Source organism: Moschus berezovskii, chromosome 18 (genome assembly GCF_049115385.1).
Source record: "Moschus berezovskii isolate FMDL1 chromosome 18, NW_MosBer_1.0, whole genome shotgun sequence".
NCBI lineage: Eukaryota > Metazoa > Chordata > Mammalia > Artiodactyla > Moschidae > Moschus > Moschus berezovskii.
The window spans coordinates 61,477,993-61,550,081 of record NC_142477.1 but is presented as its reverse complement, the minus strand read 5'-3'; positions in this window follow the sequence as shown (position 1 = coordinate 61,550,081).

The window sequence follows — 72,089 nt, the reverse complement described above, 5'->3', positions numbered from 1 at the left end:
TAGAATCAATTTGAAAAAGGGTTATCTTCCTTTGAGTTAGGAATACATTTTTATCATTGTGCTCAGTGATATAATCAGTTAGGGAACACTCTGATAACTCTAGTAGAAAAAAAAAAAAAAGCAGGGCTATTTAGGAGAAAAAATGCCAACTAGATATGAAAGGCTATAAGTTGTTTGGAGTATAGTAGAGGTGCTCATATACAGCAGATGTTGCTTCCTGAGCGTGTCCACCACTGGGATCACACCATGCCAGGGCATGGTTGGCAAACTGGTAGGATGGGTCAGCAGTGATCTTTGCAGGAAGATTTGGGGAGTCCCCTAGAAGAGAGGTCATCCTCAGAAAAAAGGAAGTCTGGTATACACACTCAGCCCAGTAAGAATTTAAAGGGAAAGGAAATGTTAGTACAGTATGTAATTTTTTCCAAAGACTTTTTTTTAATTAAAATGTAGTTGATTTATAGTTTTGTGTTTAAGATATACAGCAAAGTGCTTCAGTTGTTATTTTTCAGATAATAGTTCATTATAGGTTATTACAAGGCATGGATATAATTCCCTGTGCTATGCAGTGTATTTTGCTTGTTGATGGTTTCCTTTGCTGTGAAAAGCTTTTAAGTTTGATTAGGGCTCATTTATTTATTTTTATTTTTACCTTTATTTATATCACCTTGAAAGGCAATGCCAAAGAATGCTCAAACTACCACACAATTGCACTCATCTCACACGCTAGTAAAGTCATGCTCAAAATTCTCCAAGCCAGGCTTCAACAGTATGTAAACCGTGAACTCCCAGATGTTCAAGCAGGTTTTAGAAAAGGCAGAGGCACCAGAGATCAAATTGCCAACATCCGCTGGATCATGGAGAAATCAAGAGAGTTTCAGAAAAACATCTATTTCTGCTTCATTGACTATGCCAAAGCTTTGACTGTGTCGATCACAATAAACTGTGGAACATTCTGAAAGAGATAAGAATCCCAGACCACCTGACCTGCCTCTTGAGAAACCTGTATGCAAGTCAGGAAGCAACAGTCAGAACTGGACATGGAACAACAGACTGGTTCCAAATAGGAAAAGGTGTACGTCAAGGTTGTATATTGTCACCTTGCTTATTTAACTTATATGCAGAGTACATCATGAGGAACGCTGGGCTGGAAGAAGCACAAGCTGGAATCAAGATTGCCAGGAGAAATATCAATAACCTCAGATATGCAGATGACACTACCCTTATGGCAGAAAGTGAAGAGGAACTCAAGGGCCTCTTGATGAAAGTGAAAGAGGAGAGTGAAAAGGTTGGCTTGAAGCTCAACATTCAGAAAACAAAGATCATGGCATCTGGTCCCATCACTTCATGGGAAATAGATGGAAAAACAGTGGAAACAGTGTCAGACTTTATTTTTTGGGCTCCAAAATCACTGCAGATGCTGATTGCAGCCATGAAATTAAAAGACGCTTGCTCCTTGGAAGGAAAGTTATGACCAACCTTGATAGTATATTAAAAAGCAGAGACATTACTTTGCCGACCAAGGTCCGTCTAGTCAAGGCAATGGTTTTTCCCGTGGTCATGTATGGATGTGAGAGTTGGACTGTGAAGAAAGCTGATCGCCGAAGAATCGATGCTTTTGAACTGTGGTGTTGGAGAAGACTCTTGAGAGTCCCTTATACTGCAAGGAGATCCAATCAGTCCATTCTAAAGGAGATCAATCCTGGATGTTCATTGGAGGGACTGATGCTAAAGCTGAAACTGCAATACTTTGGCCACCTCATGCGACGAGTTGACTCACTGGAAAAGACTCTGATGCTGGGAAAGGTTGGGGGCGGGAGGAGAAGGGGACGACAGAGAATGAGATGGCTGGATGGCATCACCGACTCTGTGGACATGAGTTTGAGTGAACTCCGGGAGTTGGTGATGGACAGGGAGGCCTGGCGTGCTGTGATTCATGGGGTCGCGGAGAGTCGGACACGACTGAGCGACTGGACTGAACTGAACTGAACTGGGAGACTGATCTAAGAAAATATTGCTACAATTTATGTCAGGGAACATTTTGCCTATGTTCTATTCTAGGAGTTTTATGGTGCCATGTTTATATCTAGGTCTTTAACACATTTTGAGCTTATTTTTGCATATATAGTATGAAAGAATGTTTATATTTTCATTGGTTTACATTGTCACTGTCCAGCTTCTCCACATCACTTGTTAAAGAGATTGCCTTTTCTCCACTGAATATTCTTGCTTGTGTTGTAGATTAATTGACCATAGGGTATAGGGGTGTGGGATTTGTTTCTAGGCATTCTACTCTGTTCCATTGACTTGTGCCTCAATTTTGTGCCAATAACATACTGTTTTGATTACCATAGTTTTGTAATATGCTCTGAAAGGGTTATGCCTCCAGCTTTGTTCTTTTTCCTTAGATTGCTTTGACAATTCTGGTCTTTTTCTAGTTTCATATAAATTTTAGCATTAGTATAGTTCTGTGAAACATGTCATGCATATTTTGATAGTTCAGTTCAGTTCAGTCACTCAGTCAATCTGTAGATTGCTTTGGATGGTATGGACATTTTAACAATATTAATTCTTCTAAACCAAGAGCATGTGATATCTTTCCAGTTCTTTGAATCCAAAGGTGTGCCTTTTGATATAATTCCAAATGAACTTTTTTCTAATTTTAATAGGAAGCAAAAAGAACTATATGATAGTGCTGACAAAAATCTTTTCACTAAAATCTCCATAAACTCTTAGTATCACAAGAATAAGATTTTAACTTTAAGTATTTTAATTAATATGTAAATATTCAACTTTAAACAAAGAAAGTCCATCTCTTCATTTCTGCATGAATGCAGCATGGCTTTGTTTCACTAAAGCATTCACACCCAGTTTTGGCATCTCTAGAATCTTCTCCCCCAAACAGCTGTAAGAAGTACCAGTGGAAGGTGGTGGAAATGGAAGAAGTTAAAAAATCAAATGTAGATGCTAAAAGGATTTGATTATGAAGATGAAGGATATGCCCTAGAGAATCTAAGAGAAAATAAAGAATGATATTTTAGGGAGGCAAAAAGTACCTTTCAGTTCAGTCGCTCAATTGTGTCCAACTCTTTGCGACCCCATGAACAGCAGCAACCCAGGCATCCCTGTCCATCACTAACTCCCAGAGTTCACCCAAACCCAAATCCATTGAGAAAGCGATGCCATCCAACCATCTCATTCTCTGTCGTCCCCTTCTCCTCCTGCCCTCAATCTTTCCCAGCATCAGGGTCTTTTCCAATGAGTCAGCTCTTCACATCAGGTGGACAAAGTATTGGAGCTTCAGCTTCAACATCAGACCCTCCAATGAACAGCCAGGACTGCTCTCCTTTAGGATGGACTGGTTGGATCTCCTTGCAGTCCAAGAGACTCTAAAATGTCTTCTCCAACACCACAGTTCAAAAGCATCAATACTTTGGCACTCAGCTTTCTTTATAGTCCAACTCTCACATTCATACATGACTACTGGAAAAACCATAGCCTTGACTAGACGGACCTTTGTTGACAAAGGAATGACTCTGCTTTTTAATATGTTATCTAGGTTGGTCATGACTTTCCTTCTAAGGAGTAAGCATATCTTAATTTCGTGGCAGCTGTCACAATCTGCAGTGATTTTGGAGCCCCCCAAAATAAAGTCTTCCACTGTTTCCCCTTCTATTTGCCATGAAATGATGGGACCAGATGCCATGATCTTCGTTTTATGAATGTTGAGTTTTAAGCCAATTTTTTCACTCTCTTTTTTCACTTTCATCAAGAAGCTCTTTAGTTCTTCTTTGCTTTCTGCCATAAGGGTGGTGTCATCTGCATATCTGAGGTTATTGATATTTCTCCCAGCAATCTTGATTCCAGGTTGTGCTTCATCCAGCCCAGCATTCCTCATGATGTACTCTGCATATAAGTTAAATAAGCATGGTGACAATATTACAGCCTTGACATAGTTCTTTTCCTATTTGGAACCAGTCTGTTGTTCCATGTCCAGTTCTAACTGTTGCTTCCTGATCTGCATATAGGTTTCTCAAGAGGCAGATCAGGTGGTCTGGTATGTCCTTCTCTTCCAGAATTTTCCACAGTTTATTGTGATCCACACAGTCAAAGGCTTTGGCATAATCAATAAAGCAGAAATAGATGTTTTTCTGAAACTCTCTTGTTTTTTCAGTGATCCAGCGGATGTTGGCAATTTGATCGCTGATTCCTTTGCCTTTTCTAAAACCAGCTTGAACATCTGGAAGTTCATGGTTCACTTGTTGCTGAAGCCTGGCTTGGAGAATTTTGAGCATGACTTTACTAGCATTTGAGATGAGTGCAAAGGTGCGGTATTTTGAGCATTTTTTGGCATTGCCTTTCTTTGGGATTGGAATGAAAACTGACCTCTTCCAGTCCTGTGACCATTGCTGAGTTTTTCAAATTTGCTGACATATTGAGTGCAACACTTTCACAGCATCATCTTTTAAGATTTGAAATAGCTCTATTCCATCATCTCTACTAGTTTTGTTCATAGTGATGTTTCCTAAGGCCCACTTGACTTCACATTCCAGGATGTCTGGCTCTAGGTGAGTGAGCACACCATTGTGATTACCTGGGTCATGAAGATCGTTTTTGTACAGTTCTTCTGTATATTCTTTTCACCTCTTCTTAATATCTTCTGCTTCTGTTAGGTCCATACCATTTCTGTCCTTTATCGAGCCCATCTTTGCATGAAATGTTCCCTTGGTATCTCTAATTTTCTTGAAGAGATCTCTGGTCTTTCCCATTCTTTTGTTTTTCTCTATTTCTTTGCATTGATCGCTGAGGAAGGCTTTCTTATCTCTCCTTGCTATTCTTTGGAACTGCATTCAGATTCTTATATCTTTCCTTTTCTCCTTTAGTTTTCACTTTTCTTCTTTGCACAACTATTTGTAAGGCCTCCTCAGCCATTTTGCCTTTTTTGAATTTCTTTTTTCTTGGGGATGGTGTTGATCTCTGTCTCCTGTACAATGTCATGAACCTCCATCCATAGTTCATCAGGCACTCTCTCAGATCTAGTCCCTTAAATCTATTTTTCTCTTTCACTGTATAATCATAAGGGATTTGATTTAGGCCATACCTGACTTCCCTGGTGGCTTGGATGGTAAAGCATCTGCCTACAATGTGGGAGACCCAGGTTCAATCCCTGGGTTGGGAAGATCTTCCTGGAGAAGGAAATGGCAACCCACTTCAGTATCCTTGCCTGGAAATACCAATGGATGAAGGAGCTTGATAGGCAACAGTCCATGGGGTCGCAAAGAGTCAGACATGACTGAGCAACTTCACTTTCTTTCTTTCTTTCTTTGAATAGTCTAGTGGTTTTCCCCACTTTCTTCAATTTATGACTGAATTTGGCGACAAGGACTTCATGATCTGAGCCACAGTCAGCTCCTGGTCTTGCTTTTTTAATTGTATAGAGCTTCTCCATCTTTGGCTGCAAAGAATATAATCAATCTGAGTTCAGTGTTGGCCATCTGGTGATGTCCATGTGTAGAGTCTTCTCTTGTGTTGTTGGAAGAGGGTGTTTGCTATGACTAGTGTGTTCTCTTGGCAAAACTCTATTAGCCTTTGCCCTGCTTCATTCTGTACTCCAAGTCCAAAATTCCCTGTCACTCCAGGTGTTCCTTGACTTCCTACTTTTGCATTCTAGTCCCCTATAATGAAGTCATCTAATTAAGTCGTCTTTTTTGGGTGTTAGTTCTAAAAGGTCTTGTAGGTCTTCATAGAACCGTTCAACTTCAGCTTCTTCAGCATTACTGGTTGGGGCATAGTCTTGGATTACTGTACTTTATGTGCCAGTAAAACATGAGTTATATGACTGGTTAGCCTTGCCAGATATGGAGGTAAGTCTTATGGATAGATTTTCTGTTTCTAGGTTCTTCTCTTCTGGGGTACAAGTTACTTCTTAGAACTGAGGTGGAGCAGTGTTACATTTTAGGAGCTGTGCCATTTTGTGGTTCCACAATGGGAAAACATGTGTTCTCTTAAGAATGAATACAACACTCTGTCTTTTTAGGTAGAATTTGAGTAGAGCCTTCCAGAAAGATCAGTGTGTACTGCCATCTTCCTAACATAAGGAAAATATGCAGACTTTATACCTTATTTTGATTTACAAAATTGCTCCTTCATTTTCCAAAAGGAGAATATAGTGATGAAAATGTGTTTCTCAGCTTTCCTAGTGCAGAGAGTGTAATTAACTGGCACCTGCTGACTCTCTCTGAAATCCATCAATAAGCTGGTACCAAAGCTACACTTCTGATAGGCTGTTCCCAGCCAGTAACTGAGCATGGTAAAGGGTACTGAGACTGGCCCATTTCTGAGAAATTCAGGACTATACTAATGGGAAACTTGACTTGAAGATTTCCCATCAACTTAGACAAAATTATCTTAAAACTCTGTCTAGTCTTAAGGCTTTTCCTGTCCCATATTCCTTCCTCCTCCACAAAAGTGAATGTACCTTACTCTTTGATGGCTTCCCCCACCCCGGTTTTGTAGTGATATAATTTACAAGTGTTATTGTAAAAGTTTAAGGTATGGCATAATAGACTGACTAACATATACTGTGAACTGATTACTACAGAGGTTTGGCTAGTATCCACTATCTCATATAGATTCAATAAAAGATAAAGAAAAAAATTCCTTGTGATGAGAAATCTTAGGACATATTCTTTCAACTATTTTCATACCTATGCTCTTCAAAGATTCAGTCTCCTTTCTACTAACTGATCTATTCAGACGTTCTATTTCTTCCTGATTCAGTCTTAGTTTATATGTTTCTAAGAAGTTTTCCATTTCTTCTAGGTTGTCCTATTTGTTGGTGTATAATTGTTCATAGAAGCCTCTTATGATTATTTTTTCTGTAGTATCAGATTTGATGACTTCTTTTTCACTCATAATTTTGATTTGGGTCACCTTCTATGAGCTTGGTTAATCTAGTTATAGATTTGTCCATTTTGTTTACCTTAGAGCCTACTTTTATGAGTTTGGTTAGTCTTTTCTGTTGTTTTCCTCTTCTCTATTTCTGCACTTATCTTTACTCCAGGCATACCACGGAGATATTATATGTTTGGTTCCAAACCACTGCAATATAGCAAATATTGCATAAAGCAAGTCAAATAGGATACTTTTTATAGTTTCCCAATGCATGTTTACACCATATACATATATTACATATAAGTACTATGTTTACACTATAGTCTATTAAGTGTATAATGGCATTATGACTTAAAAAAAACAATGTACATACCTTTAACTAAAAAAATAATAATACTATTGGGAAAAGGGTATGATAGACTTGATCCATGCAAGATTGCAACAAAACTTTCATTTGTAAAATATGCAGTATCTGCAAAGCATAACAACAGTAATACAAGACATTTTGCTTGTATTTCCTTCTTTCTGCTAACTTTGAGCTTATTTTCTGTTTCCTTAAGACACAGAGTTAAGTTGAGATCTTTCTTATTTCTTATTGTGTTTATTGCTAATAACTTCCTCTTAGAACTGTTTTTCAGAGTCCCATATGTTTTGGTATGTAATATTTTCATTTTCACATCTCTAGATACTTTATTTCTCTGTTAACTTCTTCTTTGGTCCATTGGTTGTTCAGGAGAATATTGTTTAATTTCCAGGCATTCATAAATTTTAGTTTTCTTCTGATTGATTTCTAGTGTCATACCATTGTGGTCAGAGAAGTTACTTGGTTGATTTCAGTCTTCTTGAATTTGCTAAGAATTGCTTTGTGGTCTATCCTAGAAAATGTTTACGTGATTTAAGAATGCATGTTTTGCTGTTGTCTAATAGAATGATCTGTATATGTCTGTTGGGTACACATAGTCTATAGTATTGTTAATGTCCACTGTCTCCTTATTGATTCTTAGTCTGAATGATCTATTATTGAAAGTAGAGTATTGACGTTTCCAACCACTATTATATTGCAGTTTATTTCTCCTTTGAGTACCTCTTCTAGTTTTGCTTTATGTGTGTAGTTGCTCCAATCTTGGGCTCATAAATAGCTGCAACTATTATGTCTTCTTGATGTACTGACCCCTTTATCATTATATAATGCCTTTGTCTGTTTTTTACCATGCTTAAAGTCTGTTTCCTGTATAAATATTCCTGTCCTGCTTTTTCTTTGGTAACCATTTGCTAAACTATGCTTTTCTGTCCCTTTTCTCTCAATCTTTGTATATCTTTAAGGCTCAAGTAAGTCGTTCATAAGAAGCATATTGTTGGATTTAGTTTTAATATCCATTCAGTCATTCCATGTGTTTTGATTGTGGGAGTTAATCTATTAGGTTGGCCGAAAAGTTCATTCCAGTGTTTCTACAACATCTTGTGGCAAAATCCAAATGAACTTTTTGGCTCCCCAATATTTATATTTAAAGTAGTTATTGATAGAAATTCACTATTTCCATTTTGTTAGTTATTTTCTGGTTGTTTTGAAGGTCCATTGTCCTTTTTTATGTGGCTATCTTTTTTCACTTGTTTGGTATCTAATGGTATGAGTATGCTTTGATTTTTATATCAAGTTATTTTGTTCAATTACTGCAGGTTTTTCCCTTGCAAGAAGCTTACATAAAATATAACACTCTGCTTTAAACAAATAACTTCAACAGAATTCCTAAGGCTTACACAATTATTTCTCATTCCGTTCACATTTTAGGTTTTCAATGTTATAATTTACATATCTTTTGTATTCTATAACTGATAACAGATTTTTATACTTATTATTATATTTGTTCTTTTTTAACTTTTAAATTAGAATTTAAAGTGAATTACACACCACCATTACCTCATTACAGAATCTACCCTGTTCAGTGAGTTTTACGCTGCCTTTTCATGTTTTTATGATGTTAACTAGCATCTTTTTATTTCCATTCAAAGAACTGACTTTGGCATTTTCTGTAAGTCAGGTCTGATGGGGGTGGTTTAGTTGCCAAGTTGTGTCGACTCTTGTGACCTCATGGACTGTAGCCCGCCAGGCTCCTCTCTCTGTGAGATTTCCCAGGCAAGAGTACTAGAGTGGGTTGCCATTTCCTTTTCCAGGGGATCCTCCCAACCCAAGGATCCAACCTGAATCTCCAGCTTTGAATGCTGGATTCTTTACACATTGAGCCACCAGGAGGTGGCTAAGCTTTTGTTTTTGAGGAAAATCTTTATTCTACCTTCTTTTCTGAAGGACATTTTTTTTTTCTCCCTTGCCTAAAAAGTTTGTGGAGAAATCCACTGATAGTCTGATATGGGTTTCATTCAGGTCAGTCGCTCAGTCGTGCCTGACTCTTTATGAGCCCATGGACTGAAGCACACCAGGCTTCCTGTCAATAACCAACTCCTGGAGCTTACACAAGCTCATGTCCATCGAGTCAGTGATGCCATCCAACCATCTCATCCTCTGTCATCCCCTTCTCATCCCGCCTTCAATCTTTCCCAGCATCAGGGTCTTTTCCAATGAGTCAGCTCTTCGCATCAAGTGACCAAAGTATTGGAGTTTCAGCTTCAGCATCACTCCTTCCAATGAATATTCAGGGCTGATTTCCTTTAGGATTGACTGGTTGGATCTCCTTGCAGTTCAAGAGACTCGCAAGAGTCTTCTCCACCACCACAGTTTAAAAGCATCAATTCTTCGGTGCACAACTCCCTTTATGGTCCAACTCTCACATCTATACATTACCACTGGAAAAACCATAGCTTTGACTAGATGGATGTTTCTTGGTAAAGTAATGCCTCTGTTTTTTAATATGATGTCTAGGTTGGTCAAAAATTTTCTTCCAAAGAGAAAGCATCTTCTAATTTCATGATTGCAGTAACCATCTGCGGTGATTTTGGAGCCCAGGAAAAGAAAGTCTGTCATTCTTGCCATTGTTTCCCCATCTATTTGCCATGAGGTGATGGGACCAGACGCCATGATCTCAGTTTTTTTAATGTTGAGCTTTAAGCTAGCTTTTTCACTCTCCTCTTTCATCTTCATCAAGAGGTTCTTTAGTTCCTCTTCACTTTCTGCCATAAGGGTGGTGTCGTTTGTGTATCTGGGGTTATTGATATTTCTCCTGGCAATCTTGATTGCAGCTAGTGCTTCTTCCAGCCTGGCATTTCACATGATGTACTCTGCATATAAGTTAAATAAGCAAGGTGATAATATACAGTCTTGATGTACTCCTTTCCCAATTTGGAACCAGTCTGTTGTTCCATGTTCAGTTCTAACTGTTGCTTCTTGAGCTGCATACAGATTTTCTCAGGAACCTGGTCAGGTGGTCTAGTATTCCCATCTCTTTAAGAATTTTCCACAGTTTGTTGTGCTCCACACAGTTAAAGGCTTTAGTGTAGTCAATGAATAAGAAGTAGATATATTTCTGGAATTCTCTTGATTTTTCTATGATCTAAGTGATGTTGGCAATTTGATCTCTGGTCCCTATGCCTTTTCTAAATCCAGCTTGAACATCTGGAAGTTCACGGTTCATGTACTGTTGAACCCTGCTTGGAGAATTTTGAGCATGACTTTACTAGCATGTGAGATGAGTACAATTGTGTGGTACTTTGAGCATTCTTTGACATTGCCTTCCTTTGGGATTGGAATGAAAACTGATCTTTTCCAGTCCTGTGGCCACTGCTGAGTTTTCCAAATTTGCTGGCATATTGAGTGCAGCACTTTCATAGCATCATCTTTTAGGATTTGAAATAGCTCAACTGGAATTCCATCACCTCCACTAGTTTTGTTTGTAGTGATGCTTCCTAAGGCCCACCTGACTTCACATTCCAGGATGTCTGGCTCTATGTGAGTGTGAGTGATCAAACCATCTGGCTTGTGAAGATCTTTTTTGTACCGTTCTTCTGTGTATTCTTGCCACCTCTTCTTAATATCTTCTGCTTCTGTTAGGTCCATACTATTTCCTTCCTTTATTGTGCCCATCTTTGCATGAAATGTTTTCTTGGTATCTCTAATTTTCTTGGAGAGATCTCTAGTCTTTCCATTTCTATTGTTTTCCTCTTTTTTTTTCGCATTGATTGCTGAGGAAGGCTTTCTTCTCTCCTTGCTATTCTTTGGAACTCTGCATTCAGATGGGTATATTCTTCCTTTGCCTTTCGCTTCTCTTCTATTCACAGCTATTTGTAAGGCCTCCTCAGACAACCATTTTGCCTTATTGCATTCTTTTCATTGGGGATGGTCTTGATCCCTGCCTCCTGTACAATGTCACAAACCTCCATCCATACATCTTCAGGAACTCTATCAGATCTAATCCATTGAATCTATTCGTCATTTCCACTGTATAATCATAAGGGATTTGATTTAGGTCATACCTGAATGGTCTAGTGGTTTTCCTTACTTTCTTCAATTTAAGTCTGAATTTGGCAATAAGGAGTTCATGATCTCAGCAACCTTGCTTATTTAACTTATATGCAGAGTACATCATGAGGAATGCTGGGCTGGAAGAAGCACAAGCTGGAATCAAGATTGCCGAGAGAAATATCAATAACCTCAGATATGCAGATGACACTACCCTTATGGCAGAAAGTGAAGAGGAACTCAAAAGCATCTTGATGAAAGTGAAAGAGGAGAGTGAAAAGGTTGGCTTGAAGCTCAACATTCAGAAAACAAAGATCATGGCATCTGGTCCCATCACTTCATGGGAAATAGATGGAAAAACAGTGGAAACAGTGTCAGACTTTATTTTTTGGGGCTCCAAAATCACTGCAGATGCTGATTGCAGCCATGAAAGTAAAAGACGCTTACTCCTTGGAAGGAAAGTTATGACCAACCTTGATAATATATTAAAAAGCAGAGACATTACTTTGCCAACCAAGGTCCGTCTAGTCAAGGCTATGGTTTTTCCCGTGGTCATGTATGGGTGTGAGAGTTGGCCTTTGAAGAAAGCTGATCACCAAAGAATTGATGCTTTTGAACTGTGGTGTTGGAGAAGACTCTTGAGAGTCCCTTGGACTGCAAGGAGATCCAACCAGTCCATTCTAAAGGAGATCAGTCCTGGGTGTTCATTGGAAGGACTGATGCTAAAGCTGAAACTCCAATACTTTGGCCACCTCATGCGACGAGTTGAGTCACTGGAAAAGACTCTGATTCTGGGAAAGGTTGGGGGCGGGAGGAGAAGACGACAGAGAATGAGATGGCTGGATGGCATCACCGACTCTGTGGACATGAGTTTGAGTGAACTCCGGGAGTTGGTGATGGATAGGGAGGCCTGGCGTGCTGTGATTCATGGGGTCATGGAGAGTCGGACACGACTGAGCGACTGAACTGAACTGAACTGATCTCAGCCACAGTCAGCTCCTGGTCTTGTTTTTGCTGACTCTATAGAGCTTCTCCATCTTTGGCTGCAAAGAATATAATCAATCTGATTTCAGTATTGACCATCTGGTGATGTCCAAGTGTAGAGTCTTCTCTTGTGTTGTTGGAAGAGGATGTTTGCTATGACCAGTGTGTACTCTTCACAAAACTCTGTTAGCCTTTGCCCTGCTTCATTCTGTACTCCAAGTCCAAATTTGTCTGTTACTCCAGGTATTTCTTGACTTCCTACTTTTGCATTCCAGTCCCCTATCATGAAAAGGATATCTTCTTTGGGTGTTAGTTTTAGAAGTTTTCGTAGGTCTTCATAGAACCGTTCAGCTTCTTCAGCATAATTGGTTGGGGTATAGACTTGGATGACCATGATAGTGAAAGGTTTGCCTTGGAAACAAACAGAGATCATTCTGTCATTTTTGAGATTGCATCCAAGTACTGCATTTTGGACTCTTTTGTTGACTATGATGGCTACTCCATTTCTTCTAAGGGATTCTTGCCCACAGTAGTAGATACAGTGGTCATCTGAGTTAAATTCACCCATTCCAGTCCATTTTAGTTTGATGATTCCTAAAATGTCAATGTTGCCATCTCCTATTTGACCACTTCCAATTTACCTGGACCTAACATTCTAGGTTCCTGTGCAATATTGCTCTCTAGAGCATTGAATCTTACTGTATCACTAGTCCCATCGACAACTGGGTGTTGTTTTTGCTTTGGCTTCGTCTCTTCATTCTTTCTGGAGTTCTCTCTCCATTCTTCTCCAGTATCATATTGGGCACCTACTGACCTGGAGAGTTCATCTTTCAGTGTCCTACCTTTTTGCCTTTGTGTACTGTTCATGGGGTTCTCAAGGCAAGAACACTGAAATAGTTTGCCATTCCCTTCTCCAGTGGACCACTTTTATCAGAACTCTCCACCACGACCCATCCATCTTTGGTGGTCCTATGCAGCTTGGCTCATAGTTTCATTGAGTTAGACAAGCCTGTGGTCCTTGTGATCGGATTGGTAAGTTCTCTGTGATTGTGGTTTTCAGTCTGTCTGCCCTCTGCTGGAGAAGGATAAGAGGCTTACGGAAGCTTCCTGATGGGAGAGACTGACTGAGGGGGAAACTGGGTCTTGTTCTGATGGGCGGGTCCATGTTCAGTAATTCTTTAATCCAATTTTCTATTGATGGGTGGGGCTGCATTCCCTCCCTGTTATTTATCTGGGGCCAAACTGTGGTGGAAGTGATAAAGATAATGGCAACCTCCTTCAAAGGTCCCGTGCATGTACTGCTACACTCAGTGCCCCCAACCTTGAAGAAGGCCACCACCAACCCACGCCTCTGCCGGCGATTCCTGGACACTCAGGGACAAGTCCGGGTCAGTCTCTTGTGGGGACACTGCTCCTTCCTCCTGGGTCCTGGTGTGCATAGGTTGTTTGTGCCCTCCAAGAGTTGGCTTCCCCAGTCCTGTGGAAGTTCTGGTGGCTCTATGGTGGATTAATGGCGACCTCCTCCAAGAGGGCTTATGCCATGCCCAGGTCCAATGCTGACCCGCGCCTCCACAGGAGACGCTCACACACAGTCTGGCTCAGTCTCTGTGGGTCTCTGGGTCCTGGTGCACAAGGAATCTTTGAACCTCGGAGCATCTCTGGCGGGTTTGAAGTTTGATTCTAAACGTGATTTCACCCCTCCTACCATCTTGCTGGGACTTCTCCTTTGCCCTTGGACGTAGGGTGTCTCCTCAAAGTTTCTCCAGTGATGTATAGCTGCCACTCCAGCTCTGCGCAGCCACCTCATGGTTCTTGGAGTTCACTAAACATTTTAAAGAATTATTCTGAATTCTCTGATAGTTCATAGATCTTTAGTATCAGTTCTTAGAGCTTTATTATTAAATAGCTTCCTTTGGTGTTTTCATAATTACTTCATTTTTTCATAATCCTTGATTCCTTACCTTGGTTACTCTGACTGGATAATTTCAAATGTCCTATCTTTCAGGTTGCTGATGATGCCTATTAATGGTCTGAGACTGATTTTGAAGCTCCCTAGTAAATTCTTCTGTCCAGTTACTTTATTTTTTAACTGTAGAATTTCTGGTTTGTTTGGGTGTTTTTTTTTTCTTTTTTTGATGGTTTAAATTTCTTTGTTAAATTTCTCATTTTTTTCATCCATTATTTTTCTAATTTCATTTAGTTGTCTATGTGTTCCTGGAGTCACTAAACATTTTAAAGAATTATTCTGAATTATCTGATAGTTCATAGCTCTTTAGTATCAGTTATTACAGATTTATTATTAAATAGTTTCCTTTGACACTGTCATAATTACCTCATTTTTTCATGATCCTTGATTCTTTACCTTGGTATCTGTGCATCTGAATAAGTTTCCTTTTCTAGACTTTGTAGGTTCACTTTGGCAGAGATAGTTCTTTACCAGTAACCAGCTGAGGGTTCTGGACATGTCTGCTGGCAACATCCTTGGGCAACTTATGGTTCTATTAGGTTCTATCTTTGAGCAAAGCAACTGTTCAGGCTCTGAGATTGTGGGTAGGGTGGTGTGCCACTGGCTGAGAACAGCTTGATAGAACTGCTGGCTTGGTTCCCTGAAGTCCCTGTGACTGCTGGCTTTGTAGTTGCCTAGATTCTCTGGCTAGGCATACTAAACTGCGGGGACTGGGTACTATACTTGGCAGAAGGTAGGGCTATGAATAGCTTCCCAACCCTGACAGGGCAGCAAGAATGGGACCCAGGGCTTGCACAACTCACTGTTTTGATTCCTGAATCAGGTGAGTGTGTGCACTGAATATCCTGTCAGGTGAGCCACTGGTTTTGCTCTGCAGACAGGGAACACTGCAGCTGTGCTAAGTGCCACTGTTATCAGTGTTGTTTAATGGGCTACACAGCTCCCCATGTGTTCTTGTAAGTTTCCCAGTCAGGTGGTCTGAAGGCTGTATTCAGTAGTAAGTAGCAGCTGTGAAGAGATATCCCACACCCAAGGTAAGAGAAACCCAAATAAGATGGTAGGTATTGCGAGGGGGCATCAGAGGGTAGAAACACTGAAATCATAATCACGGGAAACTAGTCGATCTGATCACATGGACCATGGCCGAATGTGGTCCACTGGAGAAGGAAATGGCAAACCACTTCAGTATACTTGCCTTGAGAACCCCATGAAGAGTATCAAAGGGCAAAATGATAGGATAATGAATGAGGAATTCCCCAGGCCGGTAGGTGCCTGGTATACTACTGGAGATCAGTGGAGAAATAACTCTAGAAGAAAAGAAGGGATGGAGCCAAAGCAAAACCAATACACAGTTGTGGATGTGACTGGTGATAGAAGCAAGGTCCGGTGCTGTAAAGAGTAATATTGCACAGGAACCTGGAATGTTAGGTCCAAGAATCAAGGCAAATTGGAAGTGGTCAAACAGGAGATGGCAAGAGTGAACATAGACATTCTAGGAATCAGTGAACTAAAATGGACTGGAATGGGTGAATTTAACTTAGATGACCATTATATCTACTACTGTGGGCAGCAATCCCTTAGAAGAAATGGAGTAGCCATCATGGTCAACAAAAGAGCCTGAAATGCAGTACTTGGATGCAATCTTAAAAACGACTGAATGATTCCTGTTCGTTTCCAAGGCAAACCATTCAGTATTACAGTAATCCAAGCCTATACCCCGGGGCTTCCCTGGTGGCTCAGAGGTTAAAGCTTCTGCCTCCAACGCGGGAGACCCGGGTTCGATCCCTGGGTCGGGAAGATCCCCTGGAGAAGGAAACGGTAACCCACTCCAGTATTCTTGCCTGGAGAATCCCATGGACAGAGAAGCCTGGTAGGCTACAGTCCACGGGGTCGCATAGAGTCGGACACGACTGAGCGACGGAACGGAACGGAAGCCTATACCCCAACCAGTAATGCTGAAGAAGCCGAAGTTGAACGGTTCTATGAAGACGTACAAGACCTTTTAGAACTAACACCCAAAAAAGATATCCTTTTCATCATAGGGGACTGGAATGCAAAAGTAGGAAGTCAAGAAACACCTGGAGTAACAGGCAAATTTGGCCTTGGAGCACGGAATGAAGCAAGGTAAAGGCTAAAGTTTTGTCAAGAGAATGCACTGGTCATAGCAAACACCCTCTTCCAACAATACAAGAGAAGACTCTACATATGAACATCACCAGATGGTCAACACCGAAATCAGATTGATTATATTCTTTGCAGCCAAAGATGGAGAAGCTCTATACAGTTAGCAAAAACAAGACCAGGAGCTGACTGTGGGTCAGATCATGAACTCCTTATTGCCAAATTCAGACTTAAATTGAAGAAAGTAGGGAAAACCACTAGACCATTCAGATATGATCTAAATCAAATCCCTTATGATTATACAGTGGAAGTGAGAAAAAGATTTAAGGGACTAGATCTGATAGAATGCCTGATGAACTCTGGACGGAGGTTCATGACATTGTACAGGAGACAGGGACCAAGACCATCCCCATGGAAAAGAAATGCAAGAGAGTGAAATGGCTGTCTGAGGAGGCCTTACAAATAGCTGTGAAAAGAAGAGAAGCAAAAAGCAAAGGAGAAAAGGAAAGATATAAGCATCTGAATGCAGAGTTCCAAAGAATATCAAGGAGAGATAATGAAGCCTTCCTCAGTGATCAATGCAAAGAAATAGAGGAAAACAACAGAATAGGAAAAAAAAGAGATCTCTTCAAGAAAATTAGAGATTCCAAGGGAACATTTCATACAAAGATGGGCTCGATAAAGGACAGAAATGGTATGGACCTAACAGAAGCAGAAGATATTAAGAAGAGGTGGCAAGAATACACAGAATAACTGTACAAAAAAGATCTTCACGACCAAGATAGTCACGATAATGTGATCACTGACCTAGAGTCAGACATCTTGGAATGTGAAGTCAAGTGGGCCTTAGAAAGCATCACTACGAACAAAGCTAGTGGAGGTGATGGAATTCCAGTTGAGCTACTTCAAATCTTGAAAGATGATGCTGTGAAAGTGCTCCACTCAATATGCCAGCAAATTTGGAAAACTCAGCAGTGGCCACAGGACTGGAAAAGGTCAGTCTTCATTCCAATCCCAAAGAAAGGCAATGCCAAAGAATGCTCAAAGTACCACACAATTGCACTCATCTCACATGCTAGTAAAGTCATGCTCAAAATTCTCCAAGCCAGGCTTCAGCAATACGTGAACCGTGAACTCCCAGATGTTCAAGCTGGTTTTAGAATAGGCAGAGGCACCAGAGATCAAATTGCCAACATCCGCTGGAGCCTGGAGAAAGCAAGAGAGTTCCAGAAAAACATCTATTTCTGCTTCATTGACTATGCCAAAGCCTTTGACTGTGTGGATCACAATAAACTGTGGAAAATTCTGAAAGAGATGGGAATACCAGACCACCTGACCTGCCTCTTGAGAAACCTGTATGCAGGTCAGGAAGCTACAATCAGAACTAGACATGGAACAACAGACTGGTTCCAAATAGGAAAAGGAGTACATCAAGGCTGTATATTGTCACCTTGCTTATTTAACTTATATGCAGAGTACATCATGAGGAACGCTGGGCTGAAAGAAGCACAAGCTGGAATCAAGATTGCTGGGAGAAATATCAATAACTTCAGATATGCAGATGACACCACCCTTATGGCAGAAAGTGAAGAGGAACTAAAAAGCCTCTTGACGAAAGTAAAAGCAGAGAGTGAAAAGGTTGGCTTGACGCTCAACATTCAGAAAACAAAGATCATTGCATCTGGTCTCATCACTTCATGGGAAATAGATGGAAAAACAGTGGAAACAGTGTCAGACTTTATTTTTCTGGGCTCCAAAATCACTGTGGATGCTGATTGCAGCCATGAAATAAAACACGCTTGCTCCTTGGAAGGAAAGTTATGACCAACCTAGATAGTATATTAAAAAGCAGAGACATTACTTTGCCAACCAAGGTCCGTCTAGTCAAGGCTATGGTTTTTCCCGTGGTCATGTATGGATGTGAGAGTTGGACTGTGAAGAAAGCTGATCGCCGAAGAATTGATGCTTTTGAATTGTGGTGCTGGAGAACACTCTTGAGAGTCCCTTGGACTGCAAGGAGATCCAACCAGTCCATTCTAAAGGAGATCAGTCCTGGGTGTTCATTGGAAGGACTGATGCTAAGGATGAAATTCCAATACTTTGGCCACCTCATGCGACGAGTTGACTCACTGGAAAAGACTCTGATGCTGGGAAAGGTTGGGGGCGGGAGGAGAAGGGGACGACAGAGAATGAGATGGCTGGTTGGCATCACCAACTCTATGGACATGAGTTTGAGTGAACTCTGGGAGTTGGTGATGGACAGGGAGGCCTGGCGTTCTGTGATTCATGGGGTCTCAAAGAGTCGGACACGACTGAGTGCCTGAACTGAACTGAACTGAACTGAGGGTTACAAATTCATTATCCTACCTGAGTGCTGTAGGAAAAGCAGCTTCAAGGCTGCTGAATTCTCTTTGTGACCTTAACTCAAGCCAATACATGCCCCAGGTTCCTTGGTTAAACAGGGCCACTGGTTTTGCTCTGAGGTCCCAAGATCTGCAATGAGCAGGGCTGACTCTAGCTCCAACCTGGCTGGAATGGGAAGGGCCTACTTCTGGCAACTCCAAAATTTTTGAAAAGGCTTTTTGGTTGTGAGGGGCTAGGAGCTATGATTTGCAGTTGATGGAGGAGGTAGGAATTATGCTGCTGCTTTATTTCAGTCATGTCCGACTCTGTGTGACCCCATAGATGGCAGCCAACCAGGCTCCCCTTCCCTGGGATTCTCCAGGCAAGAACACTGGAGTGGGCTGCCATTTCCTTCTCCAATGCATGAAAGTAAAAAGTGAAAGTGAAGTCGCTCAGTCATGTCCGAATCCTAGCGACCCCATGGATTGCAGCCTACCAGGCTCCTCCATCCATGGAATTTTCCAAGCAATAGTACTGGAGTGGGGTGCCATTGCCTTCTCCTATGCCAGGTAGGGACCTGGCTATAGTAAGAGAACCCTCCATACCTGGTACTGAATTTTTTCTGAGGGCCAACAGCTCTGTTCACCTGCTTCTCCACTTAACAGGCCCTGTGTAGCTTCCAGGTATTCTCACCAGTCCTTCCTGTCAGCATCATGCTCTACAGCAATTGGAGCTATGACTCAGGCTCTTGCCAGGCTGTAAACAGACCAGGCTCTAGAGCCAGTGGAACTCCTTATTTGGGCACCTGAATTAAGCAGTCCTTGCCCTGCCATGTTCCCTGGTCAGACTCTGTCCTGACTTGACTTTACAGATGAGCAAAATCCCTTATTGGAGGTACTACTTGACCCTTGCAGGTAGTAACAGGGTTGGTTGCTGGAAGCTCTCCTCTTAGTGTCAACCAGGTTCCTGGTGGCTGAGTCCCACAGATTCCCTTATGGAATTCCTCTGGGTTATCCCTATGCAGCGAAATGCAGTGAAACCAGAGTAAAGACTCCAGCACAGCAACCCACAATGCTGTAAGAGCCTGATGTTACCCGGGGCTCTTTCCTACAGAGGAAATGTAGGTTCAGAGGAAACCTCTTGGTGTGCTGCTATGCCGACCTAGGGAAGAAGTCATGAGGCTGTTGTGTAGCCATTCCTCTTACCTTTCTAATGCAGTCTGTCTTGGCCCCTATGGTGCAGAGAGTTGCTTCAGCTTCAAGTTCTAGGATTATTTTAATGGTGTCTTATCCATGAATAGTTGTCCGTTGCTGTTCTTATGAGGCAGAGCAAAATCAGGAATGCCCAAGGTTGCCATCTTGGTGATATCATTCTCCATGGCTTTTCTGATATGTGGTTCCCTCTCCTTTTCTAACTGGAGGCCTTTTCCTTAACAAAGCTCTCACATGTTTAATCCCATCTTGGTGTCTGCTGTTCTGAGAATCCAGCCAACCTAATGAACAAAGTGAAAACATTTTCAATAATTGCTTTTGTGTAACTGGAAAGCAAGTAGAAATTTCATGACCAAAGCATATCCATGGTGGAGTGCAATGTAACTAAAACCTAGGCTCTGTGCTACCTCTGTTTTCTCATCTGCAGCAAATGAGTTCATATCCTCTTCAGATTTCATTCATGGTTGTAGCATATACTTCCATTCTAAACACATCCATTATCTTTTCACTTATTTGCTTTGGGGCTTTCTTGAAGCTGTGGTGACTACTCAGGTAATTGGCAGATACAGTATGGATAGTCTGGGGAGTTCCCTGGGGAAATATTCAGTAGACACATGTCCCAGCCCTTATTCTTCAGATAGATCATTCTGGAAGTTTTCTCTGAGCTTCTCAGAGATTCTGCAGAATTGACCCTGTGCTTCCTAGAGCAGCAAACATCAGTGACATAATTACTTTTGGCTTTCTTCCTTCCTTGTCCCACTCTCCTCTACTCCTTCCTCCTGATTCCTGGGATAACTTCCAAGTAAACTACCTGCACCAAAGCCCTGACCTCAGGTTCCACTTTGAGAGAACCCCAAGGCAAGATATCATCTCTTGAAAATGGTGACATGAAATTTTAAGATGATTTACTTCTCTCATGAACATTACACCAAATGTTAATATGGTATATGTGGCACTTGTTAATTTGGGCCCTTGGCTACTCTTTAATCACTCACAACTCTTCTGCATACTGTGTCTCACCCATATCAAACAACATATAATTCTACTGATAAAGTGTTTTGTTACCCTCAACACTATACCTTTCATATGCTAGTTTTTCTTTCTCCATCAACCTGAGGAAAATAGAAAAGTTCATTTACCAGTGCTGCCTCTTTAGTTATTCACCTGGGCAAACTAGCCGTAGATATAGAGGACTTTGCAATAGCACATAACACATTGCATTGTCATCTTAGTTCATATGCCTGACTTCCTTACTGGAAGAGAAGATAAGGACAAAAATCTTGTCTTCTAGAGTGGCTTCACATTGTATGGTACTTGGAAGTTTCTCAGAATTTTTTTTTTCCCCACAAATCAGCAATGCACTTAACAAAATAATATTTATAGCACAGCAAGATATGATACATAGATAGTATAAATGTGAAGACTTTAATATTAACTGTCTTGTTCTGGATACATGTAGTATCTTACAATAATAATTACTTTTACTTACTAACTGAGCTTTTTAATAGCTAACAGCTAGGTTTTATACCATGATTAAAGCAAATATTCAATTTAACTAGTAGAGGAAATGGTTTTATCCTGGAAATTCTCTTCCCTGTGTAATCTGACCAGAGAATCTCATTTTTAAAATAGTTTTAAAATGAAAAGGGAAATAAATTCACCAACTTCTGTTTATATAGTACAGTACTAACATTGCAGTATCTCTTTTGATCTTTATTGACCAATTTAGAAAAATCAGATATTACTGTTTCCATTTAAAAGATGAGGAAACTAAAACTTTAAAAATTAAAATGAATATCTAAAAGCACACAGATGAGAAGTACAAGGCTAAGATCTAAATCTAGACATGCTAAACTTTATCTAAATACTCATGTCATTTGACTCAAACCTCTAGGCATGATCTTAACTGACTTGAGACAAAATGACAGATGCTATACAAGAACTAAAGCCAACACATTTTGTTACCATATTGCAAGATACCTAATGTTGAGGGAGCATATTCTGGAATGAAAATATTATTTTAATAATGATATTACAAAATACAGGAAAGACTCAGTACATAACATGAATATGAGTGTTTTTATAGAGTTAAAAATATTCTAACCATATGATCCAGAAATTCAAAACCTAGGTCTTTACCCAACAAAAAATGAAAAGGTATGTCCACACAAAATCTGTAAGTGAACATTTATGACTGCTTTATTCATAACCACTCAGACTGGAAGCAAGAGTCATGTACATTCAAGGGAATAACACACTAAAAAGGGAGAAATTAACCATTACATCAAACAACATGGATATATCTTAAAAGCATTATGTTACCTAAAAGACGTCACACAGTATGATTCCATTTATATGATAATCTGAAAAAGGCACAACTATAGGACAGACATAAGATCATTGGTTACTAGGGGCTAGTGGTAGGGGAGCAGGTTAACCACAAACTTTTGGAAGTGATGGGAAATGTTCTATATTCTGAGATAATGGTTATGTGACTATATACATTTGTCATAAATTAATTGAACTGCACAGCTACAGAGTCTATTTTACTCTATATAAATTGAAAGAAAGAAAGTGAAAGTTACTCAGTTGTGTCTGACTGACTCTCTGTGACCCTATGAACTGTATGGAATTCTCCAGGACAAAATACTGGAGTGGGTAGCTGTTCCCTTCTCCAGGGAACACAGGTCTTCTGCACTGCAGGCAGATTCTTTACCACCTGAGCCACCAGGGAAGCCCCTACATAAATTATACCTTACTAATCCAACCAGTCCATTCTAAAGGAGATCAGTCCTGGGTGTTCACTGGAAGGACTGATGCTAAAGCTGAAACTCCAATACTTTGACCATCTCATGCGACGAGTTGACTCACTGGAAAGGGAGGGATTGGGGGCGGGAAGAGAAGGGGACGACCGAGAATGAGATGGCTGGATGGCATCACCGACTCTGTGGACATGAGTTTGAGTGAACTCCGGGAGTTGGTGATGGACAGGGAGGCCTGGCGTGCTGTGATTCATGGGGTCGCAAAGAGTCAGACACGACTGAGCGACTGAACTGAACTGAAACCTGAGTTAGAACATAGAAGATACATGGGTCCTATAAAATATTTGAATAAAAGATAAGATATATATACAACCTTTACTTGTGAAAAAGTATGACTGAAGATGTAAATTCTTTTCAAATTAAACACAAGGTTAAATGCAATTATAATCAAAATCCCTTGCAATTTATCAAGCAATTTCTAATATTTACATGCAGGCACTAAAGACTAGATTAAGCATGATATTTTGAAGGCGCACAGGTCGGGGTGGCTTGCTTTAATCAAGATATCAGGACTTATAAAGCTGTAGTAATTAAAATATTTTCCTATTGGTTCAGAGAAAGATCAATAGGAAAAACAGAGCACTCTTGAGGAGAATAAAGTCTTTGTGGGACTTTTATATACATTAGAGAATGCATTAAAAATCAAAGAGGGAAAGGTAGTTACTTGGTAAACAATATCAGGACAATCCATTTCCACTATAAAATTAGATGCCCAAGTCAAATCATGCACAAAATTACTATGTATATGATATAGATCTAAACATGAAATTTAAAAAAAACTTAAAGAGATCAGTAATTCTGCCTATCATAACATTTAAAACTTCTACAGTAAAAAAGACTATTAAGTTAAAAGAGAAATAAACTGAAAAATACCACCAACATGCACTACAGGCAATAGAAAAATTCAAATGATTAATATCAGTCAATAAGAATATGATAAATAATCCAATAGAAATGAGACAAAGAATATGGGTAACTCAAGGAAGAAAACAGATACAGTATCATTAGTGGTTGAGAAAAATTGCAAAACAAAACAGGATGTCATTTAAAACCCATTAAACTGGCAAAAACTGTAACTCCAAATGATAAGAATATATAGGAAAAAAAATCTCATATACAGCAGGTTGGAGAATAAACTGGGTTTGAGGGGCAATTTGGCATTATCTTCTCAAGTTGAAAATAAGCATATCCTACAACCCAACAGTTCCATTTCTCAGCATACTCTAACATGTTCATGTAAGATATATGAATAGAAATGCACAGGGACATCTACTAGCATTGTTTATAATGGGGAAATATATCATTGTTGGAATTTATATTTCTCTCCTCTGGATACTTGAACCAAATGAAAATATAGGCAAAAAAAAAGCTTCAGAAATTGTAGTTCAGCATCCTCATTAAATATACTCAGGAAAACCAAACGCAGAGAAGTTGACCTAACCAAAAGGAGCAAAAACTAACTTCCTCATAAAAAAGATACCTTTGTTTCCACGGATGGTCACCATACTCTTGGCCGTTGACTGTACATCTGTTCAGTTTATTTGCTCAATGGGTACTATGTGAAAAATTCCCATTCTGGCAGGAGAAGGTGTTTCATTCTATTTTTGCAGACTTTGAGCATACATCGTGATGAGTTAAGTGCAACAAGATTATAATTAATTTACAGCTGTGCTCAGACTTCAAAATTCATTTCCCAAACTACAAGAAAGGAATAGAATCCCTATTCACACCACTATGACTTATGTCTCATTGTCTTTCTATTACCACAGTTTAAAAAAAAAAATGTTCTTAAGTGAAAGTGCCAAGTTGCTCAGTCGTGTCCGACTCTTTGCGACCCCAAGGACTATACAGTCCATGGAATTCTCCAGGCCAGAATACTAGAGTGGGTAGCCTTTCCCTTCTCCAGGGTATCTCCCCAATCCAGAGATCGAACCCAGGTCTCCCACATTGCAGGCAGTTTCTTTTACCAGCTGAGCCACAAGGGAAGCCCAAGCATTGAAATTACTGGAACATCATTTCAAGAAGGCATTATTTAAATATCAGCTTTTATTTTTAATCTGGAAACAGAGTCTACTCTTTTTTCTTCTTTTTCTGGTCATTATACTAACCCAGTTCATTTTAGTTCCTTCTGAGAGGAATAGGTGAAAATAAATTTTCTCAGTTGTGGATGAACTAGATTATGTTATTAGCCAATTAGCATGTGTTATCCTCAGGAAGGATCTCCAGTAATAACATAAACACAAAACTTATACATACAAGACTTAAAATGATCATTTGATGTATTATTTTTCCATTGTTCATTCTTCAATGTTTTTATTCTAGAAAAATGTTTATTATCATATTCAGTTCAGTTGCTCAGTCAGGTCCGACTCTTTGCGACCCCAAGAATCACAGCACGCCAGGCCTCCCTGTCCATCACCAACTCCCAGAGTTCACTCAAACTCACCTCTATCGAGTCAGTAATGACATCCAGCCATCTCATTCTCTGTCGTCCCCTTCTCCTCCTGCCCCCAATCCCTTCCAGCATCAGAGTCTTTTCCAGTGAGTCAACTCGTCACATGAGGTGGCCAAAGTATTGCAGTTTCAGCTTTAGCATCAGTCCTTCCAATGAACACCCACAACTGATCTCCTTTAGAATGGACTGGTTGGATCTCTTTGCAGTCCAAGGGGCTCTCAAGAGTCTTCTCCAACACCACAGTTCAAAGGCATCAATTCTTCTGCGATCAGCTTTCTTCACAGTCCAACTCTCACATCCATACATGACCACTGGAAAAACCATAGCCTTGACGAGACAGACCTTGTTTGGCAAAGTAATGTCTCTGCTTTTTAATATGCTATCTAGGCTGGTCATAGCTTTCCTTCCAAGGAGTAAGCGTCTTTTAATTTCATGGCTGTCAATATTTATTCCTAATGGTTTTATTAGGCCATTCACTCATGTTGCTTCAGAATTATATGTTATGAGAATTAGTACTAGAGTCTAATTTTTTCCCTGATAATTCAAATTTTTTTGTTCAATAAGCTACAAAAGTCTGCAGGCAGAAATCTTACCCTCTTATGTAGCCAAGCAGATACAATCCATTACACATGTGTTCTCAAGATAAACAATAACTAGTCAAGTAAGAGAACAGCACAATTTGTCACATATAATTCATCCTAAATTCACTTGGTAATTGAGGTGACCATTTATGTTAGCTGATTGACTTTATTCAAAGGGACAGTAAAATTCTCATATCTTTATGACAAGAGATAATTTTGCTACTTGGAATGAGTGTCTCAGACAAAATTAGTCTCCTACTTTCACACAGAAACTGAGAGACAGAAATGCTTTCTGTTTCTGTGTAATAAAGCTGTGGTCATACAGCTGGCCAAAGTCTTATTTGGATTTCAAAAGGATTTACATACTTTCAGAAAGACAGAGAAAAAAGCTTTCAAGTTTCCTAAGGTAAATGCTTCAGGAAAAGAAGGAAGAAAGTCACTTCCTTTATTTTCAGCAGGGAAATCTAAGCTTCTTATTTTTATTTTGTATTTCTCCTTACACAGCAAAGCTGCCAGTCACAAACTGGGCAATGTATTTCCTCCTATCTTTCTCTTAAGTATAGAGTGAAATTTCTTTTGATGGAGTAAATCTGGTAAAATCAAAGAACAACCAAAAACTATGTACCTGTTGCTTTAGGAGTGGTAACTGGTTATCTATCAGCCTCTTCTGCAAGAACTCTGACAAGAGAAATTGGAATCACCTGCCTTTGGGTCATTCGGAACACACTCTTGAAGGGAGAGTTGAGTTACTTAAGCTGGAACCACAAATGTGTTAAACGGGGAGAAGGAGAAGAGGGCATTAAGGATCATCCATTCTGGCAGGAAGTCAGTGGCATAGATGAAGCTAACATTTTCAAATTCTTGTCCCTGGTTCCTTTCCTTTCCCCCACCTACCTTCAAGTTGGTGTTAAGGGGCTGCACATACAGTTCAGTGGTGCTGCGACTGCCCAGTCCTGTCTCCGACTTCCTCTTGATTTACCTTCAAGACTTTCGTTCACTATTTTGACATCCTAAGTAAGGATGAACCTTATAGGACGTGATGGCCAAAAATTACTAGCACCAAGACAAGTAAACAAAAGAAATTACATAGGAAAAAAGTGCTGATTGCTGAGGTGAGAAAAAAATAATCAAATAGCTAGAAATACTTCCTTATGTGACCCTCTTCTGAACAGCAGCATTGTTCAATTGGGCACATTTTCCCCCAAAGGTGATGCTTTGAATGGGAGCATTTATATTTGAACAAAATTATAATAAGTTATAATTAGCTTAATTTTAAAAAGGCCAGATTCTTTCCAGTAGAGAAAATCACTACTTTTGGCAAGTTCATTAATATACAAATATCCCCAATTTGAATACTATAAACTAGTGGTCTGTCTTGCCAAATTGTCTGATGAACAGTAAATCTAATCAATAGCAATCCTTTATAATTTTCAAAATCTCATTTCCTGGAAGGCTGGCTGAGTCATTAAATACCACCTTTTGTGGCCATCATGGATGGTTCTAAAATGTTAGCTGACTGCATTGTTGTATTTTGTTAATATTTAACTGGTGGTGATGATATATGGATATTTTAGTGTTTTCCAGTGCTCTAATAATAAAGAGAATAAATTATTCATTCCAAAACTGCAAAATTATGTAAAAATGATGGATTAAAGTATATCTCAGTCATTTCCTTACAGTCTTCTAGATAAAATTTTGTGTTGTTAATTTTATGTCACCTTGTCTGGGCCACAGGAAGCCAGGATAGCTGTAATAGTTCAACAATGTTCTGAATCTGTGTGAATAGATTTCTCGGTGACGTTAGCATTTGAATCAGGAGAATGAGTAAGGAATATTGTCCTTCCCAGTGGAGGTAGACCTCATCCAAACTGTTGACCTGAATAGAATAATAAAAGTAAAGGAGAAAGAATTAGCTTGTCCACTTACCTGTCCTTCAGCTGAAATATAGGTCTTTTCTTGCCTTCCTCTGGAACTGAACCATTGGCTCTCCTGGGTCTTCAGCTTGTCAGTTGCGAATCTTGATATTCTTCCATAATCATATTCATCAATTCCATAAAATAATTAAATAAATGGATAGATATGTAGATCCACCATTGTACCCACTGATTCTGCTTCTCTGGAGAACTCTAATATGGGTATGAATGAGGGAAAAGGAAAAGCATACAAAATAAGAACAATTGTTTGTCAATGTCATTCCTTTATCGCCCATATCAGTATACACATACACACATGTACTCTCAGGCAAATGTTCTCTACATTCATAGTTTTTATAGGTTGTTTTGTTGTTAGGCTATAACCTTGGAAAAAGCTCTCTTAGAACCTCAATTGCAGACTTTTAAATTTGGTCATTTTAACACACACATTTCTTCTTTTGGTATGGAATAGAGGCTTTTTTATGAAATCCTTTGGGATGTGGAATACACGTGCTCAGCGAGCTTTTTGTTTACTTAAAACCACATTCCAACTGACTCCATCAAGAATAGGTTTGTGGTTGCTTCTCTCTCCTCTTACCTGTTTACAAATGATCTTTGCTCTCTAAACAAGGCAGATTCTTGTAACTATTGCTTACCTGTTTGGTAATGGATGTTTTTCTGAGACAGTTGTCTCAGGCCTTCACATTGCTGGGGGTTTCCTTCTTTCTTCTGCCTGGATTACTCTACTCCCTTTGGCAGCAGAGCATGGCCAGGACTGATGCTTGCATGGCCTTGGCATCAAATCTCCCTCTTCCCTCTTCCCTCCATAGCTACAACTGCCTTATCTTACCACACACTACTACTCTATTCACTCATTCAATTAATATTATAGCATTACTCTTCTGGCCAGGTGGCACTAGTGGTAAAGAACCCACCTGCCAATGCAGGAGATATAAGAGATGCAGGTTCGATCCTTGGATCAGGAAGATCTCCTGGAGAAGGGGATGGTTATCCATTCCACTATTCTTGCCCGGAGAATCTCATGGACAGAGGAACATAGTGAGCTACCGTCCATAGGGTAACACAGAGTCGGACACAACTGAAGCAACTTAGCACAAACTCTGCTGGCCAGAGGACAGATAATAGTATATAAAAAGATGTCTGACCTTGCCGGGAGCCAGCGAGGGAAATCCTACCCGTGGCAAAGGTCAACTGGGGAAGAGGCCTGATGGGCAAAGGCTAATCAGGACTCAAGGAACCCCCTGGACTTACCCGAGCATCTACCCCAAAGAAAACCAGAGTCTGACTGCCTTACTATCTTACGTCTCTTACCAAGTCCTCTAATACTTACGGGGGCATCCCCCCAACCACCTTTCTCTGAAAACATTAATTCAGAGCTGTGGTTAAAAAGTTCTCCTCAGCTTAATAGGAGTGTTCCAATCCAAGCCCCTCTGATAGCTTTCTAACTTGCCTGACAAGTTTGTCCGGGCTCTTACAACTACGAATGTGACTGTTTACAGCTTCCCAGCCATGCAAGGACAGAAAGCCTAATATTCTAAAATACAGGAATTTGTTGAAGAAGTTAAAATCATTAGAATAGTACTAAAAAATATTTCATTGTTGAATCAATGCTTGCTGCAAAGTTTCCATATTTTCTATTGTATCCTTAGAAATATATATGAATCACATATAGAGAAAATAAGTAGTAGCCTTTGATTTAACCACATCAGATCTTAAGTTAATAAATTCTTTTCTTGTAGCTTACTACACTCTTGCCTTATAGGAATGTAACCTTGTCATGTGTCTTTGGAGAATAGCGCCTGACTTTAGGAAAATCACCTTGAAAGAATATAAGCCTTTTTCTAGCTAACTAACCTTTGTTAGGAGAGAGGGCCATAAACTGTTAGCAGGCCTCCTGGCCAGAAGATGATGTAAACCACCTAAAACTTTTGTATATCATTAGACATACCAAAATAAGCCCTGATCCTGATAAGGGTCAAGATTGCTGACCCCGCATGATTCTGGCATGACTCTATACCTCCCTTTCTCTATTTTTTATGTGCACAACTTAGGGTATAAAAGCAGCACTGGAAAATAAAGTTTTGGGCCTTGCTCACAGAAGCTTGGTCTCCCCATGTCGTTTTTGCTCTTTTTCCATCCTTTTCTCTATTCTCCTTTTTCTGGTTGAGATACTTGGAGCACTGGGCCCTCTGCGTTTACTTATCTGCCTGGGCTTCTAAGACCCACTGGAGGGGGTGCCCTGGTGGGGTGCCTCCAGTGATTCAAGAGGACGCCTGAGGCCTACGTAAACAGAGCAAACCCCATGCTGGGGTTTTATTGGTTTCCTGCGTAAACCAAGGAATCATCAGCCCCTGTCTCTCTCTCTCACTGACGCCGACGCCGTTCATCCCGAGGATACCCTGGGTCCATATCGAGGCAGGTCCCGATATGAACCCATGGGGCTGAGTCCAATGGTTGATTCAGACATTCCGATATTACCTACCAAGAATGCAATCAGGCTACAGTGAAAGGAGTAAATCCTCTCTCCTCTAAGTCCTGAGGGGTAAAGTTGATTACATATGCCTGGAAAATCTAATTATGAACTTTTTGCTTTATGACCTTCTTGTTCTACTGACTTTATTTTATAGCTACCATATCCGAGCGCGCAGAAGCAAGGCCAGCGACTCTGAGCGTGCAGATGCGACACTGCCAGCTCCTTGACCGACCACACGCAGAAGCGTGGCTGAGAGGAGCTACCCCTCGCCCGGTCAGGGGTGGCGGCCAAGTGGAGCGACCCGAAGTCCAAGTGGCGGCGGCTTCCTGGGCACAGGAGGGCCATGAGGAGCTACTCCACGTTCAAAGTCAGGAGGGGCGGCCGTGAGAAGATACCCCTTGTCCAAGGTAAGGTGCAGCGGCTGCTCTTTGCTGGAGCAGCTGTGAAGAGATAACTGATGACCAAGGTAAGAGAAACCCAAATAAGACGGTAGGTATTGCAAGAGGGCATCAGACGGCAGACACACTGAAATCATAATCACAGAAAACTAGTGGATCTGATCACACGGACCACGGCCTTGACTAACGCAAAGAAACTAAGCCATGCCATGTGGGGACACCCAAAACAGGCGGGTCATGGTGGAGAGGTATGACAGAATGTGGTCCACTGGAGAAGGGAATGGCAAACCACTTCAGTATACTTGTCTTGAGAACCCAATGAACAGTATCAAAAGGCAAAATGATAGGATCCTGAATGAGGTATTCCCCAGGCCAGTAGGTGCCCAGTACGCTATTGGAGATCAGTGGAGAAATAACTCCAGAAAGAACGAAGGGATGGAGCCGAAGCAAAACCAATACCCAGTTGTGGATGTGACTGGTGATAGAAGCAAGGTCCAATGCTGTAAAGAGCAATATTGCATAGGAACCTGGAATATTAGGTCCATGAATCAAGGCAAATTGGAAGTGATCAAACAGATGGCAAGAGTGAACATAGACATTCTAGGAATCAGTGAACTAAAATGGACTGGAATGGGTGAATTTAACTCAGATGACCATTTTATCTACTACTGTGGGCAGGAATCCCTTAGAAGAAATGGAGTAGCCATCATGGTCAACAAAAGAGTCCGAAATGCAGTACTTGGATGCAATCTCAAAAATGACAGAATGATCTCTGTTCATTTCCAAGGCAAACCATTCAATATTACAGTAATCCAGGCCTATGCCCCAACCAGCAAGGCTGAAGAAGCTGAAGTTGAACGGTTCTATGAAGACCTACAAGGCCTTTTAGAACTAACACCCAAAAAAGATGTCCTTTTCATTATAGGGGACAGAAATGCAAAAGTAGGAAGTCAAGAAACACCTGGAGTAACAGGCAAATTTGGCCTTGGAGCACGGAATGAAGCAGGGCAAAGGCTAATAGAGTTTTGTCAAGAGAATGCACTAGTCATAGCAAACATCCTCTTCCAACAACACAAGAGAAGACTCTACACATGGACATCACCAGATGGTCAACACTGAAATCAGATTGATTATATTCTTTGCAGCCAAAGATGGAGAAGCTCTATACAGTCAGCAAAAACAAGACCAGGAGCTGACTGTGGCTCAGATCATGAACTCCTTATTGCCAAATTCAGACTGAAATGGAAGGAAGTAGGGAAAACCACTAGACCATTCAGATATGACCTAAATCAAATCCCTTATGATTATACAGTGGAAGTGAGAAATAGATTTAAGGGTCTAGATCTGATAGATAGAGTGCCTGATGAACTCTGGACGGAGGTTCGTGACATTGTACAGGAGACAGGGACCAAGACCATCCCCATGGAAAAGAAATGCAAAAAAGCAAAATGGTTGTCTGAGGAGGCCTTACAAATAGCTGTGAAAAGAAGAGAAGCGAAAAGCAAAGGAGAAAAGGAAAGATATAAGCATCTGAATGCAGAGTTCCAAAGAATAGCAAGGAGAGATAAGAAAGCCTTCCTCAGCGATCAATGCAAAGAAATAGAGGAAGACAACAGAATGGGAAAGACAAGAGATCTCTTCAAGAAAATTAGAGATTCCAAGGGAACATTTCATGCAAAGATGGGCTCGATAAAGTACAGAAATGGTATGGACCTAACAGAAGCAGAAGATATTAAGAAGAGGTGGCAAGAATACACAGAAGAACTGAGCAAAAAAGATCTTCACGACCAAGATAGTCACGATAACGTGATCACTTAACTGGAGCCAGACATCTTGGAATGTGAAGTCAAGTGGGCCTTAAAAAGCATCACTACGAATAAAGCTAGTGGAGGTGACGGAATTCCAGTTGAGCTATTTCAAATCCTGAAAGATGATGCTGTGATAGTGCTGCACTCAATATGCCAGCAAATTTGGAAAACTCAGCAGTGGCCACAGGACTGGAAAAGGTCAGTCTTCATCCTAATCCTAAAGAAAGGCAATGCTAAAGAATGCTCAAACTACCACACAATTGCACTCATCTCACACGTTGGTAAAGTCATGCTCAAAATTCTCCAAGCCAGGCTTCAGCAATACATGAACGGTGAACTTCCAGATGTTCAAGCTGGTTTTAGGAAAGGCAGAGGCACCAGAGATCAAATTGCCAACATCCGCTGGAGCCTGGAGAAAGCAAGAGAGTTCCAGAAAAACATCTATTTCTGCTTCATCGACTATGCCAAAGACTTTGACTGTGTGAATCACAATAAACTGTGGAACATTCTGAAAGAGATGGGAATACCAGACCACCTGACCTGCCTCTTGAGAAACCTGTATGCAGGTCAGGAAGCAACAGTCAGAACTGTACATGGAACAACAGACTGGTTCCAAATAGGAAGAGCAGTACGTCAAGGTTGTATATTGTCACCTTGCTTATTTAACTTATATGCAGAGTACATCATGAGGAACGCTGGGCTGGAAGAAGCACAAGCTGGAATCAAGATTGCCGGGAGAAATATCAATAACCTCAGATATGCAGATGACACCACCCTTATGGCAGAAAGTGAAGAGGAACTCAAAAGCCTCTTGATGAAAGTGAAAGAGGAGAGTGAAAAAGTTGGCTTGATGCTCAACATTCAGAAAACAAAGATCATAGCGTCTGGTCCCATCACTTTATGGGAAATAGATGGGGAAACAGTGGAAATAGTGTCAGACTTTATTTTTTTGGGGGGGGGCTCCAAAATCACTGCTGATGCTGATTGCAGCCATGAAATTAAAAGACGCTTACTCCTTGGAAGGAAAGTTATGACCAACCTAGATAGCATATTAAAAAGCAGAGACATTACTTTGCCAGCAAAGGTCCGTCTAGTCAAGGCTATGGTTTTTCCAGTGGTCATGTATGGATGTAAGAGTTGGACTGTGAAGAAAGCTGATCACCGAAGAATTGATGCTTTTTGAAGTGTCATGTTGGAGAAGTCTCTTGAGAGTCCCTTGGACTGCAAGGAGATCCAACCAGTCCTTTCTAAAGGAGATCAGTCGTGGGTGTTCATTGGAAGGACTGATGCTAAAGCTGAAACTCCAATACTTTGGCCACCTCATGTGACGAGTTGACTCACTGGAAAAGACTCTGATGCTGGGAAGGATTGTGGGCAGGAAGAGAAGGGGACGACAGAGAATGAGATGACTGGATGGCACCACCGACTCGACGGTCATGGGTTTAAGTGAACTCCAGGAGTTGGTGATGGACAGGGAGACCTGGCGTGCTGTGATTCATGGGGTCGCAAAGAGTCGGACACAACTGAGTGACTGAACTGAACCATATTCCATGAAATAATATACCCGCAGACATAGAAAACAAACTTGTGGTTACAAAAGGGGAAAAGAAATAGGATAAATTAGGAGTTTGGGATTAGCATATTCTGTGTTTCATATAAAATAACCAACAAAGGCCTACTGTATAACACAGGGAACTATACTCAATATTTTGTAATAACCTATAAAGGAAAAGATTCTGAGAAAAGAATACTCACACACATATCTGAATCACTTTGTTGTGTACCTAAAACTAACAAAATATTATAAATCAATTATATTTAAAAAAAACCTAAACCAACACAAAAATGGAATTTAAAAGACAAATTCATTTAAAAACTCAAACAGTTATTTTTCTGCTTGTTAAATAGGACATGTTCACTGTAAATATGTTTTTAATTAACATATGTATGTGGAATATAGAAAAAATGGTACAGATGCACCTATTTTTCAGAGCAGGAATAGAGACACAGTCATAGAAAACAGATGAGTCGACACCAGTGGGGAGAGGGAGACTGTGGAATGAATTGAGAGATTGGAACTGATGCAAGTGCACTGTGTGTGTAAAACAGCTAGTGGGAACCTGCTGTATAGAGGAGGGAACTCAGCTCAGTGCTCTGTGGTGACCTAGGTGGGTGGGATGGGGTTGTGGGGAGGTCTAAGAGGGAGGGGCGGAGAAGGCAATGGCAAGCCACTCCAGTACTCTTGCCTAGAAAATCCCATGGACGGAGGAGCCTGGTAGGTTGCAGTCCATGGGGTCACTACGAGTCAGACATGACCGAGTGACTTCACTTTCACTTTTCACTTTCACACATTGGAGAAGGAAATGGCAACCCACTCCAGTGTTCTTGCCTGGAGAATCCCAGGGATGGGGGAGCCTGGTGGGCTGCTGTCTATGGGGTCACACAGAGTCAGACACGACTGAAATGACTTAGCAGCAGCAGTAGCAAGAGGGAGGGGATATGTGTATATATATATATAGCTGATTCATTTTATTATACAGAAGAAACTAACACAACATATAAGCAACTTTACATGCATACGTAAAGGGTAAAAAAGGTAATTGATATAAATATACCATAACTTACATAATCTTTCTCCTGTATTTGAGTATGTAGGTAGTTGCCTCTTTTTCACAATTAAGGAACAATGAGTTAGTAGACATCTTTGTCCACAGACCCTTGGTTACTTTAGAGTTTTTTCTTAAGTATGGTTTCCCAGATGAGAATTAACTGGGTAAAAGGGATTAAGAGGCATGTCTCAGACTCATGAGACAAAGTACCAATTACCATCCAAAATCGTTATATTTATTTATACTTCTATGCTAAGAGTCGAACACAACTAAGCGACTTCACTTTCACTTTTCACTTTCATGCATTGGAGAAGGAAATGGCAACCCACTCCAGTGTTCTTGCCTGGAGAATCCCAGGGACAGGGGAGCCTGGTGGGCTGCCGTCTATGGAGTTGCAGAGTCGGACATGACTGAAGTGACTTAGCAGCAGCAGCAGCAGATAAGTATCTAATAGTGCCTGTTTCAACATAAACATACAGGCTAGTACGTTTTAGAAATAATGTCATCATTTAAAGTGAAAACATGGATAAAAGTCTGAGTGAATAGGTAGGTAGTCCAAGAAGCTAAACATGCTCTAAATACCTTTCCTTAAACGGCAGGGTTTAGGAAATCTATGAAGACATTTATGAAACTTGGTTCAATGGCTAGAGATATTCCACATCTAAGCCAAAACAAAGTCCCTCTCCAGATATCAAGTAAACTATGATAACTGTTCAACTGCCCTAAACTCTATTCAGTCTTAATCACTAAATACCACTGACTCTTGCCTTGTCCTGTCCACCACCACCTCCGTCTGGGGCCTCTCTCGCACCATCTCTCTCAACTTCAGCAACAGATGTGAAACTATTTTCTGTACTTCCACTTTGCAGAGAATGGAGCTCTCTTCTCTCCAATTCATAATCTTCTTTTCAAATATGAAATTCTAACTTATTGCTTTCCTTTTGTACCTTTTTAAAAGGTTCTCATTATTCTTAGGATTCTCTTAGGCTAAGGATGAAACCCTTGGTATAGATCACAGGGACCTGAATGTCCTGGTCCCTGCTTCTCTCCCCAGCCTCAATTGTTCATCTCCTTTCCATTTCTAACAACTCATCCTTTTCCCTATTCTGTGAATAACCCCCACTCTCTCCTTATCTGGAAGGAGAATGCTATTACTGTGTTCTACATGCCAAGTTCTCTTCTCCACATCCAACCCCCGTTGATTTGTCTCCTTTCAAATATCATCTCATGCATCACATCCTCACTCCCTAGCCTAACAAGCACCTCCATTTTGCCTTCAACATATGATTCACAACACATTCTGTTGTGAATAATTACTTATGCAGGAGGTTATTTGATTGGTTGTCCACCCCAGAGTGTTCTTGGTGAGATCAAATCTGTTTTTCTCCCTTTTGAATCTAAACCACCTGGCAGAATGCCTGGCACATAGCTGGAGTTCAGCATTATTTATAGAATAAAACGTATTTCTACAGTAAAAGTATGAATCAGACTTTGATATGAAAGTTTAAGACCTAGTAAGAAAGGAAGGTCAGAGAAGGCAATGGCAAGCCACTCCAGTACTCTTGCCTAGAAAATCCCATAGACGGAGGAGCCTGGTGGGCTGCAGTCCATGAAGTCGCTACAAGTCAGACATGACTGAGTGACTTCACTTTCACTTTCACACATTGGAGAAGGAAATGGCAACCCACTCCAGTGTTCTTGCCTGGAGAATCCCAGGGACGGGGGGGGGGGCTGGTGGACTGCCGTCTGTGGGGTCGCACAGAGTCGGACACGACTGAAGTGACTTAGCAGCAGCAAGAAAGGAAGGTGATTTCAGAACAGAAGGCATGGGAAGTTATAACCAATTGAAAATACATCAGACAAAGAGAATATGTATAAATGGTATTGCATTTTCAAACTATGCTAAACTAATTGAGAAATGAAAAATGCTATAACTGACTTGGTGACTTTCAACCAAGAATTTGACCTCTTTGCTCCTGAAATGCCTCATCTATACAATATGAATGACACCTATATGAATCACACTACCTCATTTACATACTTCCTAATATCAAAAATCTATATAACTTTTACTCTGAATTTCATTCAAACTATAATGAAATTAGAAGATGCTTGCTTCTTGAAAGGAAAGCTATGACAAACCTAGACAGCATATTAAAAAGCAAAGACATCACTTTGCTTACAAAGGTCTGTGTAGTCAAAACTATGGTCTTTCCCATAGTCATGTATAGCTGGACCACAAAGAAGGCTGAGCACTGTAGAATTAATGATTTGGAACTGTGGTGCTGGAGAAGACTCTAAGAGTCCCTTGGACTTCAATGAGATCAAACCAGTTAATCTTAAAGGAAATCAACCCTGAATATTCATTTGAGGGACTGATGCTGAAGCTCCTGGCACCTGGTGCAAACAGCCAACTGTTTGGAAAAGATCGTGATGCTAGGAAAGATTGAAGGCAAAAGGAGAAGAGGGTGGCAAAGAATGAGATTGTTGGATAGCATCACTGATTCATTGGACATTAACTTGGGAAAACTCTGGGAGATAGTGAGGGACAGGAGGACTGGTACACTGCAGTCCATGGGGTTGCAAAGAGTTGGACGTGACTCAGCCACTGAACAACACAGTAAAATAATTATGCCATTTGTAACCATAACCATGTGGCAGGTATCATAATGGATGACCCAAAAAGGAGACTGTAAGAGAAGGCAAAGAAGGAATCAACATAGATCAAAGCATGATTAATTTTGTAGGAATATTTTTTGCCCCTTTTAGTTGTGAAGAAGTAAGCACACTTATGAAGCCTGTTTTATTATAAATTATACAAGCTAATTCAGTGATAACTGCACAGTCCTTAGTTTTCTATGGGAATTAAGACTGTATGAAGTAAATCATTAAAATAGCATATAGTTAGGAAGAGTTAGTGTTCCAAGTTATGTTATTGGTGTTTCTTTTTTTTTTTAATAGGAGGGGAATAAATAAAAAATTAAATGAAAATAATTTTTGAGTTCTTATTTGGGTAAAAGTTTCCCAGTGAACAATCCCAGCTTTTTTATAGCCTAATTACTAGTTCTTTTTAAATGATCATCCTCTCCTACTTTATCTTCATTTCTGTAAGTAACTAGGTATTATGACCATGATTCAAACCCATAACTCCAGCAGGGAAAGCAATTATGGCATAAATAATGAACACCAATAGGGAATACAAACTGTAATAAACCATATTTAAGTCTGAAGATCATCTGAGTTTTGCATAATTTAGGCCAGAAAAATATTTAACTGACAGCTATGGAAAATTCTCAGGACTATCATTCCACCTAAACTGTGATAAAGCAGATCCACTGGGGTGCAATCTCACCATGATATATACTGGAATTAGAAAAAGGGGGTGCAAATATGACAAATACCTGGAGGTGGAAAGTTCAGTCCTTGAAAAAGTAGTGCAAAACTGTAAGAATAAAGTGTTATGTAAATTAAGGAGCAAGTTATAAGTTATAAAGAAGTCTTTCTATTGAAATCATTCTAATTTCTAATAAGTCCTTCAGATGGAATACAAAATCTTAAGGTCCATGTCATAGAAAGTTATTTCCAAGCAGTGTTCCTATTGTAAAGGAAAAAAATCGATCCATATCACTTAAGTATAATAGTGGTTTGTCTCTACTAAGTACTTTTCCTGACACCAACACTCCCGCACATTTAAGCAAATTTTTGCAAGGTCCTTACAACTGAAACGAACAAGAAAGAGTTTACAGGAATCATAACCAACTTGAAATTAAGCTTACCTTTGTCCTATTTTAAAAGCCTTTTAAACATAGGGTGGGAAGCTCTACAAATGTTCTGACACACAGAAAGAAAACATTAGTCACATGCTTTAGGTAGGTCAAAAGAAACGTAATCTAACAATTTGTTAAAACAAAAGGTGGTTGCTTTTTCCATATTTTAAATTAAGAATGTGGGAAAAAATCTTTACCTAGTAGAGACTGGAAATGCATGCTTTAGCATATGTTTATAACTATCATAAGGTAAAGGATATAGAAGAAATGAGGCAGGGAAAGAGGAAAGTTAAGGAAACCATGAATTTACAGCTTTTAATATATGTCCACAAATGCTAGAGGGGCCCTCGAGTTCCATGGAAATTGGAATGTCTATTATCACTGCCTTCTGAAGTTCTTATTAGCTTTCTAGGAGTTAGAATTCTTCCCTTTGCCTGAAGAAGAGCTTCTATTCTCATTTTTCCGGCTGCAGAGATATCTTCAAAATAAAGTTATTTTTTCCTTGATCTATTGAGTGTTTGCACCTGCATTTATAAATGACTTGGGAATTTTTGAAACACTCTTTCTCAGAAAAACTGATAACTTGGCCCATCATTTCTAAAAAATCATTTTAACTTTAACTTCCCAGATAAACTTATTATACATTCAGGGATGTTCATTTCTGTTGTCAGATCTCTAAATCTTTCTGTATATTAAATTTTCCATTTAGAAAAATCACTAAATTGACAAACCTAGACAGCGTATTAAAAAGCAGAGACATCACTTTGCCAACAAAGGTCCATATAGTCCAAGTTATGGTAAAGAATCCACTAACCAAGCAGGAGACCTGGGTTTGAACCCTGGGTTAGGAAGATCTGGAGAAGGAAATGACAACCCACTCCAATATTCTTGCCTGGGCAGAGGAGTCTGGCTACAGTTTATGGGGTCACAAAGAGTCGGATATGACTTAGAGACTAAACTGTAACAGCATGGTTTTGCTAGTGGACCAGTACGCATGTGAGAGTTGGGCCATAAAGAAGGCTAAGCATAAAAGAATTGATGCTTTTGAACTGTGGTGCTGGAGAAGATGCTTGAGAGTTCCTTGGACTCCTAGGAGATCAAACCAGTCAATACTAAAGGAAATCAATCCTGAATATTCACTGGAAGGACTGTTGCCGAAGCTCCAATACTTTGGCCACCTGCTGCAAAGAGTTGATTCATTGGAAAAGACCTTAACCCTGGGAAAGATTGAAGGCAAAAGGAGAAGGGGTAAGCAGAGGAAAAGTTGGTTAGATAGCATCACCAACTTAATGGCCATGAATTTGAGCAAACTCTAAGAGATAGCGGAGGACAGAGGAGAAAGAAGCCTGGCTTGCTGCAGTCCATGAGGTCACAAAGAGGAGTACACAACTGAATGACTGAGAATAACCCGTAAATTTCTGACAATCAGATCTAGAAATGACCTCGAAAATAGAACAATCGGCCCACTTATGAAATGGTTAGGAATATCTGATGCGCCCCCTAGTGTGTGGGAAAATGTGTGGTTCATATATGACATATCCTTTTCACATGACTCATGACATTAATTGAACATGATGTTCTTCCCAGCTCAGCTTAGATACATCATCATATTCATTATCACAAAGTTAGTGCCATGAAACTAGTCTCAATCAGAATTAGTGAACAAATTAAAAGTAATTTACTATTCATAACTTTGTCCAATTATGTCATTTTACAGATGCAGAAACTGAAGATAAAAAAATGTTCCTGATGTGTTGATTTAGCTAATTAATGTCAAGGCATGAATAATAAATCATTTCCTCTGTCTTCAAGAAATCATCCATTAATTCAGCACTTACTGAATACTTGATATTTGCCAGCTAGGCACTAGATATTGGATTATATATGTGAAAAGGCCATTATTAATAATGTCAATGGGCTTTTAAAAAATACATCAGTGGAATAACTTCAAGCTTTTCTGGCTAAGCGATGGAAATACTTAAACACAAAACAAAGTTATGAATTTAGACATTTCTAGTGAGCTTTATGAAAAGCATATATCTTCTAAATTTGTCTGTAAGTTCTCTAAATTAAATATTAATGAATATTTAATGCTTATTTTTTCTAGCGTACCAGGTTTAAGTAGGTCAAATTTAGATAACACTGAAACACTGAACTTTTATACATTGTATTATCACATGTATTCAAGGTACATTAAGTATCCTAAAACATTTCAGTATTCTGTACTTCTGCTGAAGTTATAAAAGAATTAAAACTAAACTGAGAATCAAAAGAATAAGGTTCTAATATAATCTCTGTCTAATTACCTATGTCATATCATTTATCTTTCTGAAGCCTCAATCTTAGTAAAATGGAAGTAAAAAATAATATTAAAGACTATTTTTGTTTTTTAACAATAATTGAAAGCAAAGTATCTGTATTTTAGATTATTTTTTTGTTTCATAGTTGTTTTTATCTTTTTCTTCCATCGATTGTTTATATCTACCCTTTTGTGTCTGAACTAGCTCATTTACAAAGCAAAATCACCTAAGAAAAAGCAGAGTCTGAATGTACATACATTTGAATAACCCAAATTAATTTCTACAATTGAAAACTCAATTATTGAAGTTAGAATCTCAATAGATGGGTCAAACATAGTGTAGGCACAGCTGTAAAATTAAAAATAAGAGGCTAGACCTGAAGAAAATATACAGAATGAAGCACAGGGAGAGCTAAACATACAGATTGAAACACTTTAATTCGCGGACATTTTCCACAATTGTCCTCATTTTATACCAGCATTTTATTATTACACTAATGGTTACAGGGTGTTTTATTATGTTAATATGCACTAATTTGTCTGATTCTCTATTTGTATGCACTTGGGTTATTTGATTTATTTTTGCTGGTGGTATTCTGACATTCAATATTGTGAAACCAGTAGCTAAAAACAGTCTAGTTTTTCCAATGTGAAATATTCTTATTTTTCCCATAGTCTTGTATTATTCTTTTCTTTTTAATCTCATTTAATTACTTTTTTCTTCCTTCTAAGCTGTGGGTCATTTTGATATTCAAATTCAGGCATTTTTCCATTTCAGAAAAGTTTTATTAGAATTATAGTCATAGTATTATCATATTGGAATTCTCTTTCTGCTCACTCCTGGGACATCAATTGCTGCTTTTTTATTTCCCCCTATTCATTTTTCTATATATATTGTTCCCTGATCCCTTTCAGCACATTCTAGATCATACAAGACAATGTAATTTTTTGTAAAAATCAATACTATTTTTCTTTTCACTGGGTGTGAAACAGTGTTTAATTTTTCTAGGAAATTCTTTTCAACTTTCCAGTTCCACAATGCATTGCTGAACATACAGCCAATCAAAAGTATGTAAGTGTACAGCACTGTTAGTTTTTACAAATGCCGAGTAGACTTTGTTTCCTTTAACTTAATAAACACTGTCCATAATTTAATCAGCACTTTAGTTCATATGTAGGGGGTTCAATCATTGATTCGATGGACATGAAAGTCTGGTGTGCTGCATGCAGTCATGGGGTCACAAAGTCAGACACGACTGAGTGACTGAAATGAACTATCTGAACTGAGAGGGTATAATAATAGTTATCTATGGAATTTACATGCACACTGATTTTACATATCCTATTCAAAATCAACTTGTCAACCATCCATATATGATAAAAACTCTTCAGAAAGTGCACATGGAGGGAATAAGCATGCTGTGTACTCAGTAGCTCAGTCATGTCTGACTCTTCTTAATCCACAAGACTGTAGCCCACTAGGCTTCTCTGTCCATGGAATTTCCCAGGCAAGAATACTGGGGTGGGTTGCCATTTCCTACTCCAGGGGATCTTCCTGACCCAGGAATTGAACCTGTGTTTCTTTCATCTCTGCAATGGCAGGTGGATTCTCTACCACTGCACCACCTGGGAAGCCCATTGAGCAAATATACCTTGAAGCAATAAAGGACATATACATTAAGCCTACAGCTAACATCAAAATCAACTGTAAAAAGCTGAAAGCATTTCCTCTAAGATCAGAAACAAGACAAGGATGCTTACTCTCACCTCTTTTATTAAACATGGTATTGGAAGACCTAGCCAGTGTAATCACACAAGAAAAAGAAATAACAAGATTCCAAATTAGAAAGGAAGAAGTAAAACTGTGACTGTTTCCAGATCACATGATATCATACATAGAAGCCCTAAAGACGCCACCGAAAAACTATTAGAGCTCACCAGTAATTTGGTAAAGTTATAGGATGCAAAGGTAGTACATAGAAACCTGTTGCATTTCTAAACACTAACAACAAACTATCAGGAAGAGAAATTAAGTAAACAATCCCATTTAGAATCACACCAAGGAGAATAATAACTTAGGAATAAATCTGCAAAAGGAGGTAAAAGACCTGAACTTGGAAAACACTGGTGATAGAAATTGAAGATAACACAAACAGCAGTTAAGTTATACCATGTTCATGGACTGGAAGAATTTACATTTTTAAATTGATTCTGATCTCAAAAATATACAAGCAACACCTGCAGCTCAATTCCAGAGAAATAAACGATCCAGTCAAAAATGGGCGAAAGAACTAAACAGACATTTCTCCAAAGAAGACATACAAATGGCTAACAAATACATGAAAAGATGCTCAACATCACTCATAATCAGAGAAATGCAAATCAAAACCACAATGAGGTACCATTTCATGCCAGTCAGAATGGCTGCTGTCCAAACTTCTACAAGCAATTAATGCTGGAGAGGGTGTGGAGAAAAGGGAACCCTCTTACACTGTTGGTGGGAATGCAAACTAGTACAACCACTATGGAGAACAGTGTGGAGATTCCTTAAAAAACTGGAAATAGAACTGCTATACCACCCAGCAATTGTGCTCCTGAGTATACACACCAAGGAAACCAGAATTGAAAGAGACACATGTACTCCAATGTTCATTGCAGCACTGTTTATAATAGCCAGGACGCAGAAGCAACCTAGATGTCCATCTGCAGACGAATGGATAAGAAAGCTGTGGTATATTTACACAATGGAGTACTACTCAGCAATTAAAAAGAATACATTTGAATCAGTTTCAATGAGGCGAATGAAACTGGAGCCTATTATACAGAGTGAAGTGAGTCAGAAAGAAAAACACCAATACAGTATACTAACACATATATATGGAATTTAGAAAAATGATAACGATAACCCTGTGTACAAGACAGTAAAAGAGACAAAGATGTATAGAACAGTCTTTTGGACTCTGTGGGAGAGGACGAGGGTGGGATAATTTGGGAGAATGGCATTGAAACATGTATATTATCATATGTGAAACGAATCGCCAGTCCAAGTTTGATGCATGATACAAGATGCTCGGGGCTAGTGTACTGGGATGAACCAGAGGGATGGGATGGGGAGGGAGGTGGTAGGGGGGTTCAAGATGGGGAACACATGTACACCCGGGGCAGATTCATGTCAATGTATGGCAAAACCAATACAATACTATTAAGTAATTAGCCTCCAATTAAAATAAATAAATTTTTAAAATTGATGCTGCTATTGAAGGCAATTTATAGAGTCAATGTAATCTCTATCAAGTAACCAGTGGCATTTTCCACAATATTTCACAATAATTCTAAAAGTTGTGTGGAAAAACCAAAGACTTTGAATAGCTGAAACAATCTTGAGAAAAAAGAAACAGAGTCAGGGGAAACACATTTGCCGGCTTCATATTATGTTACAAATCTAGAGTAGAACAGTATTATGATACTGGGACAAAAACAGATACATATATCAATGGAACAGAACTGAGAGCTCAGAAATAAACTCATTACCTTTATGGTCAATTAATCTGTGATAAAGGAGTTAAGAATATACAATGAAAAAAATACAGTCCTTCAGTAAGTGGTGCCAGGAAAACTGGACAGTTAAGTGTAAAAGAGTGAAACTCAAACATTATCTCATACCATATAAAACAAACAAATTAAAAATGGGTTAAAAACACAGATGGAAGGCCAGAAATCTTAAAACTCCTAAAATAAAATATAGGCAGAATGCTCTTTGATACAAATGGTAGCAATATTTTTTGGGGTCTACCCTCTAAGGTGAAAGAAACAAAAGCAAAAAATAAACAAATGGGACATAATTAAACTTAAAAGCTTTTGTACAGCAAAGTAAACCATAGACAAAACAGAAAGAAAGCCTAATGAATGGGAGAAAATATTTGCAAGTGATATGCGTTAGGGATAAATACGCAAAATATACAAACAGCTCATAAAACTCAATATAAAAAAAAACCCAACAATTAAAAAATAATAAGACCTGAAAAGATGTTTTCCAAAATAAGAAATGCAGATGGCCAATAGATACATGAAAAGATTCTCAACATCACTAATCATCAAAATGCATATCAAAAACATGATATACCACCTCACACCATGGTTATCATCAAAAAGACCACAAATGAAAAATACTGTTAAGGACATGAAGAAAAGTAAGCCCTTGTATCTTGTTGCTAGGGATGTAAACTGGTACAGCTATTGTAGAAAACAGTATGGAAGTTTCTAGAAAACTAAAATAGAATTACCATATGATTCAACAGATACATCCCTGGGTATATATATGAAGAAAATGAAAGCACTAATGCTTAAAGATATGTACACCAAAGTGTGTATAACATCATCACTCACAATAGCCAGGATATGAAAGCAACCTAAATGCCTACCAATACATGAATGGCTAAAGAAAATATTGTATATATTGGAATATTTCATCAATAAAAAAGAATGAAATATTGCCATTTTCAACAACATGAATAGACCTAGTCATTATTATCTAAATCAAATGTGTCAGACGAAGACAAATACTATATAATTTCACTTACATGTACAATCTAAAAATCCAAACAAATGAGCAAACATAACAGAAACAGAATCGCAGTTACAGAAATAAGTAGATGACCTCAAAAAGTGAGGGGAGTGGCAGATGACTGACATGGGTAAGGGAGATTTAAGAGGTACAAACATCTTCAGTTCAGTTCAGTTGCTCAGTCGTGTCCGACTCTTTGCGACCCCATGAATCACAGAACGCCATGCCTCCCTGTCCATCACCAACTCCTGGAATTCACTCAAACTCATGTCCATCGGTCGGTGATGCCATCCAGCCATCTCGTTCTCTATCGTCCCCTTCTCCTCCAGCCCCCAATCCCCGCCAGCATCAGAGTCTTTTCCAATGAGTCAACTCGTTGCATGAGGTGGCCAAAGTATCGGAGTTTCAGCTTTAGCATCAGTCCATCACTACGAACAAAGCTAGTGGAGGTGATGGAATTCCAGTTGAGCTATTTCAAATCTTGAAAGATGATGCTGTGAAAGTGCTGCACTCAATATGCCAGCAAATTTGGAAAACTCAGCAGTGGCCACAGGACTGGAAAAGATCAGTCTTCATTCCAATGCCAAAGAATGCTCAAACTACCGCACAATTGCACTCATCTCACATGCTAGTAAAGTCATGCTCAAAATTCTCCAAGCCAGGCTTCAGCAATATATGAACCGTGAACTCCCAGATGTTCAAGCAGGTTTTAGAAAAGGCAGAGGCACCAGAGATCAAATTGCCAACATCCGCTGGATCATGGAGAAAGCCAGAGAGCTCCAGAAAAACATCTATTTCTGCTTTATTGACTATGACAAAGCCTTTGACTGTGTGGATCACAATAAACTGTGGAAAATTCTGAAAGAGATGGGAATACCAGACCACCTGACCTGCCTCTTGAGAAACCTGTATGCAGGTCAGGAAGCAACAGTCAGAACTGGACATGGAACAACAGACTGGTTCCAAATAGGAAAAGGAGTACGTCAAGGCTGTATATTGTCACCTTGCTTATTTAACTTATATGCAGAGTACACCATGAGGAATGCTGGGCTGGAAGAAGCACAAGTTGGAATCAAGATTGCCAGGAGAAATATCAATAACCTCAGATATGCAGATGACACTACCCTTATGGCAGAAAGTGAAGAGGAACTCAAAAGCCTCTTGATGAAAGTGAAAGAGGAGAGTGAAAAAGTTGTCTTGAAGCTCAACATTCAGAAAAAAAGATCATGGCATCTGGTCCCATCACTTCATGGCAAATAGATGGGAAAACAGTGGAAACAGTGTCAGACTTTATTTTTTTAGGCTCCAAAATCACTGCAGATGCTGATTGCAGCCATGAAATTAAAAGACGCTTACTCCTTGGAAGGAAAGTTATGACCAACTTTGATAGTATATTTAAAAGCAGAGACATTACTTTGCCAACAAAGGTCTGTGTAGTCAAGGCTATGGTTTTTCCCGTGGTCATGTATGGATGTGAGAGTCGGACTGTGAAGAAAGCTGATCGCCGAAGAATTGATGCTTTTGAACTGTGGTGTTGGAGAAGACTCTTGAGAGTTCCTTGGACTGCAAGGAGATACAACCAGTCCATTCTAAAGGAGATCAATCCTGGATGTTCATTGGAAGGTCTGATGCTGAAGCTGAAACTGCAATACTTTGGCTACCTCATGCGATGAGTTGACTCACTGGAAAAGACTCTGATGCTGGGAAAGGTTGGAGGCAGGAGGAGAAGGGGACGACTGAGAATGAGATGGCTGGATGGCATCAACGACTCGATGGACATGAGTTTGAGTGAATTCCAGGAGTTGGTGATGGACAGGGAGGCCTGGCGTGCTGTGATTTTTGGGGTCACGGAGAGTCGGACACAACTGAGCGACTGAACTTCCAATGAACACCCAGGATTGATCTCCTTTAGAATGGACTGGTTGGATCTCCTTGCAGTCCAAGGGACTCTCAAGAGTCTTCTCCAAAACCACAGTTCAAAAGCATCAATTCTTCGGTGATCAGCTTTCTTCAAAGGCCAACTCTCTCATCCATACATGACCACAGGAAAAACCATAGCCTTGACTAGACAGACCTTTGTTGGCAAAGTAATGTCTCTGCTTTTTAATATACTATCAAGATTGGTCATAACTTTCCTTCCAAGGAGTAAGCGTCTTTTAATTTGATGGCTGCAATCAGCATCCACAGTGACTTTGGAGCCCAAATAAATAAAGTCTGACACTGTTTTCCCATCTATTTGCCATGAAGTGATGGGACCAGATGCCATGATCTTTGTTTTCTGAATGTTGAGCTTCAAGACAACCTTTTCACTCTCCTCTCTCACTTTCATCAAGAGGGTTTTGAGTTCCTCTTCACTTTCTGCCATAAGGGTGGTGTCATCTGCATATCTGAGGTTATTGCTATTTCCCCGGCAATCTTGATTCCAGCTTGTGCTTCTTCCAGCCCAGCGTTCCTCATGATGTACTCTGCATATAAGTTAAATAAGCAGTGTGACAATATATAACCTTGCTGTACTCCTTTTCCTATTTGGAACCAGTCCGTTGTTCCATAGCAGCGTTAAATGTTTTAGCATTTTTACCAGCTTTCCTAACCTCAAGTCCTATAGAGCCAGAGCCTATGAGTTGAATGATTCAATATCCTCAAATTATTATCTTGAAACTCTTATCCCTAAAGTGATAGTATTTGGAAGTGGGGCTTTTGGAAGTAATTAGGTTTAGATGGGGTCATGAGAGTGAAATTCCCATAATGGGATTAATATTATAAGATTTCATGAATGTAAGCAGGGTCTGAAACAAAGTACTTTTTAGTTACAACAATCAGTTCAGTTCAGTCACTCAGTTGTGTCCGACTCTATGCAACCCCATGAATCACAGCACGCCAGGCCTCCCTGTCCATCACCAACTCCTGGAGTTCACTCAAACCCATGTCCATCGAGTCAGTGATGCCATCCAGCCATTTCATTCTCAGTCGTCCCCTTCTCCTCCTGCCCCCAATCCCTCCCAGCATCAGAGTCTTTTCCAGTGAGTCAACTCTTCGCGTGAGGTGACCAAAATATTGGAGCTTCAGCTTTAGCATGCAATTATAATATTTTTAAATTATAAGGAGAGAAAGAAATGAAAGCCCTCTCCCTCTCCATCATGTGAGATATGAGGATAAAGTGGGAAAGAAGGCAGGTATTTGTGAACCAGGCAAATCTTCCTTCTCTGAAGATATTGAATCTGATGGCATCCTGTTCTTGGCGCTCCTTGCCGCCATGAATATGAGAAATATATGTCTCTTTTAAAGCCACCTAGTCTATTGTATTTGGCCACAGCAGCCTGAACTAGACAGCAGGTAACACTCATACAAAGAGTGGGTTTTGTTACAAGAAAGGAACCTCAAGCTTAAAATTCTGAACCTTTTATAATGGACAGTACTTGAACTTTGCTCCAGAAGGAAGCATTATCTTTATTATACTGAACAGTAAACATACATCCCTTTGCTATAGGAGGATATACTATGCTTATCTTCCAAGGCAATTTGCTACACAATCATCCTTGAAAAGATAGTCTGGAACAAAGAGGTCATTATATCTGCTTGCAGAAATGACAGAGACTATATAGAGATGTTTCCCAACATATACTGTCAAAAATGCGTTTGATGACATGTAACAGAAAACCTAACAAATGATGGTCTAAGCTAGATAATAATATTTGTGCCTCATTACTCATGCAAAAAAAAATTCAGGGACAAGTTGTCCAGGACTTGTTTAGTGGTTCAGTGACACCATCAAGGACAAAAGCCAGTCCCTTTCTCTTTCCTTGGCTTTTATCCACCAAATATCTGCCCCATAGTGGTTGCACAGCTGATACACTCCATGCATTGTTTCCACACTCAGGACAGGGAGAAGATGGAAGGTAATGGTGGTAGTTAAGTGCTAAGTCATGTCTGACTCTTGTGACCCCATGGACTGTAGCCTGCCAGGCTCCTCTGTTCATGGGGATTCTCCAGGTGAGAATACTGGAGTGGGTTGCCATTTCCTTCTCCGGGGATCTTCCCAAGCCAGGGATCAAACCCGGGTCTTCCAGATTGCAGGCAGACTCTTTACCAACTGAGCTATAAGGGAAGCCTGAAGATGAAAGGGATAGAACCTTATTCAAGAAAGTCAAAACCTTTCCTAAAGCCCTCAGCTTGTGTCCATTCAACACAATTATATACACAGCTGCCATAACTGCAAAGCAGTTTGAGGAAGCAGGTATGTTTATCTGGCAATTTGGTCTTAACTGCTGCATGGAAATCTTTCCTGTTTGATGGCCCTCAGTATGCTGTTCCAAGTTCTAGTCACCAGTGCATTGAACAGTCTCTCTGAGAACTTGTAACCCCACTGCTACAGTTTTCTTTACCTTGCCAGACACAATTCTTGCTGCCCCTGGTAAATCAGTAATGTAGAAAAAAGAACATTGTTTTCCTCTCCCTAACTGAGCACAGAACATTGCTGCACCTTGGGTATTTGCAAGGTTGAAAATGACTCCTCATTGCATAAATATTGGAACAAGGACTAAAACAGTAAGTGATTTTCAAAACAAAAGTCAATCGCACCTAGAATGCCAGGGTGTAGAATTAGTTTTATATTTTATGCCATTTCTATGAAATACATTACTCTAAATTGTCATTGATCTTTCTCCTAAGTAAGCTCTTGGAACACTGCTCAGTTATACTTCTTAGTGGATATGTCTAAAACTTGACTGGAGCTTAGAAATAAATGTGAAAATGTTCTCTAGTTTTTCTTCTTGCCTGTATGGTTTAATGGGTAACACTTACTGCTGCTGCTGTTGTTTAGTTGCTAAGTCATATCCGATTTTTTTGCGACCCCATAGACTGTAGTCCACCAAGGTCCTCTGTCCCTGGGAATTCCCAGGCAAGAATACCGGAATGGGTTGTCATTTCTTTCTCCATGGATATTCCCAACCAAGGGATCTTATTCACATCTTCTGCACTGGCAGGTGAATTCTTTCCCACTGAGTCACCAGGAAAGCCCAACACTTACTGCTACCAATAATGAAAAGAAGGAATGGATATCCATTTTGAGGCACCAGATTCATATTTTTATGTGGAAGCTTAATTTACGTCCCAATGCATATGAAACCTAAAGCAAGAATTCAGCCACTCTCAGACTTTTCTACCATTTTAACATCCCCATGAAAATTTCCTATACTTGAGAGATAACCCAAAGAAGATATATATCTTTATCCACAAACATTTTTCAAATATATTCCAAGTTATAATGTAGTGGTTCAGAAAAGAATCCTGGAATATGAAAGACCTGTGTCTGAATTACCACTCTGGCATTTACTTGCTTTCTAACTTTAGGCAAGTTACTTAACTTCTCAGACTAACTCATTATCTTCAAAATGATGATATAGCAATGCCTATCTTGCTGGACTATTTAAAGAATAAAATGAGATGATAACACCAAAAACTGAACACAGTTTCTGGAACTTAGTATGTGCTTAGTAAACAGCAGCTATTATTATAGTGCTGGAGTATTTTTACTAGTTACTCCAAATTGATTTTTTGGAAAATCTCCAAGTTGGGAAAATATTGTTGTAGACAGAGAATGTCACCTGCCATTTCTGTAAACAAAGGGTGGTGAGGCCATCAAGCCATCAATCAATGCAGCCGCCCCCCCAATGGTGGACCCTGAGGTGTTCAGGACAGAGAAAACCTAGATACTAGCCCTAGACAAAGTGCATATCAAAGGATTCATTTCAACAAGCCCAGAATCTTGTATCTTCCTGTATAAAAAATGCATTAACTTGAGACGTCTGGTTTTCTTTAAATAGCAGTAATATTCTGATGTTCTCACTACTTGGTTTTTGTTTGTCTTTGCAAAAACTCCTCTCTATCCTGCCTCCTCCCTTACCTCATAGAACAGTCCCTCAGAGTTATCTTAGAGGCTCTGTCTTGGGCTTAAATCCTAAGTAAAGTCTGCCAAATGAAACGTAAGTCTCACTTTTAGGTTGTGCACTTTCTTCAGTTGTCACTGTACACTAACTACCCTACTTAAATATTCTCAATATACATTATCCTAACACTCAACCTAAAGAGTCCTGCCACAAAGAAAGTTATTTAACTTGATTACCCTATTCTCAATTTGAAGTGTCAGTTGATTACTCCTGGTCTCCTCTGGATTCTAACTAATAGAGCAGAGACACAGGAGTAAATGAGGGTCAAGGTGTCAGTTTATTAGTGGACACTCTATAACCCCTAAAGAACAGTGGACAGCTTTACTCTAGATTCAAACACATGTCTAGAACCTCACAGCTGCTTCACAAAGTCAGCATTGCCCGTTTGCCCTGTGATGTAATCAGCCAGTCATCTGAAAAACTTAGATCAATAAACGTCAGGTTCACAGGGGGGAAAGCAAAGCAGATGGAGAGGAAGATGGGCACCAGAGAGGCAGAGAGAGGGGTTAAGGGAGAAGGATGGATTTCTATTCAAATATCTCTTCCAACACTCTCTAGTAAAACCAAGGATGGGAGAAGAAGTAGCCTCCTTACATATAATTTAGCATTTTCTACATGTTTCTAGTACTTCATGTTCAGCAACTTATGTAATAACATTCTAGAATAATATTCTGCAGAATAATAGTTTTAGAGAGCATCAGTTTTATATATATATATATATATATATATATGAAAATGAAAGTCGCACAGTCATGTCAGACTCTTTGTGACCCCATGAACTATACAATCCATGGAATTCTCCAGGCCAGAATACTAGAGTGGGTAGCTATTCCCTTCTCCAGGGCATCTTCCTAACCCAGGAATCAAACCCAGGTCTCCCACATTGCAGGTGGATTCTTTACCAGCTAAGCTACCTGGGAAGCCCATATATATTTATATCATATATATATATATATGTATGTATGTATATATGTATATAATTGTATAAATATATATATATTTATATATATAATTGTGTGTGTGTTTGTATATATATACAGTTGTGTGTGTGTGTATGTATAAAATTGTAGGATCCAACAGACTTGTTTCCAAAGTGTATTAGTTGGTTTTGTTGTTGTTGTTTTTTTAATTTCACCATGAAATCACTTTGTCACTTTTTCCTACTTTTAGCACTTACCATGCCTTCAATTGCTTTATCACTATTTGTGAGCAAGATTTATCTGCTAGAGTTCTCAGTTTGAAGTCAGGAGTCTTATCTCTGTATATGTTGAATCTCCTGCAATCCTCAGCACTGGGTTCAGAAGGTAATAGACACAAATGTAATAGTTACAGGATAAGTGAATTGGTCATAAACCAATTAGCCTCTCAGTGACACTAGCAAAGAACTGACCCATTGTAAAAGACCCTGACGCTGGGAAAGACTAAAGGCAGAAAGGGAAGTGGGCAGAGAGGATGAGATGGTTTGATAGCGTCACTGACTCAGTGGACATGGATTTGAGCAAACTCTGGGAGACAGTGGAGGACAGATGAAGGAGCCTGGCCTGCCGCAGTCCATGGGGTCAGACATGACTTAGTGACTGAACAACAACGATGACACTGGAGTGTCTTTTGCCAGATTGCCTGAGAAAAGATAGCAAATGCCAGCTGTATCTTTTGTGTCCTGAATGAACATGAGGTGGTTGCAGTTCATTTAAGTCAGATGGTTTCCTAATGAATGAATTTGCCAGTACATGTATGAGCTTAAATACCCAGGACATTGCTTAATGTCAGTCTTATCTAATGGCTCAGTTGGATATAATTTCAGAGATCATTTCACCAAAGAAAATAAAATCATCTCAGGATTTTGGGAAACCTTTGAAAGTCAAGGAGTCATTGAGAAATTCAACCAAATCCTCCATCTAAGACACTGCTTTTTCTCTTTCTAGAGGTGCATCCCTATGCATCCCTATCAGCTTTTGTCCTAATTTGATCATTCTGCTAGTGACTAATTCCTATATCCTTAAGGAAATCATGGTAATATCCACTCCACAGGACAAAATGTGGTATAAAACAAAGAAGAACATTTTAGTACACTGAATTAACTGATAAATGTGAAATAAAATCTGTCATCAAAAGGTAGCAGATTACTAAATTTAGCTCAGACCTGAACTTATCATTAAGTCAGTGGTTGGAATTCTCTTATTTTTATGGCTGACCCAGAGCCACGATCTGAGTATGAGCCTCAAGTCACCCATATCTTATAAAACTGAAGTACACAGAAGGACCTTATGGTCTTTATGAAAAACATTCTATCTTATGACTTTGAGAATGAGTGATACTACATGCAGTTTTGTTATTATGCATCAGAGAATAGTATAATCCCAAGTGTCTAACTTGTAAATGTCAACTGTACTGTGATTTTGGTTTTGCCCCATAGCTAATAGTCAGAATTTGAATTTCAGCTAATTTAAACTGTCTCAGCCCAACATACCCATATAGCTGGTAACAAATGAACTGCTTAATCAAACTAATCATATAATATCAGTCAGTTTAAGCAGTTGTTTGACCAGTTCTGCATATTTATTTCATTTTCACTGAGCAGAAGTTAAATATTTTGAGTATGTAGAGAAGACTGACTTAATACAGCCACCAAAAAAGTATTAAATCCTCCCTTAATAATGGTATCTTATTCATTCTTCTAATAGGTAATGAATAGCAGTGTCTATTATCTTCAAAACAGCATTATTCATTCTAAGAGATCAAGATAACCTGTTCCTGGCTCTGCAGTAGAAAGTTTACAGTATTACATGGAAATTTGGAAATTTATTACTTAACACGGAAAGAAAAGTGAAAGCCTAATACACAATTATGACTATGAGTGAGTATCGATTAATGCAGCCATTTATGAATAACCCTAAAGTGTTTTACAGGTTGATTTTAAAAGTACCTTAAACTATGGATATTTCTGAGACAGCATCCACTTATTGCTATAAAATTACCCCTTAGGTGACTGTGATGCAGGTTCCTCCAAAGGAGGTACTTTCCACTGAAAAAAATTCCAGTGGAACCATTTTAGAGTCAATACATATCTTCCCTAATCATTTGGTTTTCTTTCTGTATAAATTTATATGCGTTAACTTTAGACTTCAATATCGATCTTTCTTACTTGCCTCCTCCAAGCTCAATCCCAGAAAGGACTGTGTCTCTTGAATTACATGTCTACACCTATTTTAACAAGGGGAGCCTCTAGCATGGTGGAACAATAGCAGTGCTGTATGCTTCTTGGTTCTAAAACCCAGATGGTATCCCCAGGATATGTAAGGACTGTAGAGCCAAAAATCAGATTATGTCTTCATCTGTAAGATATTCCTGAACCCTAGATGCCAAACAGGCTCCCTGCTTTCCTTTCTAATTCACACTATATAAGCAATCCCTACAAAGCATGACCTACAGCCAGCCTCTTTCCAGGCCAGATACTTAGCTCTTAGGCACATGCTTAGCACACTCTCTCTCTCAAACACACATATATATACACACATTCCCACCAATAGCATATGACATGTTCCTACAAAATAATCATATTCCCTGCCAGAATTCTACTGTACAGAAGTAAATAAAATAGCTTTATGAGTCCGGGAAGTCAGACTCAAATGTGAAACAGAAAGATGCTATCAGTTTACTTGAAGCCATTTCTCCAAATTTCCTGTATCTTACTGAAGGAAAGATGAAAGAGACAGGGAAAGAAGATAAAGTGAAAATTCTTAAGCTCCTTGTGCTGGCATCAAAGTGAGAGCAAAATGACATCAGCTCAGGCCTAGGATACTCCACAGTATTTCGACAGTGCTAGACTTCTATATCACTGCGACATCTGGAATTTATGAAGACACATACAACTCTTTGAATGATTCACATTATCCAGTGAAAAATACAGATATCTTACAATTTAACTAGCTGATACTGATTCCAAGAACCTGGAATTCAAGATTTCAAAGTTGTATTTAGGGTCTTATTGGCCCAAAATGTCATTCCTCTCATATATAATCCAAGTTACTTTCGGTATCCATCTCTAGCTTACTGGCACAACAATTCTAAAACTCCAGGACTCTTTAGAGTTCACATATATGAAGATTCTATTTCAGAAGTTAAGTTAATTAGCAATTATTGACTGGTATTCATCAGATAGTTAAGAGAAAAAATAAATAAATTTGAAATAGGTAATTAAAAATCCTGCTTGACATTTATGTAAACTGTAGGTTTTAACTATGAATCACACAAAGATGGGATATTTTTCCTCTTTCTGCTTGCTGTGTGTTTGTGTCAGTTATTTATATTATAAATGAAAAGAATGTTTTTACTCTCAAAAGATCTATAGAAGCAATAAAGGTATGGACAAACAAGCTGGATATTCTCACGCATCACCACAAAGTTTCACTTCTAATTGCAGAACCTGTGGTTTGGCGATGATGCTAAGCTGAGAGAGCACAGCTTGATGTTCGCATCATGGGCTGAATTTTCAAATCTGGTAGTTTAAAAAATAAGCCTATAATTTAGAAACTGTGCAGATTCAAGTAAATATAATTAAGAAAGAATAAATACGGAACTCTACAAGGTCATATTCCTTACATAGGTTCTTATATTGTGTTTCAACACTAATACTTTAGCGGAAACTATCTGGGATGCTGTAACCGTGCTTTATTCAATCATTCATTCATTTAATTGTTCCTCGAGTACTTTTTAAGTGTCTGCCATGTATTAGACCTATTCTGCTGCTGCTGCTGCTGCTGCTGCTGCTGCGAAGTCACTTCAGTCGTGTCCGACTCTGTGTGACCCCATAGACGGAAGCCCACCAGGCTCCCCCGTCCCTGGGATTCTCCAGGCAAGAACACTGGAGTGGGTTGCCATTTCCTTCTCCAATGTGTGAAAGTGAAAAGTGAAAGTGAAGTCGCTCAGTCGTGTCCGACCCTTAGCGACCCCACGGACTGCAGCCTACCAGGCTCCTCCATCCATGGGATTTTCCAGGCAAGAGTACTGGAGTGGCTTGCCATTGCCTTCTCCGAGACCTATTCTACTATTTGAAAATGTGAAGATGAAAAACACCTCAGTGTCTCATGGAGCACACAGATATCAGTATTATTTTTTAAACGTACGATGCTTGAGAGGTTATGACAGGAGAATCTGATCATGGACATCGGAAATTCTCTGCTTAGTAATGTCATTTAAGCTACAATTCAAATAAAGGAGAAAAGATAACTAAGTGAAGATGCTGATTAGAGATGGTGTGGCAGGCATATGTAATCTTCAAAGTAGGAAAAGAAAGAAGGTATATTTGTTGGAACAGACAAATTCAGAGAGAATGGCAAAAAAAATGGCAAAGACATAGGTGACTAAGAAGCCACTGAAGGTTTTTTTTTTATTTATTTTAATTGGAGGCTAATTGCTTTACAATATTGTATTGGTTTTTTTTAATTTATTTTAATTGGAGGCTAATTAATTTACAATATTGTATTGGTTTTGCCATACATTGACATGAATCCAACATGGGTGTACATAAAGGTTTTTAAGTAAAGAAGTAATAGGGTGAGATGTAGAATTTGAAAAAAATATTTTTGCATATGATATAAAAACTGAATTCAAGTGTGTTGAGCAGGAGTGGTTGCATGGAGACTCATTAGGGTGCTTTCACTTTACAGTATTGATTTGAAACTTCCCTGGTGGCTCAGATGGTAAAGAATCTGCCTGCAATGCAGAAGACCCAGGTTTGATCCCTAGGTCAGGAAGATCCCCTGAAGAAGAGAATGGCTACCCACTTAAGTATTCTTGCCTGAAGAATTCTATGGACAAAGGAGCCTGGTGGGCTACATTCCATGGTGTTGCAAAGAGTCAGACATTACTGAGTGACCAACATTTTCACTTTTCACTTCACATTGATATGAAGGTGGCTTGAAGTTGGATTGGGAGTGGAGGATACACAGAGGAGAAAACAGATTCTAGATTACAAAAGTTAATGGAACTTTGTGATTTAAGAATGGTAGTGGGGCTGGGAAGCAGGAAATGAGGCAAAAAGAGATAGGAGAAACAGCCTCAGATTTAACTTCTGCAAATAGATAGTAATAGTATCCATATGATGTTTTCCATAATGATGATGACTAAAGTGGGGAATGTTGGAGGAGTGAAGGTTGAGGGGAAAATCATTAGTTAAATTATGGACTCTTTGTCCTAAAGGTGCTTCTGAGACGCCCAGCAGAGATAATGAAGAAGCAGTTAAATACAAGGATCCGATTTGGAATGGAGTTGTACATTGAAAATTTACTGTCAGATGCTTGGTTATAGAACCCACGCATGTGGGATAATAATTCCAAGAAAAGAATATAGAAACAAATAAGGAAAACTAGGAATGGACCTTGAGAACTTAAGTGTAGCCAGAGGCTGATGAGCCAGTAAAACGGTCAGAGAAAGAATAATCTGGAAACAGCAGGAAAACCAGAAGGTTCTGATGTCATGGATGCCAATGAAAAGAGAGGTTTTCAGAAGAAAAGAGATATCAAATATTATTGAATAATGTTAAGGGGTTGAATAAGTGATTATTAAATATGACGGTTAAGTTTAATGACAGGAAGTCAGGACCAATTTTGCAGAGTATTAAGAATGAAAGCCAAATCTTAATAGCTGAGGAATGAATGAAAAGTGACAGAAAGAGAGACTATAAACATAGGCCACTCCTTCTGAGAGACTGGAGAAGAGGAATGACAGCCACACCTCAGGTGAAAGTAAATTTGATTGACATTTTTTATTGTTTCAAGTTTGGAGGAGTCTGAGGTGGCACTAGAGGTAAAGAATCCACCTGCCAATGGAAGAGACATAAGAGATGTGGGTTCAATCCCTGGATCAGGAAGATACCCTGGAGGAGAAAATGGTAACCCATTCCAATATTCATACCCGGAGAATCTCTGGACAGAAGAGCCTGGTGAGCTATGGTCCATAGGATCGCAAAGAGTCGGAAATGACCGAAGTGACTTAGCACTAGCATTAGAGCTTCATAGTGGAAGAAGAATAAATGATTTACTTCAGAAACAATTTATTTCCCCAGAAAACACATGCTGCTCTTTTGGCTTAACACTCATTCTATTTGAGAAAATGGATAATGTGTTCACAGAATCTTCACTCTCAGAACATTCATCAGGAGAGAAATTATAATTCATTAGAGTTAATTGATCTGAATTTTATGAAACTTGTAGATAAGTATATACATAAAAACCTAACTATCTGGAAATTGATTTTAAGTTGATTGCTAAGATATGGTTGAATTACTAAATTAAATGACAATTTGCACAGTCTTAATAGAAGGAAAAAATATCCCTTCTATTTATTTTTAGGAGGTATGTCATTCAGGGTTCAAACAAAGAATCAAAAGTAGTAGAAGAGATTTTATAAGCATATATATATATATATTAGATAGTGTGCATGTATGTATGTATGTGTGTGTATGTATATACATAAAGGAATTCATCAAAAGGAATATGCTTACTCATATGTGGGGACCTGACTAAACTAGTCTGAAATCCATAGAGCAATCAGCAACAAGAGAAGGCTACAAGCAGGATGTAACCCCAAGGGCAGAAGCTGCAATTTTTTTTTTTTTTTTTTGTCCACAGGTAAGAATCTCTCTTTATTCAGGCCCATCTAGGAAGACTTCTCTTTTGATTTACTTAGTCAGGTGACTATGGACTTTAATTGCAAATTTTAATTACAAATTCCCTTCACAGCATCTCTATATATTTGATTTAAAAAACTTGGAGAGGGAGAGTGATGTCATTAAAATGGCAACATGGTTGCTTCCGACTTAGCACCCCCTGACAAGAACAACCAACAACTATTCATGGACAATAAACCACTGAGAGTATCCTAAAGCACCCCACTGTATCACAGAGACCAAGACAGACTGTATTAGAAAGGTAAGAGAATGGCTATACTCTGACCACATTGTCCCCCCCTCAGACCAGCACAGCACCATTCTAAGAGATCTCCCTTGAGGCTACAGTTGTCCCAGTTGCAAAAGAGAGCCCAGGGGTGACACCTGTCTCCCCCAACTCAACATGTGGTTCAATTCATGAGAGCCCCTCTTGTGGTTTCACCATATGAGACAGAAAGGGACTCCACAGGGTTCAACCCATTCAAATCTGAGAGACTGAAAAGGGAGTAGGGGATTCTAAAAACCACCACTTGGATTATGGCAGACTGAGTTCCTACTGGCAGAACTCAAATAGTAATCCCAATCAATAGCTTTGATCACCTACAGAACCAAGTCAGGAACAGAGTCTGACCAAGAAACTAAGTAAGTTACAGTTTCCCCAAATGAGGAATTCTGCTAACCCTGGAGTCTGATCTGCCCATGCTAAATTGTTAGTCACCCAATCGTGTCCAACTCTGTGACCCCATGTACTGTAGCCCAGCAGGCTCCTCTGTGAATGAAATTTTCCAGGCAAGAATACTGGACTGGGTTGCAATTCCCTTCTCCAAGGGGTTTTCCTGATCCAGGGATCAAACCCAGGTTTCCTGCATTGCACACAGTTTCGTTACTGTATGAGCCACCAGTGAAGTCCCTATCAGTTCAGTTCAGTCGCTCAGTCGTGTCCGACTCTCCGTGACCCCATGAATCACGGCACGCCAGGCCTCCCTGTAAATCACCAACTCCCGGAGTACACTCAAACTCATGTCCACAGAGTCAGTGATGCCATCAAGCCATCTCATTCTCTGTCGTCCCCTTCTCCTCCCACCCCCAACCTTTCCCAGCATCAGAGTCTTTTCCAGTGAGTCAACTCATCACATGAGGTGGCCAAAGTATTGCAGTTTCAGCTGTAGCATCAGTCTTTCCAGTGAACACCCAGGATTGATCTCCTTTAGAACAGACTGGTTGGATCTTCTTGCAGTCCAAGGGACTCTCAAGAGTCTTCTCCAGCACCACAGTTCAAAAGCATCAATTCTTCGTCAATCAGCTTTCTTCACAGTCCAACTCTCACATTCATACATGACCACAGGAAAAACCATAGCCTTGACTAGACGGACCTTGGTTGGCAAAGTAATGTCTCTGCTTTTTAATATACTATCTAGGTTGGTCATAACTTTCCTTCCAAGGAGTAAGCGTCTTTTAATTTCATGGCTGCAATCAGCATCTGCAGTGATTTTGTAGCCCAAAAAAATAAAGTCTGACACTGTTTCCACTGTTTCCCCATCTATTTCCCATGAAGTGATGGGACCAGATGCCATGATCTTTGTTTTCTGAATGTTGAGCTTCAAGTCAACCTTTTCACTCTCCTCTTTCACTTTCATCAAGAGGCTTTTGAGTTCCTTTTCACTTTCTGCCATAAGGGTAGTGTCATCTCCATATCTGAGGTTATTGATATTTCTCCCGGCAATCTTGATTCCAGCTTGTGCTTCTTCCAGCCCAGTATTCCTCATGATGTACTCTGCATATAAGTTAAATAAGCAAGGGGACAATATACAGCCTTGACGTACTCCTTTTCCTATTTGGAACCAGTCTGTTGTTCCATGTCCAGTTCTGACTGTTGCTTCCTGACCTGCATACAGGTTTCTCAAGAGGCAGGTCAGGTGGTCTGCTATTCCCATCTCTTTCAGAATGTTCCACAGTTTATTGTGATCCACACAGTCAAAGGCTTTGGCATATCAATGAAGCAGAAATAGATGTTTTTCTGAAACTCTCTTGCTTTCTCCATGATCCAGCGGATGTTGGCTATTTGATCTCTGGTGCCTTTGCCTTTTCTAAGACCTGCTTGAACATCTGGGAGTTCACGGTTCACATATTGCTGAAGCCTGGCTTGGAGAATTTTGAGCATGACTTTACTAGCATGTGAGATGAGTGCAATTGTGCGGTAGTTTGAGCATTCTTTGGCATTGCCTTTCTTTGGCATTGGAATGAAGACTGACCTTTTCCAGTCCTGTGGCCACTGCTGAGTTTTCCAAATTTGCTGGCATATTGAGTGCATCACTTTCACAGCATCATCTTTCAAGATTTGAAATAGCTCAACTGGAATTCCATCACCTCCACCAGCTTTGTTCGTAGTGATGATTTCTAAGGCCCACTTGACTTCACATTCCAAGATGTCTGGCTCTAGGTCAGTGATCACGTTATCATGACTATCTTGGTCTTGAAGATCTTTTTTGTACAGTTCTTCTGTGTATTCTGGCCACCTCTTCTTAATATCTTTCTCAGGCAGAAAAATGAGTCATACCTCTACCTTGTAAACAGCAGTTCCCAACCCCTTTCAAACAGAAAGCCTATTTAGGAAAATTGAGGAGTTGGTTACTTGAAATGGGTCCTCCTGGTCCCACCTAGGTAGGAGCCAGAGCAGTAGCCCTACCAGCTATAGAGCACAATCTCCAGCCCCATCTGAGGGGAAGGGCTGGTAAGAACACCTAAAAGCTGTGTAACCCAACAATGCTAGACCAAAAGGCATGTATGCAGAACTCATCACCCTACAGCAAAGTAAGTGGCCCTGTTTAGCTAGGGAATTGGCATATGGGTGGCTTGAGTCAAGATGACAAGCAAAGAGCATTAATGGTCTTGGGACTGCTTCTCCTACTGCTCTCAGGCAGGAAAACCAAAGTATAGTCCCTGTTGTTTAGTTGCTAAGTTGTATCAGACTCTGGAGTGCAGTCCACCAGTCTTTTCTGTCCATGTGATTTCTCAGGCAAGAATTCTAGAGAGCATAGCCATTTCCTTCTCCATGGAATCTTCCCAACCCAGGCATCAAACCATCTCCAGCACTGGCAGGTGGATTCTCTACCACTGAGCCACCCAGGAAGTCCAATTTTTAGCCTACTTACTGCTCATAAAGCTTTCATACCATCCAACCAGGAAATCTTACAAGAACACACAGGAAGTTGTGTAGCCCAACAAACAGCTCAACTCACAGTACATTTTAAGAGGAAGAACAGCCCATGACCTTCCCTGTCTGCAGAGCAAGTCCTGTGGCCTCACCTGATCAGGATATTCATGGCACAGTATTACCTTATTCAGATCCTAAAACAATGCACTCTATAGACCGTAAATCCTGTCCTGTTGCCCCAGCAAGGTGGGACAGCTAATTCATAGCCCTGCTAACTGCTGAGTATAGTAGCCAGCACTGACTGTCTAATATGCCTAGCCAGAGAATCCAGGTAACTATGAAGCAAGCTTACACCTTTACTTAAGCAGGAAACCAAATCATCACTCCTATATAGTTGTTCTCAGCCAGAGGCACACCCCAACCCCCAACCTCAGAGCTCAAACAGTTGCTTTGCTCCAAAATTGACCCTAATACCAGGCCTCAACTGTCCCAAGTTGTTACCAACAGACATATCAAGAAATCCAAACTGAACTGACTGGTGAAGAACTGTCTCAAAGCAATCCTGCAAAGTCTGGATGAGGAGACCACTTACTCAAATATGAAAATACCAGTGTAAGGAATCAAGGATCATGAAAAACCTGGTAAATAAGACGCCACCAAAGGAAAGTAATAAAGCTCTAATAACTAATACTAAAGAAATGGATATCCATGAACATTCAAAGAATTCAGAATAGTTCTCTTTAAAAAGTTGAGGAGGGCATAGGCAGATAGATAACTAAACAAAAACAGGAAAACAATGCATGAACGAACTAAGAAATTTTAAAAATAGAAACATATATATATATAAATCCTAGAGCTGAAAAGTAACTAAAGAATTCAAAAGAGAGCTTCAAAAGTAGACTCAACCATTAGAAGAGATAATCTGTAATCTAAACAAGACAATTGAAATTATCCAGAGAATCAAAAAGAGAAAAGAATTTTAAAAAGTGAAGAAAGCCTATGGAATTCATAGGACCCAATGAAAATAAACATAGTTTCATTATGGTAATTCCAGAGGGGAAGGGAAAAGGACACAAAATATATTTAAAGCTATAATGACTGAAAACTTCCCAAACATGGGGAGAGATTGACATCAAGATCCAAGAGGCCCAAAGAATCCAATAGGTTGAACCCGCATATAATTAAATGTATTATATTTATCAAAACTAAAAGATTAAACATATAAAGTAGTAACAGCGAAGTCATATACAAGGCAACCCCCATAAGATTATCAGCACGTTTCTCATCAGAAAGTTTATAGGAAAGAAAATGGTATGACATATTCAAAATATTGGTGGAAAAAAATTGTCACCAAGAATATTATACCCAACAAAGCTGTCCTTCAGAAATAAAGAAGGAATAAAGACTTTTCCAAACAACGAAAATTTGAGGAAATTCATCACAAATAGACCCGCCTTACAAGAAATGCTATAAGGAGTTCTTTGAATGAAATAAAACAACATTAGTTAATATCATAAAAATATAAGAAGACCATGTAAAAATTACTAGCAATGGTAAATATATAGTCAAATATAGATTCTTCAATAAGAAAATGGGGTGCATAACTTAGTTCAGTCGCTCAGTTGTGTCCAACTCTTTGCGACCCCATGAATCACAGCACGCCAGGCCTCCCTGTCCATCACCAACTCCTGGAGTTCACTCAAACTCATGTCCATCGAGTTGGTGATGCCATCCAGCCATCTCATTCTCTGTCGTCCCCGTCTCCTCCCACCCCCATTCCCTCCCAGCATCAGACTCTTTTCCAATGAGTCAACTCTTCACATGAGGTGGCCAAAGTATTGGAGTTTCAGCTTCAGCATCAGTCCTTCCAATGAACACCCAGGATTGATCTCCTTTAGAATGGACTGGTTGTATCTCCTTGCAGTCCAAGGGACTCTCAAGAGTCTTCTCCAGCACCACAGTTCAAAAGCATCAATTCTTCAGTGACCAGCTTTCTTCACAGTCCAACTCTCACATCCATACATGACCACTGGTCAGGAAGCAACAGTCAGAACTGTACATGGAACAACAGACTGGTTCCAAATAGGAAAAGGAGTACGTCAAGGTTGTATATCGTCACCCTGCTTATTTAACTTATATGCAGAGTACATCATGAGGAACTCTGGGCTGGAAGAAGCACAAGCTGGAATCAAGATTGCCGGGAGAAATATCAATAACCTCAGATATGCAGATGACATCACCCTTATGGCAGAAAGTGAAGAGGAACTAAAAAGCCTCTTGAGGAAAGTGAAAGAGGAGAGTGAAAAGGTTGACTTGAAGCTCAACATTCAGAAAACAAAGATCACGGCATGTGGTCCCATCACTTCATGGGAAATAGATGGGAAAACAGTGGAAACAATGTCAGACTTTATTTTTGGAGGCTCCAAAATCACTGCGGATGCTGATTGCAGCCATGAAAGTAAAAGACGCTTACTCCTTGGAAGGAAAGTTATGACCAACCTAGATAGTATATTAAAAAGCAGAGACATTACTTACTTACATCTCAAGTTTAAAATTTGAAAGAAATGTAGTAAAATAACCATAACTACATAATTTTTAAATTAGTTACACAATATAAAAAGTATATAAATTATAACATCAATAACCTAAATTTGAGCAGGAAAGGAACTAAAATTGTAAGACTTAGGAACTCTACTGAAGTTATGCTGTTGTTAGCTTAACACAGGGTGCTATAATTGAAGATATTTTATGTAAACCTCATGGTAACCATAGTCTGGCTTGCAGATGGCCACCTTCTTGCTGTTTCCTCTCAGGCTGTGTGTTGTCTGAATCCTGATTTACTTTTTGTATGAAGATGCCTGTCATTCCTAGATTCAGACCCACTCACATGACCTCATTTTACCCTAATTACCTTTTTAAAGACCCTATCTCCAAATGTAGTCACATTCTGAAGTATATAGGGTAGAACTTCAATATATGAATCGGCGGTTGGGGGACACAATTTAGTCCATAACACTATTAATCTGACTTAGCCTTTAAAAGTATATCCAGTTGACCCTTGAACAACACAGGAATTAGGGATGCCAACTCTTCTCACAGTCAAAAATTTGCATATACCCTATAGTTGGCCTTTCATATCCATGCTTCCCTGGTTCTATATCCACTGATTCAACCAGATGTGTAGTACTATAGTATTTACTATTGAAAAAATATGCATATAAATGGACCTTCATGGTTCAAGCCCATATTGTTCCCAGGTTAACTGTTAGTATATAGCTAAAATCCAAAAGGAAAGCAATCCTGGATATTCATTTGAAGGACTGATGGTGAAGCTGAAGCTACAATACTTTGGCCACATGATGTGAAGAACCGACTCATTAGAAAAGATGCTGGGAAAGATTGAAGGCAGGAGGAGAAGGGGATGACAGAGAATGAGGTGGTTGGATGGCATCACTGACTCAATGAAAATGAGTTTGAGCAAGCTCCAGGAGATGGTGAAGGACAGGGAAGCCTGGTGTGCTGCAGTCCTTAGGGTCGCAAAGAGTCAGACACAACTGAGCAACTGAACAACAACAAAATATCCAATTATCTATATTTTGCATTTATGTGAGTGACAGAGAAAGGTCAAACAGTTTCAAATCATTTATCATTACACTTCACTGAACCAAAGCTAAGAACTTTTTCTCTTTTATAGAAAAGCAGTACCTTCCTTTTAACATATTATTGACCGTAGATGTATTAATATGTCTTTTGTAACCCAAATATTTTTGACTGGAGTCTTTCAATATTCACTTACATAACAAATTACTGCCCATAGGATTTAGTTTCTGCAAAAAATCCCCTGGTCAATAAACAGTTAAAGTGAATAATCCACATAAAAGAAAAATTATAAAACCTTCTTGGACATCTCTTCTGGCTCAGATATCAACTTTTCAATGAGGCCTACCAGTCCATACCTACTTTCCCTAACCATATGCCATGACTAATTCTTTGTGTTCATTTATATTTTCATAGATCTAAGATATAATTTATTGTTTTTTGCTTGCTGCTTCCTACTGGAATTTCAGCTCCATTTTGGGGATTTTTGTTTGGCTCATGGTATGGCTCAATAATAGAATTTATCTTATCTTTCTAAATAAGCTCCACCCCCTTTATTTCTATATTTTTAGTTGGTCATCATTATATATATTACAACCCTTGCCAGCCTTACATATGAACACCTAAGGGAAAACAGACTTTCAGGAATATGAGGAAAGAATCCTCTAGCCTAAAAAATAGCATCTCTACTTGTTTGCTTTTCATCGAACAATTATGGAAAGAAATTCAAAGTACCTTAGAATTTATACTCAAATCATGTAGTATTGAGTATACTCAAATACTATCAGATCCTTCACTGAATTTCTATATAAGCAATTTTTTCTAATTAAGAAAAATATATGGAAGGAAGATATGGCAGAAAGAAAAAAAACTGATGTAAACATAACTGTGGTAAGTTCCACAAAACATCTTCAAAGTAAAGGAGGCAACATGTATGGGCAAATGAAAGGAATTCTTGCTAGAGAAGCTGACATATGAAATTGAAAGGAAAATGATAATTTGACAACTGGAGATGGAGGAAGGCCTTGCAGTTGGCCAGAATTAAATCAGAAAACTAGGGAGACATGAACACTTGGTTGTAGTGAATATCACCTATGTTAATTTGACTGAACTCAGAGAATATGTTGAGACAGTAAAAAAAAAAAACCTAGAAAAACTCATCGGAGAAAAGTCAGAGAAGACCCTGAATGGCCACAATAAATGGAATTTGGTCAGCTAGCAACTGAGAGTCATTGACCTTTTCTTGGAAGAAGAGGAGCATGGTAAGGAGTGCCTCAAGGAAGATTAATCTGGCAATATCAAACTAATTTTGAAAAAAAGTGAGATAAAAGGATACCTCCTATGTAAGCAAAAATCCTTAAAATTGATTCATTAACTTAGAAGTATGTAGGGAAGAAAAGTGCTCTAAAATGATGTATTTAGTGTGCCTCTGTTTCCTTACAATTCACAAGATTGTCGTAAGGATGAAATTATTTAATATACATAAAACCCTAAAGAAGTGCTATACAAGCATTTATGCTATGATCATCCATTTGAACATGGACAGGCCATTTAATCTCTCTGTGCCTTGTTTTCCTTATCTGTAAGATGGGGATAGTAATAGTAACCTATCATGTAGAGATCCTTAAGGCTGAAATATGTTAATAATTATAAATCTCTTAAAAATTTCCAGGTACATGCCAGGTGATTAATAAGGTTAACTATTGTTGTTGTTATCACTCTCAATATACATGAACATAATTGGGAAACATCAGGGGAAAAAAAAGGAAACTTCTGACACATTCATACTAAGATTCCACGTCATTATTCCATAGTTTAATAATTTAAGTAGATAAGACTTCAGTTGCAGCTACTTAAGTAACTCAGTTCTCCCCAAAATCATGGTCTTCCCTCTCAAAGTATCTTTTTACCTACATCACTTATTTAGTTTGGGTCAATATGGATGTTCTTGACTGGCTAATGAGAGGAAGAGTTTTCTAGAAAGAAAAAGTAAGATGCTATTTTCTAAATGCTTGGGAAAAAATCTTAAAGACTATTTTAGTTGGGGGAAAAAGAGGCCAAACCTGGAAGAAATTTTGAGGATAGTTATATTAATCAAAAAATTAATGTACCAGCAAATCTTAATTGCAGTGTGGTTTTCATAAGGTACTAAACTAGGCACCCTGAAAAGTACAAAGAAATTAAAGATAAGGCCTAATTCTAATTTAAAATCTGACATACATATTAGTTTTTTAATGCTGCATAACAAATTATCTAAAAATTAGCTTAAAACATCAGAAATGTATAGTATTACAGTCTTTATGGATTAGGTGTTTGGGAACAATGTAGTGGATTCTCTGCTCAGGGATTTACAATGCTGAAATCAAGACACTGGGTAGGCTTCATTCTCATCTAGAGCTCAGGATCCTCTTCCAAGACGCTCCAGGTTGTTGGCAGAAATACTTCTGGTTAGGGGACTGAGGTCTATTTACTGCTGGATGAGGTCTATTTACTGCAGGTGATGGAGAAGGCAATGGCAAGCCACTCCAGTACTCTTGCCTAGAAAATCCCATGGACGGAGGAGCCTGGTAGGCTGCAGTCCATGGGGTCGCTAAGGGTCGGACACGACTGAGCAACTTCACTTTACTTTTCACTTTCACACATTGGAGAAGGAAATGGCAACCCACTCCAGTGTTCTTGCCTGGAGAATCCCAGGGACAGGGGAGCCTGGTGGGCTTCCATCTATGGGGTCACACAGAGTCGGACACGACTGAAGTGACTTAGCAGCAGCAGCAGCAGTGGGCAGGTGAGGGGTTTGCCCTCAGTCCCTAGAAATTGCCTTTAGGTCTTAGCTACATGGCTTTCTTACAACATGGAAGCTTTTTCTTCAAAGCCAACAGAAGATTCTCTATCCAGTCTGCTAAAAAGGAGTATAATAGAACTTAATATAATTATTTTAGTGACTGCACCATCACCTTTCCTATCGAGTGTGCTGCTGCTGCTGAGTCGCTTCAGTCATGTCCGACTCTGTGAGACCCCATAGACGGAAGCCCACCAGGCTCCTCCATCCCTGGGATTCTCCAGGCAAGAATACTGGAATGGGTTGCCATTTCCTTCTCCAATGCAGAAAAGTGAAAAGTGAAAGTGAAGTCGCTTAGTCGTGTCCGACTCTTAGCGACCCCATGGACTGCAGCCTACGAGGCTCATCCATCCATGGGATTTTCCAGGCAAGAGTACTGAAGTGGGGTGCCATTGCCTTCTCCCCTATCGAGTGTAACTTAATCGTATTAACGGTTTCTATCCACACTCATGAGTAAGTGATGATACAGAGTAGTTTTTCCAGGGGTGGGAACCTTGCAGACCATCTTAGAATACTGTCTATTTCAAATACAAATTTTCAAAAATCGGAAATATATGAAAGTAAAACCTACCAAAAACCATGGATGCAGAGCCTGACAAGGGAGAGGGATGATTTTAAGAATTTCTGCAGAGAGGAAAAACAGAGGACCAGGATCCAAGCAAATCAGACATTGGCAATAGTCCCCCTGCCTCCTAATGTAGTAGTTCTATCCTGGGAATTTTCAAGTTCAGCTCCTACTCAAAAGTCTATTTTTGATTTCGCAGAAACAGAGTAATGAGAATTTGAATGATATCTTAGTCTCTTCAAAGCATTTTCTCATATAACGTCACTTATATTTTTAAATTCTTTTTCAAGAATCAAGTCCTTCCCATGCCCTCATCTCTACATCCCCTCCTCCTTTCATGACCACCACCATTCCTGACCTCTGGTGCTGAATATCATGCTTCTGAGCTCACTGTGCCCAGAAGCCAGTAATAGTCTGTTACTGGAACACAGAAACAACAGGAGGATCCTGGAATAGTCGCTGGCTACACAAGAAGGGTTTAACAAGTCGACTATTACTAGCGCAGACATTGTTGAACAACCATTGAAAATAAATGGCATTGCTAAGAATAGTTCCATTTGAATATAGGAATAAAAGGATGAAAATATATTAAAAGACTACTACTCAGAGAGAGCAGCGGGCACTTATTAATTTTTTGCTTTCTCAGAAATGTGCTTCTGTATTTTGAATAATTCTCTAACATTCCTCACCCCCTGACAGGTGCTGATGAACACCCAACTCCAGTACACCATACCCCTGGCTATAGAAGTTTTTCTGCAGATGGTCTCTTCACCAAACCAGTCAGTCACAGCATTTAGCCAGGTTATTTTCTGACAAAAAATGGCAGGCAAGAGTCTCTTTCTTCTTAGATCACTACACTGGAGAAATATGAATGTGGAAACAGCCTGAGACCAGGTCCCTTGTATGCAAAGTTTGCATATAAAAGATGAGAATGGAGCCAACAGAGAGAGGGAATTAGAGATGGGAAATAGATCTGATAGTTGGCAAGTCCTTCAATTCAGTTGGCCCTGAGGCAAGTCTTACCCCTTCTTTCTTACCTGGTTAGTTACATATGCCATAAACACTCCTTTTAGACTTAGGCTAACCCACTTAAAACGGAGAAGGCAATGGCAAGCCACTCCAGTACTCTTGCCTAGAAAATCCCATGGATGGAGGAGCCTGGTAGGTTGCAGTCCGTGGGGTCTCTAAGGGTCTGACACGACTGAGCGACTTCACTTTCACACATTGGAGAAGGAAATGGCAGCCCACTCCAGTGTTCTCGCCTGGAGAATCCCAGGGACAGGGGAGCCTGGTAGGCTTCCATCTATGGGGTCACACAGAGTCGGACACGAATGAAGTGACTTAGCAGTAGCAGCAGCAACCCACTTAAAAGAGTCCTAGAGAATACAAGTTGACTAAACAGGTTTGTATGATCTTGAGAGTTGTAAGGTACTGGAGAACCATGCTAGTAAACTAACAACACAAATGGAAAAGAAGTTCTCAGAAACACTGTAGAGAAAGTGTCCATAGAATTTCAAAACACGATGAACTATACAGGATAGAGGAGAGAATAGATTCCAAATCTAAGGGACAAGCAAGATCATCAGTTAGGACATGGTAATATCATCTAAGATCATGTTGTGGTAGACACAATGACAGCAACTAAACTTTGCACCTAGTACACACATCAAACCTCTGAGTAGAAAACATACTAACTTCTTAATGAACTTAGTGTATAAGTGGCCCCATTCTCCAAATCAGCTGTATTTGTCTAAATTTTTACAATTCCTTGCATATCCCTAAACCACCACTACCTTGTCACAGCATTCTGTATGAACTTGTTTGCTTCTTCTTTCAAGTTCCCTTCTAGGGCTTCAAGGAAAAGTTACATTCCCTAAGTTCTACAAAACCTCTCTAAATGTTTCCAGGTGTCCTCTTTATCAGACAGCAAATCTATTTGGAGCTTCAATCAGTCAGTCAGTTCAGTCGCTCAGTCGTGACCGACTCTTTGCAACCCCATGAATCACAGCACGCCAGGCTTCCCTGTCCATCACCAACTCCCAGAGTTCACTCAAACTCATGTCCATCAAGTCGGTGATGCCATCCAACCATCTCATTCTCTGTCGTCCCCTTCTCCTCCCGCCCCCAATCCTTCCCAGCATCAAAGTCTTTTCCAGTGAGTCAACTCTTCGCATGAGGTGGCCAAAGTATTGGAGTTTCAGCTTTAGCATTTGGAGCTTAGAAAGTTCTATTTTGCATTGCTTTTTTTCTTGCTATGTGTAAATCTAGGCAGTCCTAACAAAATGAAGAGCTACCTACTTTTTAAGCCTTCAACCCTAAAATATTTAATCATTAATAATATAAACATTGAACAACAAAAATTTGCTATGTGCTGTTTTCAGTGTTGTCTGACTCTTTGCGACCCCATGGACTGTAGCCTGCCAGGCTCCTTTGTCCATGGGGATTCTCCAGTCAAGAATACTGGAGTGGTTGCCATTTCCTTCTCCAGACAACAAAAATGTGTTATAGTAATTATAGTCACCAGCAAAGTAAGAATCCTTAATTATCTACATATCCATAGCACAGAATTTTGTGTTTTAAATAATGATAGATTCTTATTTTACTGGTGACTATAATTACCACAGGTCACTATGTACTTACATACAGCATGTATACTGCATATGTGTGTGTGTGTGTGTGTTGTGTG